The sequence below is a fragment of the Amphiura filiformis genome, unplaced genomic scaffold, assembly GCF_039555335.1.
Source record: "Amphiura filiformis unplaced genomic scaffold, Afil_fr2py scaffold_39, whole genome shotgun sequence".
Taxonomy (NCBI): domain Eukaryota; kingdom Metazoa; phylum Echinodermata; class Ophiuroidea; order Amphilepidida; family Amphiuridae; genus Amphiura; species Amphiura filiformis.
The window spans coordinates 167501-218252 of NW_027305503.1; the positions used below are offsets into that span (position 1 = coordinate 167501).

Below are 50752 nucleotides of genomic sequence, written 5' to 3' on the forward strand. Positions count from 1 at the left end.
GTAAAGATTTCGTTCAAAACGGATGACAAACCCGTGGAATCAATCAATCAATCAATCAATCAATCAATCAATCAATCAATCAATCAATCAATCAATCAATCAATCAATCAGTTACATTTATGTCCTTGCGCCAAAATCATTACAAAATGTTCAACGGCGCTCATTAGCTCAAAAGAACTACTGCTGATAAGCATCCTGAAAAAGGTGGCTCTTCAGGAGCTTCTTAAACTGTTCAAAAGTACAATTTTTGATTTGACCAATTTTTGAACAACCCCCCTTGTAGGAATAAGGTTGATTAGAATTAATTGTATGTCAGCTAATATTATATATAACATCTATGGAATATTGTTTTCAATTTATCGATATATAACGTTACCGTAGCAATGGTATCCATGCATTGATAATTTGTTTTAATAACCCATCGTTTATAACTACATCATGGTAGGAAATATTGATACCAATAACGTGGGGAGCTACCAAAACAAGATGTGATGTGCCCTGAGTAATTTAATTTAATTATGTATCTTTGTTTACAAAATTAAAGTTATTTCATGAGTGATGACCTGTCTGGGAATTCCCCCTCTACATCAAATTGATCAAAAACAAATTTAATCATATCCAACTTTGGATCATATGGGAATCCCCTCAGGAAATGATGTCATGTGAAAGGTTAATGTTATAATTAAGACTTGGGAATTTCCAAGATTACATCATGTGTTGTAAAATAGCGATTGGCTGTTGAAATAAAATAAAATAAAATTGGAACTGTATGGAGCTAACAATTAAAAGGCAGAAAGAGTATGGGAATGTATAAAAACCCAAGCAAAACATTAACTTACCGAGAGGAGGGATGCAAAGTATGTATGCTGGTGACGGAAATGCGTATGATAAGACAATGATCAATATGGAACAAAAACAAAGACAAAAACAGCGCGAAAACGGAATGAGGGCGTAAAGGGCCGAAACCAAAAGTGAGGGCGGAATTACGTAAAAAAAAAACTGGGGGCACTGGAGTACCGACGCGTTATGAAGAACAAAATTGATAGGCCTATATTTAAGATTCGGCGTTGATACCGTGGGGTTTTAAGGTGTGTAGTTTGGCAATCCAGTATGACTCGCGTTTGCGGGTTATGTTTTCACGGTGGTTATGGATAGACTCGATTCCCATGATGGTAACATTGGAGATTGAATGACCGGGTGAGTTAAACATACTGCAGTTACTGTCCGCTTTCCTATACACAATACACAGTGCTCTTACCATTGACGCGTGACCTCTACAAATAGCCTACGTTAAAAGTGTGGGGATTTGCCTAGTTAACGTCGCTGTGTGAAAAATAACCGGCCAATATTAAAAGTACTCTTCTAAAGTTCTAGAAAATATAGTTTTGTAACATGTCCTAAATTTTTAGCTAATTTAGATGTTTGGAAATATGCGTACTTTGGTGTTTTAGGAAGGATATGTAAACGACAGATAACACCAAAAATATGAAGAAATTATTTCCAAACCGTGTTAAGTCTGCAAACCACCATGCTTCTCATTTTCAAGAACGCTGGTTAACAATAAGCACGTATTGTCTCATTTCGTAAACAAAGACCACACAGAATTGTTCTCTAGCGCTCGCTTTATAATCGTTCACCCAACTGAAACTATAATCCCAGCCCATTGCTCCATTGTACGGGTAAAGCAGAAACATATGTTGTGTGTATTTAACCAGAGAAGATATGATTTAATCAGTTGAGCTGTTTTCAATGAGTGTTATCTTGGTTTAATAGCTTTTAATGGGGTTTAAGTCCTGCAAAGGTCGAGGTGAATTCTACTGTAGACATGACTGCATCATGAATGATGCACATAGGGGAGTTTCTTTTTGTTGAGTCTAATGTCAGATTTGGTACCGGTAAAGCGGGTGTACAATTTGTTGGTGGTCTTGCCGACAAATTGAAGTTTACAGTTGTTACAAGTGATGAGGTAGATGACCCATTCAGACTTACAGTGAATCTTTGTTGTTATGGGGAAAGATTCACCGGTCACAGAACTTGTGAATTTGGTGGCTTCTGTCATGAATGGGCAAACTGAGCATCTCTTGGCGGCGCATTTGGTACTGCCGGCGGTTTCTTTGTCTGGAGTGGGTCGTAATTTGGATGAAACAGTAAGGTCCCGCAAGTTCCGTGGGCGGCGGAACGCCAAGATGGGGGGGAGATGTTAAGATATGTTTCAATCTTTCATCGTCGTTTAATATGTGGAGGTGGCGGGAGATGATAGAGCGGATGTTGTTGAAAGCAGGGTTATAAGTGGTGACTAGTGGAACGCGGTCCATTTTCTTTTTGGGTTTGTACGTGAGAAGTGATTTGCGATCCTGTTGTTTGGCTTTCCCGATTTGTTTGTCAATTGTATTAGGGTCATAAGCGCGTTTAAGTAGATTGGATTTAAGGTTGTTCAGGTGACGATCTTCTTCTTCAGGATCTGAGCAAATACGACGGACTCTAAGGGCCTGGCTATGGGATGCCAGAGAATGTATGGGTAGGGTGGCAAGATGTCGGGAGAAGATAAGCGTGTTTATCCGTGGGTTTGCTGTAAAGGGATGTCTGAATTTGGCCCTGTTTGAGAATAGTTAAAGTGTCTAGAAAGGGGACTTGGGTGGGCGAGGACTCAAAAGTGAATTTAATCGTTGAGTGGGAGGTGTTGAGGTGAGATTTGAATGCCTCGAGATTGTCCACTCCGGATGTCCATAGGAGGTGGACGTCATCAATGAATCTTACCCACGATCCTTCCAGGGGCTTGGTGGTGGCAGTGTCAAGAAGTCTGGCTTCAAGAGAGCCCATAAATAAGTTGGCCGCAGAGGGGCTCTCTTAACAATTATAGCGCCTTGGTGACAAGTAAGATATGTATATTATAGGGGCAAGGACTACAACTACTGCACTGAAAATTCAGCAACTCAAGGCAAGTAGTTTATTGATCAAATATTGGTTTTCCTTCATTTTTGACTGTAACTCCACAAATGTTGGCTGTGTTGAAATAACATTTCCAGTGCAGTAGTTGTAATCCTTGCCCCTATAATATACATATCTTACTTGTCACCAATTCGCTATAATTTTTGAGAAAAATGTCAAAATAGGCACAAAATTGTGCAGGGGTGTAGTACCCCCTTAACAGGAATTAAATGTATAATACATGTACATACATGTACATACATCGTAACACTATATCAAAGTCTCTATCACATTGTCTACCCAGGGTTAGGTTACCCTGGGTAACCTTACCCTGGGTAGACGATCGGATGGGTATTTCCATTCGTGCATATAGCACACACACACATATATGTACAGTGTGGGCCAAAAACAACTTTACCCAATTTCAAAAGTTCATATCTCAAAATTGACAAATCTGCTGCAAATTGTTTTCACATATTCATAAAGAACATCTTCTTTAGAGTATATAGTGAAAAAACTATCCAAAAATGTAGTAAATTAAAAACGTGACGCTAGTTTTAAATCAAAGAGTCAAAATTAACTTTGTCCACGCGAAGACCTACAGGGTGTATCAAAATGATTGGTACCGGGCTATGTGACATTTTCAAAAATATATCAAAAATATAAAATTGCTAATTAATATAGTTTTTGTGCTATAAATAGAAAGGGGCATATGTTAACTTATTGATCCAATAATCTGAAGATGATTGGTTGATGCATCTGGGAGCTATTGTCATTTAAACGAAGATCGACGTAATCATGGCTTTACTACAACACAAGATGAATAGGTTCACTGCTTGAACTATTTATTGCATACATGCTCTTCAATATCTCACCTCAGTCTACATAACAAAAAATTGCTTTACACATGCTTTTAGAAAGAAGTCCCTGCCTTACGACTCTGGCAGTATGAAGTGTAGCCCTATCTTGAATGAACTTAACACCTGGGATGAAGCCGTTCTGTAACTGCCCATATCAAATTGTGACACATTGCAAGTTATAGCATGTTTGCATGAGATACTCCTTGCGCTTGAAAACTGTCTTCAAAACCTTCTCTGCATTTCTCCAAGGCTTCAATCAGCGATTTTTTACTATGAATGCACGCTAAAGTGTGGAATACTGTTGAATACTTTTACCAGGTCTAACATAACCTACACTGTCAACAGTCTATAGCCATTCTGCCACACCATCTACTTAATAGTAATCTCAATACTACAATTTAAGTTACCGCCCTGGAAGGTGTTCAGTGATTCACAAACTTATTTCACCCCACCTAAATTATTCAAGTCAATAATATTACTCTCAACCAATAAATATTCATTAGAACATTAATATATATGAATGAAGAAATAGGCAAGGAAAAATTAAACATTTCCATGACTTTCAATATATCATTCTCACAAGGTATTTGTAGTAAAATAGAGCTTTGAAAATGGTGCGTTACTGATCCAGCGTTACGATGAAAAATGTAAAAACACCTACTTTCCTTTAGAATCATGTAACTTCTGAATAAAATGTGCTATCTTTATGATCTAAAATTCTTAGAGAAGATAAAACTTGTACAAAAAATAGTTTAAAAAATCGGTAAAAATGAAAAGTCGTCGGTACCAATCATTTTGATACACCCTGTACTAGCTGTTGCGTCGCATCACTTGCAATGGCGAGTTCGATAAAGAATGAGAACCACTCAATATATGCACAAATTTGTTCAGCAATTTTATATGATACAATCAAATAAATCAAACATGAAAAATTTAAATGTCAAGCTATGATATTTCGTCATGATATGCAGCTTTCACGCTACAAAGATAAACACAATTCTCTTTAAATATGCGCAAAGCATTATTGTAACCTCAGATCTCATTTTTTTGTCATTACGAAATGTTTTATACAAGAAAGTTTGAAGTTATTGAACTTATTGCGTTCGTGGTATGTTCGGCAAATTGTTGCGTCGACAACTGACCCTGGGGTTAGCTGCAAGTTCCCTTTGAACCGCTGCAATATTTGCAGCTGAACGACCCGGGCTGAACGAACAGTTCTCGGACGTCGCTCCGTGCTTTGTATCTGTTCATCACACTTCCGAGGTTGTGAAAGTTGTCCTTATGTATAGAGTTATGGTAGGTTTTGGTGGGATCTTACGTTCGGGAAACAAATCCGAAATTGACGCTGCACTACCAAAAAGCTTTCTGTTCTTAATTAAGTATACCTCTGCCATAAAAGTCAGCTCTTGTGTTGTGAATTGCCTTATCTTGACACCTTGCAAACCTATTATATAGAAATAAGCCACGCAGTCACAAAATGCACGAAGGCCTATTTAAAATTCAAAAATTGCGCCAGATAAAACCCTTGTAATTGTGTAATTTTTATGCTAATTGTTGGTCAATGACAGGAGTGAAGTTCGAGTACATGACAAGTAAATGGGGGTTAAAATCGACTGTATTTCATTCATGCATGTAAAACAATCATCGCTTTTCATAGACAAGCCAAACGTGTTTACCAACTACATGTATGCCTAACGCATATGCATGCCGTACTCTTATCAATCGGACACATACCATTGAATTACGTGTGGACAAAGTGATTTTTTAAAACTAGCACCATTTTGTTAATTTAGCTTCTTTTGCTTTCATTTTCCTCATCACATACTTTTAGAAATATATACATTTAGAATATGTAACAATATTATGAATAGCTCTTCTACAATTCGAGCAACCACCCTCTGAAATTGGGTAAAGTTGTTATTGGCCCAACCTGTATATAGCGTCCTATGCAGAAAAGGCTCAAGGCGCTTTACAGAGAAAACAATGCAAACCCTTAAAAACAACCAAATATAACTTAAACGTACACATGATACAACATGTTAATATACACAAAATACAATAATATTACTATAACATGATAATATAGAAAGCAATTAAGTATAGGCAAATTGTTTTTAAAATCAATACAAGTAGCAATATTATGAAATGTAGAAAGTAAAATACAAAATAGGATATCATACAAAGCCCATTGGTGATGTGACCGGCACATGAAAAAACGTGATAACCCAGGAGAGGAGAGGTTGCCAGCACTTACACTCTCAGCGAAGATCAACAGCATGTTGCTCCCATGGAATGGTAAGTTGGGCTGGGTGTTATTAATTGCACATTATAAACTAACAAATAAACAATAATATAAAGTATGAAAGTTAAGCGAAATGTGACCGTCACATGAGGCGAGAAATAACCCAGGAGAGGAGAGGTTACCAGCACGTGCACTCTCAAGCAAGATAAAGGCAACAGCATCTTGCTCCCATTGAATGGTAAGTTGGGTTGGGTGTTAATTGCACATTATAAAGCATTAGCTTTAAACGAATGTGACCGGCACATAAGGCGAGAAATAACCCAGGAGAGGGGATGTTTCTAGCACGTGCACTCTTCAGCAAGATAGGCAACAGCATCTTGCTCCCAAAGATGGTAAAGTGGGCTGGGTTTAAATAATTGCACAAAGCGAATGGATACACAAAAATACAGCATTACTGATCCTGATGAAAATACATGGCAAAAAGATGCGTCTTGAGCTTGGACTTGAAAACGTCGACAGATGATGATTGACGGATTGCTTTTGGAATCTGGTTCCATAAAATAGCAGCAGCGAATGAGAAGGACCTGGCACCATAGGATTTTGTAGATGGATTCGTTTTTACCAAACGACATACAGAAGTGGGTACATATTGGTGGACAAGGTCAGTAATAAACTCAGGGGCTAATCCGCGAAGGGCTTTGTAGCAGAGAAGCAAGTTGAACGCTACCCGCTGTTGAATTGGTAGCCAGTGCAACTGTTGGTGTGATATGCTCACGACGAGGTAATCGAACAACAAGACGCGCGGCCGCATTCTGCACTCGTTGAATTTTCACGATTTCCCGTTCTGGTAATCCAAAGAGCAGTGAGTTGCAGCAATCTAGCCTAGATGTAACAAACCGCGTGGATTAGTTTGACTGTTGAATGCTGATCACGATATTGGCGGATTTTACCGATTTTTCTTATGCAATGAAGAGCGGATTTACACAGCTTGTCGACGTGCTGGCTCATAATCAGCGACGAATCAAAAGTGACACCAAGATTGCGAGATTTGTTGGAGGGATAGACGATAGAATCTCCAATTAGTACAGAAGGTACCCAAGTAGTGTTGACAAACCTCGAAGAGAAGTATAACAACTCTGTTTTGCTGTCATTTAGCACCAGCGCATTGCCTCAACACCATGATCTAATATCGGCAACACAATTTTTGATCTTCCGCACAACACTTTCACGATCTTTTGGCGAGAATGTAACATACAGCTTGGGTGTCATCAGTGTAAATTACTGTTGAAATATCATGTGCAGTGATGATATCTTGCAGCGGTGCACTGAATAATATAAATGTGACGGGTCCTGCAACCGAGCCCTGGGGAACTCTACATTTAAGATCAACAGGATCAGAAAGCAAATCATTTACCGCGACTGACTGTGTTCCACATCCAACATACGACGAAAACCACTGGAGTACATTTCCTTGGATTCCATAACGAACAGAGAGACGATCGAGCAGTCTAGTAAAATCAGTAAAGCTTCTTTCCGTTGGTCGAGTGATGTCAAAATATCACTTTGAACCTTTAAACGTGCAGACTCAGTACTATGGCACCACACTCTGTATGCGGACTGCATAATGTGCATGGCGATGATTCTGGCTAAGATAGGTCCGCAGTTGATTCACGGCAATTCGCTCGATGATCTTGCCAATAAAGGCCAAATTAGAAATAGGACGACAATTAGACAAGACATCAGCATCCAAGAATGGTTTCTTTAGGAGTGGAATGAGGAATGATGCGAGCATGTTTAAGATGTGATGGAAACATGCCAGACGACAATGAGATGTTAACATTCTTTGTTATCACAGGAAGTAAGTCATCCAAACAGGTCTGGAACAAGTTGACAGGCAGCGGATCAAGTGCACATGATGTCACAGACGCCGACTCGATGGATTTAAGAACTTCCTCTTCAGAAACTTCACAAAATTCGCTGAAAGTATTGATACATTTTTGGGAAGTCGATACAGATGCGGGTGGTGTGATGTTGGTTTTCAGACCATCACGAAGCATCGTTATTTTCTCGTCGAAGAATGTTGCAAAAGAATCCGCTAAATCTTTGGGACTATCGTTATGAGGAAGAACTTTTGCAGACGTTTAAGATGACATCTTGTCTACAATGCGAAAGAGATCACGATCATTTGAGTCTGCTATTTGGTGGCTGTGATATTCGGTCGTGCTCTTATCAAGAAGCGACTTGTATTTCTCACATTGATGTTTATAAGATTCCTTATCCACTGTGAGTCCAGAACGCAACCACCTGTGCTCGCTCTGGCGACGTTCTTTTTAGCTCTTCGGATTCATTATACCAAGGAACGTGTGGGCGAAGCACAGCATTCTTCTCTAGTAAAGCCGCATGTTTATCAAGTGTCTTTTTCAGAGCCTCGTTATAACCATTGGTTAAGGAATCTAAATCACCAGTTGTTGCTAACGGCTCCAACGCAGACTGAATGTCCAACGGAGAAAACCGCGTGATCAATGGACCGAATCATGCGGGTTTTAATGCGCTTTATGGACGGTCCAGGACGGCAGATATTGATCAAACATTTAAATGCGAAGTGATCAGATGGTAAACCGGTCTGTACCGAGGTACGGCTAACAAGATCATCATCTTTTCTTGATATCAGCAGATCGAGTGTATGACCGCTAATATGGGTAGGTTCTTGAACATGTTGTTGTAAATTATGACGATCCAGAATATTGCGCAATATTGAACTGTCATGGTCTTCGTTGTCATCTACTTGAACATTGAAATCACCAGCTAGTAATAGATGATTGGCGCCAAGTGTCAACGTTTCCAAAAGAGAAGAGACCTCTTCAAAGATCATAGGCGAGGTGAGTTTCTTTTTGCTGTCTTTTTGAGGGCGACATATGGTTATCGACTTTTGAGAAGTCGATACAGATGCGGGTACAAAAGTTAGGCAAAGTACAGTACAAAAGTTAGGCAAAGTACAGTGCAAAAAGTATATTATACTATATATAACAACAACGTCTCGGGTTTAAACCCTTCAACTAGGTGACTGCCGAGCAACTGACAAGAGATGAGAAAAATACAACACTGTTCAAGGGAAAAACACCATTAACTACTTTACAAGATGCACATTTATAAAACAAATTAAAATGATGTCGGAAAAATAATATAAAATGTCAAGTTAAAAAGAGTTCAATTTGAAGTTGAGTCCGTTTGGTTGAATATTGTTGAATTTAAATATGAGGCAAAAAAAAATCATTTATACCTTCAGATTAAATTTTTATGGATCGCAGGTGTTCTGTTATGCGGTCTGCTAGTCTACGCTGGGTTTCCCCGATGTAAAGAATGTGGCATTGTTTGGAGATGATTTTATTGGCGGTGCACGTGAAGTGGTTGGTGACTTGAAAAGTGTTTTTGGGTCCATTGATGGTGATGTGACTGTCCTTGGTTACAACTTTGCAAGTATTGCATCTAGAAAGCTATAGAAAAGTGCCAGGCTCATCAGTTGAAGAGGAGCGAGGATGGGAAGCACGCACTTCCAAGTGGTTGGAAATGTTACGGTTAAAATTAAATAAAGGGCGGGTCCCGGACAGAACCTGCTTCCAGTCAAAAGCTATCTCATTAGGCGATGAAAATAATACATCGGAAAAAGACATAAATATCCAAAAACTATGGACCAATTTAGAGTCTCATTTTTTGTAAGGAATTTCTATCTGGAAATCCCTCGGGTAATTCTAGCTAGAAATATCCAAAATATCGAATCATGCTGTAAACATCTAGACATGTATAACACGTACATCTGATCTCTTCACTACACCGTGTACATAGTATAACAATATTGATTAATCGAATCAACTTTGTGAGAGATCAGTTTTTATGTCTTATTGGCTTTTAATGCGGCGTTCTGGGAATTAAACAAAATATTAATTCCGTACAACTTAAAAAACTAGCAAAGACTTGCAATTAATGGAGTTCACATAATTGTCTTTCAGACTTGAAAGCATGTACAGTGTATACTTCATGTGTACCTGCACTTGGTACTATATTTTATGATAATGATGATCTCTTGTAAGTGGTAACAGGCATTTTGGTTAAAACGTCTTTGGTAAAAGGGTCGGAAGTGAGACATTTGAAGTTCTTGAAGGTGATGCGGCGAAAATATATGAATTGAGCATTTCATCAGTATTTTATAAGCTATTGACAAAATGTTTTGAAATATTTAATGTAGCTTAAAACACAATTCTGTATTGTTATCCTAAGGTCCAATTCCTTCATAAATAGAAATAGAAATGTATTTTTTTCAAAAAATGGCTAATTTAAAGGTGAGAAATGCACCCCTCCCCCCAAAAGCCCATTTTGAAATGAGTATGTGAGCTATTGATGTCTTTTTGTGTCAAATTAAAGCAATGTAACAGTTCATGACAATCAATTTATAATATGTTTCACAAGTGTTAAGAAATACCACATTTTCGCAAAAATCACGTTTGTTACCGTTATTATTAATTTTAGGTATTTCAAATGTTTTGAAACATTTAATATTAATGTGACTTAAAACATATTTTTGTAGTGTTAACCTAAGCAACAGTATTCTTTTAATTACCCTAGAACTACGAAGGAGGGAAGGCAGGGTTGTATCACCCCAAGATTTTTTATCGACCTAAGCTAATCATAGATCTATCATTTGCGATCATTTTAGTGATAAATATTTTACACAGCGTCTTACACGGGGCTAAGACCGGCAATCAAAAATGACAAAGGAGTGGAGTTGGTGAGGCCCACCATTTCTACAGTAAAATTAATGATTTTCACATTGGCCTTGTAAAATTATTCCAAGAGCTACTGACTTTGTACTTGTTAGGTAGGTTGAATTAGTCATATCCTTTTATTAAAGCATTATACCATTGATTGCATTGATTTATCAATAACATAAAGTAATATTTATTTATTCATTTCACGATATTTCAATAGGGTAACCTGCTCATGAAAAATTCATTTTCAGCAGGACCCTGCTTAACATATACGAGGGGCAGTCAGTATGTTTTAAGAGTTGACTCGTGACGTCATTTGTGGATCGTTTCCATGGCATTTCTCAATGATTACATAAACACTCTACCTTTGTCTTTCAAACAACACATGTAAAAATTCTATCACACACAAGATTACGTAACAGCATTAGCATAAAATCAATGGTCTAGAGTCACCTGGTGAAATTGAGGCGTTTTTGTTAAGGGAAATAAGAGGCTGAAATGAGGTATTGTTGTATTTTCTATATTTTCTCGGGAATTAAAGAATGGAGAATGCTGCCTTTTGGAACAGTAATAGAACACAAACTACCAGTTCATTAAACTATGTTTGTCGGGCTGTAAAGGTTTTAGTTTATTTAAAATGCGTGGTCAAATATGTCTTATTTTTGACAAAAACAAGGCTTTTCTTTCTTTAAAAATCTTGATATTGCCAAAAATAGCAAACGTGGAAATTTACATTTTTTTGCCAGTTCTGTTGACTAATCTCCAAACATTTAAACGGGAGTCTCGCTAGAAAATATTTGAATCCGTGATTAAAATATAACTGTTATTGTACCATTGTTACATTTATACAAAAAGTAGTGGTACAAAGAGAGAGGCCATCGTTTGAATGAGAAATTTATTTTAAAACTTTTCTGTTCATTTCAGGTTGAGATCATCCATAAAAATTCATATGAATATTTAAATTACAATTTTCATAGCATTTTGTAATATTTTAGGCCCTATTTACATGGAATTTAGCAATTTTCGTGCATTTCCACCATGTTGTATCAGTCATCCCACCTGCGCATGCGCAGATTGTTGTTTTATTTGCACCAGTTATCATCGCACTGATTACCAGCTCTCACACGTGACCAGTCAGTATATTTTAGTCTGTTTCATTCTGGACATAATTAATGTCATTTGTAATAACTGCTTTTTCATTTTCGCCATTTTTGCAGAATAATTTTGCTTCCATTCAAGCCCTAAGATTGTTGAAGTTTCCAGACGTCCCATTTCCACCAAAGTTTAATGGCAAGTCTCATATTTTACCAAATGCAAACTGAGGATCTAGTGTTTATTCCTGCCCAAAACTAGCCATATGCACCTTGTACTTTTGCTGTTTTCGGACATTGTAAACACGTGTTTTTTTCTGAAATTTAAAAGGCCCGCCTTTTTGCGTGATTTGGCAGTGTCCCTAGTATATTGATTTTATGCTAATGCTGTTACGTAATCATGTGTATGATATAATTTTTACAGTTGTTGTTTGAAAGACAAAGGTTCAGTGTTTATGTAATCATTGAGAAATGCCATGAAAACAATCCACATATGACGTCACGAGTCAACTCTTAAAACATACTGACTGCCCTTCGTAGAACACAGTTTTACATGTTAAAAGAATTATAAATATTGACAATAATAAATTAATGAAAAACATACATAATAATGAGATAAGAATATACATATTTACATAAACATATTATCGATAAAAACCATGATTTTACGAGACAGGTATGATTTTTATTTTATTTTGACCAACATTTTGGATATTTGAAAGCATATTTTTAAAACGAAGAAAAAATTCAAAAAATTTAGGTAAGTTGTTTAAATGGACCGAAAAAAATGGCATGGAAAATCAAGTTTGGCGCTTTTCTCAAAAACTGTTCATTTTTGAAAGAATCCGCTGTGCTAGTTGGATTCCTTGCATCATGTCCTTTCTGAAAATATACTTATCATCATTACTTTTAAAGATATAATACAAAACAATATCTAACATTTCCCACTTTGAGTGATCCTGCGTGCCCCTTAATTTGAATTGTTTAGAAAGGCGAAATAATTGAGACCATCTTGATTAAAATCAGAACATTTTTTTAGGTTACCACGTGGAGCTAAAGATATGACCTTTGACCTTTGTGCTTATAAATCGAGAAATATAGGTCGCAGGAAGACTAAATTATTTTATGAATCGTTTTGATCAAATGAATATTTTGTGTCTTAGAACAAAATCTTATTTTGACATTTTTTCTGGTATTTTTAAATACCTAAATATTTTAAAATATTTTTGAAGGCCTTTAAAAAGGCCTTCAGGAGAGTGATAACTTGGTTCTAAGCATTAATCACCAAAAATGCACGACCTTATAAAACCATACACTTTGCAACTAGACTAATAAATCAATGTTAATTTTTGCATATTGAGTTACATGCATAGGATAGAATCATAAAGAGTTCATGATTTATTACAGTACTAGGCATATGGATCGAGTTTGAAACTGGATAAGCTAAATTCATATCCCAAACATCTAAGTAGAATACACCACGAGTGGCAAATATTTTTCGTAAAAGCTTTCTAATTTCATCTAACATAAAATCACTAGAAATTAGTCTGGATAAAAATGATGGGTGTGATCGTGGATGCGGGCTTTTAAATACGATTGGTACGCCGGGACATCTCTGTAACAATCGATCCACTGCTTCACGCAAGAGCCACAATCTTTCCACTATAGCTTTATGCGTCCATTGTGGAAAGTGTGCCCACGTGCTCACTAAAATAATGTAGTTACAATCCGCATTCACAAGTTGATCAAGTATGTCAACCTCGTAATGAAATTCACTAAATTTTAGCCAATGACTGCCAAGTCCTTCCGGGTGAAAGTCAAATGTCATCGATATGTTGTACGTCTTTATATACCGAAACATATGGCCGGATTTTTGGATATCTACATCTGCTGGTTCTGCTGGTAATAAAGGAATGAGACCATTATAGTATTGGCGCCCATTTGAGTCACCCATGATATGCATCTCTTTATCTCGTAAACATTCAGCCACTTTGGCGGGATCAGTCCAGCAATTATACTTGCGGCAATAGAACGAATGCCATTGGTTATCCATCCAGTATCCTTTGATGATTGGGATGGGCGTTTGTGGTTGGCAGTTCGGAAGGCGTTCTAAATTAAAGGTTACAGAAGAGTCTGTGAAAAGCAAAATCATTATAAGATGTTTAGTCCACTTTTTTAGCGATATTATGAAGTCTTTGAGAATTTTTAGCCATGTAATCTGTGTATTATTACAATTTGAGGGCAAAAAGTACTTAAGTCCAAAATCAATATATTGATTTATCTGATAATCGATTTGCACATTTGTTCACGTCACGTCATCGCAAATTACATTACCTATTTACAAAATTTACAAAATGTCGGTCATCAGTGTTAGCATTTTCAGTAGGTATCGTATGATGTGTTGTTGGTACCGTTGTTACTTTTATTAACGTTTTATATAGTAGGATTTTTAAAAGCTCCGTAATTGTAGTATTTGTATCCAAAACAACTACCTTTCTTGTCATTATCCTATATCGACTGGTTCTTGTTTGAAAAAAAAAAGCTTGGACCATGTTTGACAGACAAAATACTCGAATTCAGCATACACGAATTAACAAAAATAAGTTAGTTCCCAGCTTCTACGCAAACTGGCCGATTGACCTTTACCTAAGCACATATTTTCCAAAATATATAGAACCAGTCGAGCAGACTAATAGAAAAATAGAAAGAGTGTAGAAACAAAGCTACCTTTGATATCTAATGTGTTTATGTTGCCACTGATCTTCTGATAGTAATTTCTCCTATAAAGAAAAAAGGAAAATGACAAAGCTCCATGTAAGAAAATATACAGGGTGTTCCCCCCCAAAAAAAGAGAGGCCCTTCATTGCGCCCTCTTTTCTCCTATTTTGAAAAGTTGATTCAATGTATTTTGGTATGTAAAGCAACCTTAAATCGTTAGTTTTAATAAACCAAAACAATTATTTCAATCGGCTCACAATTTTTGAAGATATGCCCTCTTTAAGAAATGTACCAGTTTTTCACTCTGTCCACGGATGAGGTTTGGCTACATCAAAGATTTAAACGAAATACATAGTTAATGACATGGATAGATAATAGCATTAGGCTTGGGAAAGCATTCACTATAAGCGAGGATCACCAGCAAGCTTCAAACATATTCGCAACCCCGTATTACTGCTGCATTCGCAAGTATCTGGCGCACAAGGATGGTACGCAACGCATTATTGATGCAATGAGGACTTCGGGCTGAAACCTGTATTCGTCAAGGAGGCAACCAGGTATAGGGCAGAGCAGCACAGTAAACTCACTTCAAAAGAACCATAGACAAACTAAACAGCCCTTTCAGAGCTACCTTTTATTCCAAAAAGAGAAATGACTTATGTTGTCAATAAAAAGAAAGCAAGAAACAATAAAGTAAGAAACATAATAAAACAAAAAGGCATAAAATAACCGAGAAAAACATAAGTAATTGCATGTATAGCAAAAGAAGTCCCATCCCACAAAAATTTCGCCCAAATTAATGACACTTAACAAAATCCATAACCCATTAGTCCACCGGTAAAGCCCATTCCCTAAAATAATGTTGTTATTTTATAAAGTTATCATCGAGGAATGTTTTATATTCATCCATGGTATATGCACTTTTCAATCTTTGAAGTAGCCAATCCTCCTTTGTGGACAGAGTGAAAAACAGATACATTCCTTTATGTTTAAGAGGCATATCTTCAAAAGTTATGAGCCGATTGAAATTAATTGTTTCGGTTTATCAAAACTAACGGGTAAAGGCTTCTTTACATACCAACATATATTTGATCAACTTTTCTGAAATAGGAGAAAAAGAGGGCGCAATGAGGGGTCTCTTTTTTGGGGACACCCTGTATTAGAAAAATCATTTTAAATTGTTAAAAAAGTGATACTTCAATTCATTGTCACTAACGTGTAATATAAAATAAACCCAACGAGAACGAGTGTGTACACTCTTATTTTCGCGATATAAAAATCCTTAACCAATCTTAAACATCCGCTGGTTACGTGACCCTCTCTTCTAATAATTAAACTTCTTAAACTTTACCACTGTTTAAAATCTTAACCCTTATACAAATGCTTTAATGCTTTAAACAATTTCACGTTTAAGACTTTAAACCACCAATTGTTTAAATATTTAAAACGCCTATATGCCTATGCCTAGTGCCTTCCAATGACCTCTTTGGATCACATTAATTAATATTCCATTTGCCGCTATAAACTTAATTACTTTATCGTGTGTCAGAATACGCTTGCAATAACACGATATTCACACACAAACATAACCCAGACCTTTTAGAGAGTTTGAGTAGGCCTAGTGATGTAAAATCCATAACTTTCACAAATCATGATGTTTTGCCAAAATAAATGTTGTTATTTTTTAAGTTGATTGGACCACATCATGAGTCAAAATATTACCATTCTAAAAATTTCCGTTGACCATGCCCACCAAATCTGTAAATGTCCCTTTAAACAACTAAGACTTTTCCGTAACTAAATTAACCCACTTGCTTAAAGGCTTTAACTTGTGAAAAGTTAACGGATCTTATACTTCTCTGTGTAAACGTGTTAAACCAAATTGTTTAAAAGAAAATGTGTGCCTTTAAACAGATAATTGCTTAAAATCGTAATCTTAAACAGCGCAATCTTAACTTCGGAAATAAGCGTGAAGGCTACACAATTTCAATTTCCGACTCGCTAATTCCGGCATCAGTAATTGGAGTTACCCGAACCAAAACGACAACAATCATGAACCATTCATTTCAATGATGCATATTAAAATTAATAATAATTATGTTAACATCACTGGCTCAGAATAAACCTATTACTAAAATAAGAATCCTCGGACCCTTACCTTTTAGGAGCACTATGAATTTTCGACCTACGATATTTAAAAAATAAAGGTTACCTGCATCAATATTTTGGGTAAAAAGTGCCCCCCTTTAACGAAATTGTCACATTTCAACTTCACGGCAACTTACAAACATGGATTCTCAAGAGCCCATATTTAATGATATTTTCAGCATCCTTGTGTATGTTACTATTACTTGCTTTGCACGTTTAAAGTCTTAGCATTTTTAGTAGTTTTATCGTAGAGTGAATTAACATGAAAAACCAAAACTACACACAATTGATATCAAGGTAAATGTTATGCCTGAAGCATGTTTAGCGTGTTTCTTTGTTATGCTAAATCATTTCCCTATTTTCTGCGCACAAGGTCCTTCCTATACAGGTCAATGAACATGAGTGTTCCGCACGAGTATAGCGTGCAATGTAAATATCACACTAATTGAGTCAAGAAGTGTAATGACTAATATTTGTGATTCTTAGTTACCTTACATTGAAGTACATGTATACACAAAAACAATATATATATTTATGCGTTGTTATTTTCGCGGTAGCAGCTTTTGACTTGACTTGACTTAAAGCTTTCCTCCCATGACACAGATACGAGGGGCGGTCAAAAAGTTCGTAGAACTCGGTATGCTACTTTGTCGCACGGTATTGCATTTGGTCTCATTTGAAAGCTTGTTCTTTCAAAACATGAATGCAAAGATATTAGATTTTTGCATCACTGTATATGGGCAGGACACTCTTCCGAGGAAGCCTACCTCCATGAATTCACAGGTACTGCCAGAAGTGAATACAGTGTCTTCATGGAAATTTCTCCCGACAGTAGTGAAAACTCAAATGAACTTTAACGATGCACAGTTGTTGTAAATGGTAATGAAGTCCTTGGTATTCAACAGCAACGAAAAGGTTCTTAGAGTTCAAGAATGGAATGAGCGTCCTTGAAGATCATACAAGGTCCATAAGTCACCACTAATGATATACGTGCTGGTACAGTGGCATTGATAATGAGTAAAGAGCCAAATAAGAAAGATGAGATAGCCACTAAATATGACAACTCTGATGAATGTGTTTTCAATAATAATCCATTAATATTTGGGTATTCCAGGGTGTCTTCCAGATGGGGTCCCGGAATCTTCATATACATACTTGATACCAGTTGACATATTCAGGTCCACACCTTCTATACACTTAGAATGAGGACCAAGACAAGTATAATCTATGTGGCTAAAGGTGATAAGGCATACATTAATCACTGGAATTATGAGTGAATTTAGTGGAAGCACCTGAATCTCACACCCCTAAGAAGATCATCACTCGGTCACAGTAGTGCAAGGTAAGGTCTTCATCGCTGTTTCTGAGATCCAGGGATAGTCTTGATGACAGATCATTTGCCAAATGAAAGTACAATCATAGGCATATATCATACAATTTTGATAGCAAAATTGAGGCAAGCAATCATGTGATGAAGGTTGATGGTAGGAACGTGGCTATTCTCGGATTGTGTCCTGTACGCTATTCTTAGTTTGTCAAGCTGCCATTCTCGACAGAGGGGCCAGTTAATTAAAGTAACCATATTGGGGTCAAGCATTTTTCACTATCATTGAACTGACGAAGTTCGCTGAACTAACACTAACAGCAACTATTTATTTATTTATTTATTTATTTATTTATTTATTTATTTATTTATTTATTTATTTATTTATATATCTATATATTTATTTATTTATTTTATTTTATTTTATTTTATTTTATTTTATTTTATTTTATTTTATTTTATTTTATTTTATTTTATTTATTTATTTTTTTTGCCTGGGGAAACCCAATCAGTGTGAACACTGTTTTCCATGGGTGCCTAAGGGTCAAACAAAATACATCAACATGGTTAACAACATATAAATAATATATTAAAATACGATTAAAGAGTTTAACTTCAACACTAACACTATTTTTCACCTGGAACGTTTTCATTAGTTCGACTAGCATCTTCAGCAGATGGTGATGCTGTGATGATATCTTGTCTACAATTGGGATATCTCTCACTGATGACAGGATGATAAGATATCATCACAGCATCACCATCTGTTGAAGACGCTAGTCGAACTAGTGAAAACGTTCCAGGTGAGCGAAAAACAGTGTAGTGTTAAAGTTAAACTCTTTAATCATTTTATCTACTACTACGTATGGATATCCACTCGTATATATTAAAATACATTCAAAATTGCAACTCTGAAATTAAAAGACACTTCCCAGCTAACACACTCCGACATTCGCTGACGTTGGACTTAGGTTGTCATTTACGTTGTAAACACGTAAATCTGTGAACTCGTATTCGTGTTGTGACAACGTTATTTTCGACGTTGATTTTTGGACGTTGATATAACGTCATTATGACTTTGTAATGACGTTGTTTCGACGTTGATGCAATGTTTGACCGGACTTGGTGACAACATTTGAATAATACCTTCAGAAAACGTTACACAAATACGTATCTGAAACGACATGGAATAGTTTGGATGTTGACACCATGGAATGGTTGGCCAGACAAAATTTCTCCATCGTGTCGTCTGTGTCGTGTCGCTTTTGGGCATCAAAGTCAGAGAAACGACGTCTATTCCTGAAGTTCTAAACTTCGAATTCCTTTTTGGGATTGAGCATCATTGTCTGACCCAGATTCAACATCATCAACGGACGTCGTTAGTACGCAAATTTATGACGTTGTTTCGACGTATAAAGCACGTTATTACAACGCCGTATAAATGTCATGATCTGACCCCGATACAACGTAATCTACGGACGTCGTAATTATGTTAATCTGTGAACTCGTACTCTTGCTGTGACAACTTCATTTTCAGACGTTGATATAACGTCATAATGACGTTACATTAACGTTCGGGAATAACGTTGTCACAACACGAATACGAGCTCACAGATTTACTTACTTACAACGTCCATATATTACGTCTATACGACTTTATATAAATTGTTAGCTGGGTTAGGTACAGATAGCAAATATATATTAAAAATATAAAAATAGCATTAAGATACAATTCTTTTAAAAGTTCCAAGCCTGGCTGGAAGTGGTGTTTTTGCAGCAGTTGGAGGTTATTGAATGCTATCTTGGGTACGGCCAAGTTTTTGTTGAGTGCCAAGTGACATTGACAGTGAGATAGTTGATTTGTAGCCACTGGGCAACATGAGAAAATTTAGAATTCAAAATTAATTGTATCGAATGTCTTTCCCCTGACGAAAATAGCAGTATCATCTGGTCTGTCAGTAACAAACTCAATAGAGTCACAAACTCAATAGAGTCACGTGACTTTATTTGCCAACCTTAATTAACATAGTCAAGGGGTCGAGCATGAACTATTCATAACCCATTAATACATTGCCCACTTTCGAACTCGCAAACCAGCGGGATTTGTCATAGGTTTGCATTGCTAATAGAGCAACCGTGAGTTTAGTGTCACCCCCTGACTGGCGGTATAAACGAAATGAATCGACTCTAAATTTACATTCATATTTGATTGATGAATTATTATGATTATTTGATATTTTGCAACTAATTTGTTGACAATGTGTTTTAGAGAATCCAAAAGCAAGCAAATAAAAATCCCCAGTGGGGAAAGTATAATTCTTACCCTTCAAATAGAAACTTCTTATCGCCAAGTATTTTGACCGTCCTATCAGTTATCATTTTATTATGCGCCCTGAATTGTGCAATGGAACTACATGACAATCCAGGAGGTTTATCGCAAACAAAACTTGTTCGCCCATTAGCAATTGGACGCGGGTAAATGCACTTATTCTCCCAGATACCAGGAGACTCAATTGTACACAAAACGGTCTGTGTTGCCTTCGGATTGTGGGGACTTTGGTATATCGCTTGCCAGAATAGCTTATCATCAGTGTTCCAGAAGACCTCTTTCATGAAGGTCGTGGCGTCGCTTGGATGCACCAGGATGATGTTGATGTTGGCAGGTCCAGTCCAGGCAGCCAAGAAGAGAACTAAGTAAGTACCATTGTTGTAATCGATCACCTACAAAAATATACGATAAAAATACGTGTAAAAATCGCCAACAAGTAGTATTAGTAAAATGTATTAGGACAAGTATTTTACTCAACAGCAGAGCAAAATGTTTACTGCGTCCGGTTGTCTGACTCCGTGTCTTGCAAAAGTCGCTGGAAGGAGAGTGTTTAAAGGGACTGTGGGTTCTGTTCATCCCCATGTTGATCAAAGACGAGTTGGTAACCAGAAGGGAGTGTCCAAGAACCACTGACTTATTAATGTAAAGTCTGCACAAAAAGTAACGTAGCTGTTATAAATACGCATCCTTTAAGAATAGCTTTTCAGTTACGAATGCCTCACTCTGCCACAGATAACATAGCACAGTAACACCACGTGCACGTATGCACTGTCCAAATTATAAAATAGGTACCATGGATGAAAGCCATGCTGTAACATTTCCATAAAAATTCTCTTCCACAAAATGTTAGTTTCGGTTGACTTATAATATTTCGATCACAATAATAAAGCGACGGACTAAGACGGTTAAATCTCAGATCCCCCTCTATATACCATCTTTTCATAAAGTTGGTATACATCGCTCTTTTCTTGGACTTGTTTGCATATTCAATGTATCATCTGGTATCTTTTATGGATCCTTGATATGTTTTGTGTCCTCGTCCTGTCGGATTGACCACTATACCTACTTTTACATTGTCTTATAATACTTTATATATGCTATCGTCGTCGTCGATCTACTCATATCTGAGTATTCGTGACCTTTCTGATGAAGTTTCTCCACTCATGTCGATCTTGTGCTTTGGTGTAACAGCTGTAAATTGACATTTTGGTTAACGAAACAATTCCATCTGTCCACCTGAGTCTCTGTCTTCCTCTGCTTCTCTTCCCTCAACTTTTCCGAACATTATCACTTTCTCTAGATTGACTCCTTCTCGCCTGGCAACATGTCCAAAATACTGTAACTTCTGTTTCCTCACTGAGTTGATGAGTGAGACTTTCTCTCCTATTTCATGCCGAACACTCTCATTTGTCCTTTTGACGGTCCATGGGATGCATAGAAGTTTTCTCCAGCACCACATCTCAAACGCTTCAATCCTTCTTTGATCTGCCGCATTAATCACCCACGTTTCACACGCATATGTTGCGATCAGGGAAAATCAAAGAGGAGACAAGTCTAATCTTTGTTGACTTGCTGATGCTTCTGTCCTTCCATAACTTGTGCATGGTGCACATTGATGTTTTTGCAATTGCTATGCGACGTCTGATCTCAGTAGAGCATCCGCCTTGGTTTGAAATCATAGATTCAAGGAAGTTGAACTGTTTGATAACCTCAATTGCTTGGTTTCCTGCATGAATAGTGGTGTTCCCTTCTTGTTGGTTGATGACCATCACCTTGGTTTTGCTTACATTTAGAAAAAGGCCAAAGTTTTCACTCTCCGTTCTCACTCTTTCAATCAGCTCCTCAAGTTCACAAGCACTGTCTGCTAGTAGGGCAGTGTCGTCCGCATACCGTAAGTTGTTGATGGTTCTGCCTCCGACAGATATTCCAATGCTGCAACTCTCAAGGGCCATTCGCATATACTCTGCATATGCATTAAACAGATGAGGAGACAAAATGCATCCTTGTCTCACCCCTTGCTCGATTTAGAACCAGGTACTGTCACCACATGTTGTTCTAACAATTGATTCCTGATCGTCATAGAGTGTCCTAAGCAGTTCTACCACATGCTTTGGGAAGCCCATTGATACTAAGGTGTCCCAAAGTTTTTGATGTTGAACAGTATCAAATGCTTTTAAATAGTCGATGAAGTACATATAGACTGGATGGTTGAATTCAATAGCTTTCTCTGTAATATTTCTGATGTTTGCTATTTGGTCTCTTGTGCCTCTGCCTTCCACAAAACCGGCCTGCTCTGGGGGAATCTCACGACGCATGTGCTGTTTGATCCTCTCAACCGTAATGTACAGCATGATCTTACTTGCATGGGAGATTAGAGAGATGGTCCTGTTGTTTTTGCATTCTCTTGTGTCGCCCTTTTGGGGAGTGGTAGGAATATTGATCTGGTCCAGTCTACCGGCCAGCTCTTGTCTTTCCATAGAAGATTGCATAATTTGTGCATCACATCCACTCCTTCATCTCTGGTTTCTTTGATCAACTCAGCTGGGATATCATCATATCCTGGTGCTTTATTGCCATCACCACTTCTGATCTCAGTATGTCAGGTTCATTTTCATCAACCTCAATTGGTTCTGTTGCACTTCCTAAACCATCTTTATTTGCATACAGCCCTTGACAGTACTGTTGCCACCTCTGTTTGATTTGATCACTCTCAGTTCGAATTTCACCATCTTCATCTTTGATTACATCCAGCTTTGGCGTTTTCCTCCCTGTGATTTCTTTCACTGCTCTAAAGAGATCCCTGGAGTGGTTGGTAGAAGAATGTTATTCAACCTCTTTGCATTTCCTTTCAAGAAAATCCTGTTTATCTTGTCTGGTTCTGCGTTGAATTCTCCTGCTTAGGTCTTTATACTGCCTTTTATCCTTCTCCGTTAGTATGCCTCTTGCTTTCACCTGTCGTCTTTCGTCTGCCATTGTACCCACTTCCTCTGATATCCATGGCGATCTGGTTTTCTTTGGTTTCGGCACGTTGGTCTGTGCTGCTGTAGAGATTGCCTTCTTGGTTTGTTCCCATAATTCATTAGGTGTCCACTCTTCTTCCTGTTCAAGGAGTATCTGAAAAGAGTTCCTGACTATGCTATATAATGGCACATATACCTACCTTGCCGGCAGTACTGGCATCAGGCTTCTTACTATCCAGCCAAGCAAACCAAAAGTCCCCGCCAACAAAACGGGCCTGATTGTATTTGTCTTGGGAATCTATTCTTATTTTAACAATATCCCCTGTTGATTAATGAGAGAAGAACAAAGGGAACAATTTGTCATTTTTATATCATAATTTTTGTGTGATTTTGACACCACCAATGCAGTTGCCAATTTCATGTATACTGCATTTGAAAAACGGAATTTAAATAATAGTTAATTTATATTATATTCTTTATAGTTGTAAACTTTATTGTTCTTGTACTTTATTTGTATACTTATTTATATCCGTTGACCATATCTTGTTGTAAGATGAATGTCAATATAATATGATTCTGATTCTGTACGAGATTATGTTTAGTAGCATAAAATCATATAAGACGCCAACTTTTCCCTTTTTTACTCACTCACCGTTTGGTCTTGCGGAACTGTAGGGTAGAGCGTAGTAAGTTGAAGGTGAGTTGAGCCAAGTTACTAAATTTTACCCTGCCCTATTATAACACCCGGGGGGGGGGGGGGCACTGGTCATTGACAAGGGGGTATCATGCTTGGCCACGAAGTTTCAAATAGCACCCCAAACAAGTATTTACGAGGTCTGAAAATGCATCCCTAAACAAGTATGACAAGTGCAATTTCATACCCTAAATAAGTATTGACATTATTTTTGCCCCATTAGAAGCAAGTAAATCAGTCATATTTTGACTCTAAAATCCTTCATGATAACTGGTAAAACACACATTCAAAAGTTCATAACTTTTAACCTTTATTACATACTACATTTGTCTCAAAAGACCCTAAACACTGATTTAAATAAATATAAATAAATAAATTTTGGATTTATTGTACAAGGTATACCCTTTTTCTCAAATTTCCTTGTTTTAGATACCCTATTCACGATACGTAAGTACAGTGCCTGATCATGAAAAAAGACCCTTTTTACTTGAATCTTTGGCTACGCATGATACCCCCTGGTCAATGACCAGTGGCCCCCCTGGGTATAACACGCTATACTTCTATTTTGGACAAAATGAAGTCCACTTTTCCAAACAAAATCATTGACAATCCCAAGTGTATTGCAACTACTTGTAAATGTTTTACGATTTTTTTTACCGCTTGTGGTGTATCAAATCTAATTCTGGTTCTGAGGTCACCTACACAAATCTGTAGTTGACATTCCAATGTATAATTATGCCAGGTTTTAAAAAGCTATTATATAACTCTCATGCGATTTGTTCCATTGCACGGTACTATTGCACTGTGATAAATTCTGTGTGAAATCGATATATAAAACAGACATTGACTGCTATAATTCGTGCAATAGTAAAAATATATCATTCGGTCAAAATTTGACTGTTCCATTTCACTCGGATTCGCCTCGTGAAATGGAAAATTTGACCATGTCCCTCATAGCTGTAATAATATACTATTGCACTCTAAAGCATTCAATAATTATTTGTATACTATTTACATAACCAAATTTATAACAGGCGAGGTAGAACGTATTGAAAGACCCCCGTATTACCACAAAATAGTGTGATTTAAAGAGAAAATGTTACTATTTTGATAAATATTGTAAACTTTTTACTTCAAGGTAGAGCGAGTACGCGTAACCAGAGCGTTTTTCAAGTTTTTAAAAAACGTTTTTGAATGTTTTAAAACATTGTATTTCCATTATACTCTTTGTAATGTATATCCCCACAATTTAAACATGTTCCGGAAGACCTTTTATGTAAGGCACCTGAAACAAATTCGTTCGATCTTTGGATGCTTGTTATTAATGATCTAACAACTAATTAACTAGAATTAATGCTAAATGTATATTAGTGGATATCAATACAGGCAAAGATTCATATAACAGTCCTGTACAATGATTTTATAAAGTCGATAATATATTATCGACTTACATCACATGGGCGCAGCCATTTGCAGTTGGCGCCAGGATGTCTGGCATGTGGCTTGAAGCTCTGCGGGTGGTCTTCCTGTAGTTTTCAATGGCAAGATAGGAACTGTGGCCATTTTTCTGCTTAGAAAATTGTATTTTGTGCGAATTTAAAACAATATTACAGAAAATTCTCTCGATAACTTTTTTAATCTCTCGACAAAGATTTTACAAATATTGTTTTGTGCATTGTATGTGAAATTTAGAATCCCCCGGTGCTCAGAATTTTTGCCGTAAGCGGTTTATCAAAAAGTCATGATTCGTTTTCAAAATTCTCCTATTCATTTGTGTGTGCAGCTGAAAATCATCCAGCCATCTGACAATGGGTGGTCTGCTAATGGCTGCCTCCATGAGCTCTACTCGATAATATATTATCGACTATATAAAATCATTGTACAGGACTGTATAATATCACAATTATTAACAATGCTCAAATGATTGATTTCATAAATAGTAAGGATCGACCAAGCATCGATGGTCGATCAAAAGATCGAACTAATTTGTTTCTATTGCCTAAGCTGGGGTGTAATGCGATGCCCTTGTTTTCAAAAACAGACGACTTTGATACCCTCAAAACGGACCACGCGGGCCCACGTTGTTGTCGAAATAACCAGCCCTTCCTTGTTCTGCGTTTTCGTTCCAATGCATGTTTACCACTTTTAAGGTCGAGTGACCTCCTGGATACCTACCTTTCAAAATGGTGCCATTATTCAGTACATGGTAGCGGCAGTTAGCTGCATTCGTTTCACTAATGTTAACGCCTTCATCCACGCTTGGCATCCAATCACGTTTCGGAACCTTGGTCCCTACTTGCAAATCAGCATGGAGATCAGCCAACGGTCCCATCAACGGAACATCGGCAGAAAGTCTACTAGTATGTCCCCGGGTCGAGTTATCTTTCCGGTTTACGTTTAGATCTGTAAATTTTGGCCGAACAACGTTTTGTTGCCGATGCGAGGAAACTTTAAGCCTATCCATCTTAACCTATGAACAAAAAAAATCGGAAAGCAATATTAGAATATAAATTATATTATTAAAAAAATCTCATATGAATTGAACGGCATTGGTGGCTCAAGCAAACACATACTATTATTTTTTAGGTAGTCTCCCTTTCAATTTCATTTCTGAGTAACGTGATGCTAGCTGTCCGCCCGGATTGGTCGTCCTTGTGTGACGTGTGAGGACACCGCATTTCATCCGGGATTTCGACCTTTTCTTTTCGCGTTTATATGTAAGGCAACAAGTCTAATTTGGTCCCATAACACTATTATGTACTGATGACGCTATAGGACGAAATTAAACGTTGCGCCCAACCAGATGTGAAATTTTACATATCTGTGCAATTAATATTATTTTTAACATTTGAAATAGTTTTATGGACGAAATATTTCCAATTTATAGTAGAGTAATGTTCAGAACAGGCGTACTTGAACTTTGGATATGATAAGTTTCATTTTAGATAGTGCTATAGATGGTAAAAGGCAACAACAATTTGGCGCCAGCATGCAAGTATTGAAGGGGTCGAGCTGTATTGTCTCAAATATCTCCGAAATGGGAGAAAACTGCCATGTTTGCTGTGAAATTTTGCCTAGCAATATCTATCTCAGGTGCAAAATTTATGGTGCACATTTAAGATTGAAGTCTTTAGATTAATATTTTAGCAATCTTAATATTATTAGTTGATAGGAAATTCTTCAAATATGCCTGTACATATAACGACGCATAACAGCCCACGCAGTTTTTTATAGGTGAACTCTTTTCGAGCAGTCCGTGTTGGACGATGACCCTATCTTTTGCTGAGGTATTTACAGGACCTTGAAATAAGAATTATGATAGATATTTGCGACTTCGGAATGCAACGAAGGCATGTTCGAAGCTCGTCAATACACAAAAATACTACCTGATTTTACACTCTCGTCGACCACTGTCTGGCGCATGTTATTTTGTTACTTTAAATTCAACAAAATTTCAATTTTTTAGGCAAAAAGACTTCTAGAGATACCATCCTGCATGTCCATGTTCGATTTATGGTAATACAATTAACCAATTTTTAAATATCAATTTGTTTAGATTCACGGAAGCCATATTTTGTGCATTTTCGACAGTAACGAGTTAACGCCAATTTTGGTACAAATTTGTCAGTTTTGCCAAAGTTATTTATCCGGTTAACTAACGAATACCAAGGTTCATAGGCGAGCTAATAGCGCTATGTTATTTAATTACTTTTACTTACGATTTTTATCATGATTCCGTTTGAGAACAAATATAATTCCTTATGGGTCTCCAACTTTGTCTTCAAGCTTCTTCACACGACAAGCAATGTGTTGCCAGGCAAGTCAAAAGCAAATTGGGACAAATCGGCACTAAATATGGCCCGTAACTACATCAATATATCACCCAAATGTCCATGTTATTTAGGGTACAATGTTAATGTAAATAAATTGTAATATACAATTTTAAAACAATGTTTAAAATGTTCTAACGTGCGTATGCGCGATTCTTTCTCCCGTTTGAGTTTTAATGTATATACCTGTAATGTATTGACAATCAATTCATAAGAAGCCCAAAGTTAATACCAACACTGCAGCGCTGGAAACACGGTCAATTCTGTGAAAGGATTTGTCATGAAGTCGTTCTGCTTGATTTAGCAGGTCTATTAATGTGACAAAGGAACAGGTCTCTAGTTTGATTCCACAACCATTCAAACCGAGCTCATGTTTTATTGTATCATCGTGTATTAAAATCAGGAAGGCTATGTCGTAAATGGACCTGAACAATATAACAATTATACTGTCACCTGTGTTGAAGGACGGTTCTAAGATACAGGGTGTTCCAGAATGATATACCGTGTTTGAAAACATTAATCAACATTGTATTTAATTTGAGTACGGTACGTGAAATACAATGGCATACATGCCACCTACTTATTGTGTTACTTTCATTGCAAAAACTTCATTCGTTTTGGCGTGATATTGATATTCTTAAAACTGGATGTTTTGCACGTGTAAAAATTGCATGTGTGTAACTTACAGCGCAAAGGCTTCATAAGCACAAGACATAATATTTGCTGCTTTATCACTATCGCATAGGCCTACTTTGCAATTATGTGTAGACATCATACAGTTGTCATAGGAGATACACCAAATTTGGCACAGATGTAGAGCTTGAAACACTGAATAATTCTTGATATTGGATTAAGTGACCTTTTCATGTGTTTTCAATATTACGAGGGCTCAGAGCAAGAACTAGCTATGTCCACATGTTACTCATTTCGGCAACAAATGGATGGTTAATTCTGCACTCCATAATAAATGCAAGTGACACCCTGTAGCTTAAGATGACAGCGAGACAGGTTTCAAGATCGATTTCACGACCAGCCATACCTATTACCTGTTTTATTGTTACCTTAGGCTGAGTTCACATAGAAGTATACGGTATACGGTATTCGCTATACGAAATACGCTCATTCGATCAGGCTGAGTTCATATAGGAGTATACTATGTGAACTCAGCCTGATCGAATGAGCGTATTTCGTATAGCGAATAGCGAGTATGTCAGTTTACCCATTTTCTTCGTCTTATCAAATGCTTGTAACTTTACTTCTTGAGGTTACATTGCATTCAATGAGGTGTCATAATGTGCAGAATTAGATAGTGCATCTATTAAAAAAATGAATTTGCCCACATATGGTTTAGGTTTTTAAAATTTGGACGGTATACGCTGCACTAAAATCGAACACGCGCGATTCCCACTATACTATACTATACGCAGGTATACGGCCTTTTCGAATAGCTCTTATGTGACCCGGTACTATGAAATTACCTTGATCGATTTAATCTATACGCGTGCACCTGCAAAACGTGCATCGTATACCCGAATAGTATACTTCTATGCGATCGTAGCCTTATGTGACCCGGTACTATGAAATTGCCTTGCTCGATTGAACTATATACGCGTGCACCTGTAAAACGTGCACCGTATACCCGAATAGTATACTTCTATGTGAACGCAGCCTTATGGAGGCCAGACTTTTATTTGAATAATGGCTCTGTCACGCCGTATTGAATACCCTCTGTACGGAATGTTACATCACAATTCAGTATAATTATTCAAGGTTGGTACGCGTGTCTGTCATTGACTTGACAACAGGCATACCCGGTACAAACATTTTGTAAATCGTGGAAAGTCGTATTTATGCAAAATGATCAAAAAATGATACTTTTAGGTGTTATTCTGTTAGTTTCTGTTTGGCAAATCATAAATGCGTACGTGTTTTGGTCAAAATGGCAATAATCTTACTTTTACCCCTACCAACCTGATATAGCTTTACACAACCCTTAACAAAGGACACACATATACCTCCCCCCGGCTACGCCACTGGTGATATCCTGTTGTGTATATGGACATTCAGAGGAGCTATCTCCCATATTGCGTTTAAACACAACATATCTGCGTCGCGGCATTTGCGTCATTTACGCATAGTATGTTATATTTGTGTTATTTTATGTTTCATTCTATATTTTTCATCTGACGAAACAGGTAATCCAAAAATGAACTGCATGAAGTCATTATTTTTTCACTATACGTTACAAAAAATTATGCCAAACAGATCGTCGGCTGCAACACATAGTGGCGTTGAGTGATTTATCCAAATTTTCCGTTTCACATAGATACAGCTAGCTATATCGCTTAACAGTTATTCATTTGTAACTATTAAAGATACAGATTAATAGTTTGAACCTTAGATAATAGCGTATTATCGAATCCATTATTAGTAGCATCCTTCAAACAAATTTTGCTCGGAAACGTACTTTATATATTTTGTCCTTCACGTACGCCATTTTGCGACCGACGATATCCCCGAATACCACTGTTACCATAGTAACGATATATACACATAACACCCAATATTATTATTACTCTAATACTTACAATTAGAAGTACAGTCAAACAACAGGTAAATACACAAGCAAATCCCAAAATTCGTCTGCTCTTCAAAAGCGTAAAATCCATCCTGTAACTATCACCCACTAGTATACAATACAAAAGATAATGCAAAATATAATAGGAGTGTTTTGTGACTACATTAGTGGAACCATTTTTTTTTTTTTTTTTTGTTTTGTTTTCTATACCCTATGCTTCCATAATATAAGGCCAAATGGGTCACAATGGGGCCAAAATTGACCATTTATTTTGTTCTATCATGTTGTAATCTACCACAAATTGTTCCTGTTCTTTTGGACGCACATTAGTTTAAGCGACAAAACGCTGTTGGTGCAGTAAACAATCATACGTCCGCGTTGGAGTAAATTTGAGCAAGAAATCCAATCGATATTTGTGAAGTTGCCGTTCCAGTTGAAGTACATTTTCAAACTTCATTTTGCAAACTCTTTATTACAAACTGTCTTTACTTATTTGGTTGTCCAAAAACCTTCACCAAGGGGCGTCGGGATTAATGGCATTTCTAATGAATATATTGCAAAACTTAGTGAATAATGAATACTCTTGGTTGAATTTACTATAGAATACATAAATATACAATGCAGACAAAGATGAAAATATAGAGAATACAGATCAAGCAAAAAGGAAAAATAAAAAGCAGAGGAGAGAAAGCTGAAAAGAAGGAACAGAACAAAAATTTAAATAAATACAGAATTTAAATTTATAGCATGAAAAGATTTACACTAGACATAGTTGTGGTTTAAGACCACGAACACAGCCGTGCTGTGATCCCTTAATGACCTTTCAACCCAAAATCTATGAAACCCCATAGACATTGATTAATGTCAATGTATGTGTGCATGATCCCTTAATGACCTTTGACTTTAAATCTTTGTATGACTTACAGACACTGGGTAATAACAATGCATGTGCGCAAGTAGCATATTGAGTTGAAATCACGTATTTTGACCCCCGTGACTCCTACGTTATTTCATGTGACACGTAGGGGCAACGTCAGTGATGATTGTGACCAAGTTAGGTGAGAATCGGTGTAAGCTAGAGCAGATGAAATGGTCTACATTAGAAGAAGAAGACAAATGACAAACTAGACATAGCTGTGGTCTAAGACCACGAACACAGCCGTGTTGTGAACCCTTAATGACCTTCGATCCCCCGCCCCCAAATCTATGAAAACACCATAGACATTGGCTAATGATAATGCATGTTTGCACGCGGTATCACTCTGCATTGTTATTTGTGGCAGAAGGGACATTTTGAAGGCTTTAAAGCCTTAAAGATCTTTGACCCAAGTAAAAAAATACCAAGTATACACTGGGTAACATCAATTCATACTGCGAATATGCCGTCACTGTGCTATGTTTTTCTTGGCTGATACAATTTTTGAAGGTATTTGATTTTATACCGGAAGTGATCCCTTAATAAACATTTGACGCCAAATCTGTGTATTATTTATAGATACTGGGTAAGAGCAATGCATGTGTTCAAGTCACTTTCCTACGTATTTTGTGGGAGAAGTAGCATTTGAAGGTATTTCTTTTTATACCGGAAGCGAACCCTTAATGACCTTTGAGACTCTTGTGGTCCATAGTGATAAGATCAATTAACGAGGCCTCTTATCTTAAACTGATGGCCTTTGTTTGCTAATTTCCATAAAATCTATATAGCGGTTATTGCCAAAGTTGCAATATGGTGGCACAATTGGGTGGCAAACTGTATGCAAACAACACGGCATACTAATTATACATGTTCTACATTGTTGTATTTTAAAACACTGAAGACCAAAATTGACGTAAATGCCATCGGAACTGCATATGTGTTTAGTTGAGTTGTAATCACATTGATGCTACCCAGTAATGTTTGCGTAATTAGATGTTATCTTAATTAGAGCTTCTAGTGGGCCAAAGGTTATTATTTGCATGGTATAATTGACTTGGAAAGTGTTTGTATATAAGTCAGAGTCAGGATGTACGTATCATTATGCCTCAAATCACGAATTATTGTAAGATTAGTGCAGAGCAGGTTAGATATGAAAATGGAAAGTTACAACAAATGACTATACACCTGATTCGTGAACTGTGTCTTTTTGAAAGACTCTTCCTGTTTATCCTTCATCTTTATTTGATTTTCAGTGTATTAGCAAGTAGATGATGTATATGTATCACAGACGTTATACATTTATAAAAACTTAACGTTTTCTATTGGTAAACATAGGCGTAGATCCCGGGTGGGGGATAACCTCCCCCTCCCCCATATTTTGCCAGGGGAGCTCACTTATTTGTGTCTTCTATACTATTCATCATATACCCCTGCATAACGAAGTTCAATATCCAAAGCAATATCCTTACTACAATAGGTCCAAAAAAACAGAAATGCCCCACCCCACATAATCGCAATAATTGACACGAAAGCTTCATTCCCATTTATTTCATACAAAACGGTCCTTGCATACAACTTCCCCAATCAAACACATTTCTCTTGCATTTGATCATTTTCTACTCTTCCCTAGAAAAATCATTATAATACCAAATCTTCGCACCATGGAATTCACCATATCACGTCCAAGTACTATTCATCATATACCCCTGCATAACGAAATTCAACAAAATTCAATATCCAAAGCAATATCCTCACTACAATAGGTCCCAAAAACAGAAATCCCCCACCCCACATAATCGTAAATTGACACGAAAGCTTCATTCCCATTTATTTCATCCAAAACGGTCCTGTCATACACCTTCCCCAATCACACACATTTCTCTTGCATTTGATCATCTTCTACTCTTCCCTAGAAAAATCATTATAATACCAAATCTACACGCCATGGAATTCACCATATCACGTCCAAGCTCACATTGGGCGCCCCATTCCATTTTTAAATGAATTTTTATTGATCTATGACTTGACACCATACAGACATCTAAACAATGCCAATTTTGGAAATAGTTTGAGTTCAAAATATATAACCTGAACCCTAACATTTGGTGAAGCGTTATTGGGGGAGGGGTATAATTTAAACTTAGTATCATAGGCCTATTATTTAATACTAGGTTGACACGGGGACGAGGTATGGTAATTTTATACATGGATGAGTGTTCATGAACTGATGAGGCATGAGGTAGGGTTGTTTTTCCTTCAATGTAACATTTGCATTGTTAGTAGTTTCAATCTTTTCCTAGTCTTTAGGAAAGTCCTTTATTAGGAAGGTCCCTTTTCTTTTATCTTCTCAAACATGTGATTATGAGGGATAAACCCCTTAGAAAAGACTTGGAAGTGATTCTTGTTTACTTAGTTTAATATTAATAAACTTATTTAGGTCTATGCATGAAGTTTTCCTAAAGCATTCCAAAATATTTGAAAAATCTAGAAACTAAAAACAATCTGACAAATCTCAGAAATTGAGGAGGGAGGGTACGAGAACCAAAGCAGGGATTTGTTTCGGCCCAAACTGGTGCCATACAATTTATAAAAGTAAACATTTGATAAAAGATGAGGCTGCCTCTTTTTGTTATTCAATTCTAAAGGGGCTCATCAGTAAAGTTACTTCCTGTTTTATAGTTGAGAACAAATGATACAATACATTGCTTGTTTGCAATGATACATTTTAATTCAAAAACGAAATGGTAGATAAACCATACACATGTGGTTAGAGGAAAGTGTTTCTTTGGATAAAGATTAATGATCATATGTAGCCTTGGGGAGGTCCATTGAAACTGTTAAGGTGACAGTGCATCTACTACATATCTTAGGTTCTTTTTTCCCCAATTTATATTATCGAAGTTAAAACATAACACTCATTAACCTATCAACATTTAAAAAAAAACCAAGAAATTAAACGGAAATGCATACACACCCATCCACCCTCTCCATACACGCCACCACCACAAGGTTCGCATCCACATCACCAAAATATGCTCTCCAAATAATGCAGCTTTAATAAACTCCCCACTAAGAAACTCTAAAAATATGCAGTATGCTGGTATGCAAAACGAACCTGCCGTTATAATATATACATTCTAAAACGAAGTACTTACCAATATCGTCAAAAATTCAAAATGTTGTACTTTAAAAATGCAAAATATTCCAAGCAAAATTTTTCTTGCAGACAAATATGAATATATGTTAGTGCCAATCTAACAGGAGCTTCTAATTAAGCCATCGTTGATAGGTAACCATGGTAACGACAAATATTATAAACTAAGAGCGATAGTGTAAGCGGCATCGACAGGCATATAGTTGTTATGCTAGACGTGTTCGCTTGGTTCCAAATGATCGATTCTAATGGTATAATATAGTACACTGTTAAAACTGCGCTGAAAATATAGCAATCGTTGCATACATTTTCAACTCAATTAATTTACAACTATATATATAACAAGTATTATTGTTCAGGTGACTAACTTTGGAATTAAAAGTGCTCAAACCCATTACAGGTGAGCGTAGAAACTAATTCAAAGTATATATCTCTGGAAAAGGCAACCGTTACTAATAGTTTCACAGCATACCCTCACTTACGATCATTGGGTATACCGATCATCAGACGGATAATTTGTCATGGTTTCAACTTAACAGAAATGCATATAAATAAACTGATTGTGCTATATATTATTGCTCTATTGATTTATTATTTCTTACAATTTTGTTATTCTTATTATTAGGTGCCTTATTAGTGTTCACTGCCATCTATCTATGCGATGAAGTAACTATCTATGGGTTTGGATATGATCGCGCTTGGATCTGAAAAACAAAATTTAATAATATCTATTTTTTGATCTTTGAAATCCCCATATGTCTCAATGTGGCCCTTGTATGTCCAGTTTTACTACTTTGGTATAAAAGACAAAAACAAGTGTTTCTCATGGCAGTTCAGAGTTAGAAAATAGTTCTGGGCTTTGTAATGTGTTTGTAGCCTTCCAAGTAAGGTACCTCCGAGCCAGTAAATTTGCATACTCAAAACTGTGTTATTATTCAAGCAATATATTACGAATGAGATTTTGAGTATGCTCTTCTCTTCCCAAAAGGGAATACCGTAAAAACTCGATAGTTAGCATATGTGCTTACTATCGAGCGCTTTTAAAACATGCAAACATGAAGAGCCTTCCACAAACGTGTGAAGGGTTTTGAGCAAATCATCGATACACATAGTTATATACGAACAAGTAAACCTGCAAATGTGTGTCTCAACCCCGTTAGCTCAGTTGGTAAGGCGTCGGACTTTGGTGCAATTTCATGTTTTCAAAAGCGCTCGATAGTAAGCACATATGCTAACTATCGAGTTTTTACGGTATAGTCTTATGTCGATTTGTTGAAGTTTTCTTTATAAAGCAACACATCTGTCATTCTGAAGAGAATTTGGGTAAAACGTTTTTGGCCGTGAATCATTTACGACTCGTAACAATTTTAATTGTTACTGAACTGGTCATATCTACATTTGTACCCATATTAGGCCTAAAAAAATGTTTGATTGGCGTAACATGAAAAAATAGGGTAGGTCGGTCGGCATTTGTTTTTTGATATCACACACATTAAGCGGTAAATTGCGTATGATAAAGGCCTTGGAACTTTTTTTCCTGTTTTTTTATTTGAATTATTTTTTTTATATTTTTTTTCATTTTTTTGCAAGAAAAAATAAGAAAAAGTCTAGGATCGGGTATATTTTTAGGGTCGGTCGGGGTACGCCAATCAAGCAATTTTCTGTTTTAGGCCTTACATTACTTTTACATTATTTTCCAAATACGCTAAGCTATGGAGTGATATTTAAAATCTGCGTGGTGACCTTTAATTCATTCAACATTTGTATTAATTAATTTATCCAATTCTGTCATGTAATAAAATAAACAATGTTTTATGTTTGAAGGACAAACTTGTCGCTGTCTAAAAAGTTCTTTGCTCGTAGTAACATCTTCGCTTTCTAAAGTCATGGACAAAAGTTTGGAATTTATTTTGTTGCATAACCCTCTTTTTAAGTGCAGATTTCTTACCATCAATGACCTGTCAGCCATGCAAAATGGGTCACGGGTGACTGGCAAGGTCTTAGGTACCATTCCATATCACAAAATACTTAATGTACGACAATGGCTTCTTAAGCCTGAGCAATGAACCATCGGGCATCCTTTTCACAGTTATTTTAGCGATATAATTCATAAGGTTAAGAAACCAGCTTTAATTTGTTGCATCAGTCTGTTGTATACGATATTTCTGATCACGAGGTACAAGTTGGGCGCAGACTTATACGCCCGCGTCATTGACTTAGGTGATTGCGGCTACAAACAGAAGGATATTGGTGCCACTTTAGGAATTACATAAGGTGCAGTCTCGAAAATTTTGAAGAGACGTCGAGAGACCGGAACTACTACACCTAGTCAAAGGCCAGGTCGGCCCCAAAATACAACCGCCATGGAAGACCGATCACTCCTGAGACTTTGCCGCAATGGCCGCACAAAGTCTGCATCTCAGTTACAAACAGAATGGCTGAGGTCCATAAACGCGCCTGTTACCAGGAAACTTGTGAACATTAAACTGCTTAGTGCAGGTTTTCGTGCAAGACGACCAATAAGAAATCCGATACGTCTGCAAAGACATTGGCATGGGCGCTTGCTTTGGTCACAGATACATAGGCATTTGACAGTAGGTCACTGGCGTAATGTGATCTTCAGTGAAGATGCGCGGTTTCTCCTCTACAGACACGATGACCGATTAGGTCCGAAGACAGGTTGGTCAAGCCCTGCTTGAGGATTGTATCCTTCCTAGAGTCCAGGAGATGGTGGTGAAATCACAGTATGGGGAGCATTTCACAGTAGGTTGAAATCACACCTGTACATGCTAGATCACAACTCTTCATGCACATGAACCAAGATCAATACCTGTATGTTCTTGATACAGTTATGTTTCAGTTTGCAAGAAGAGACTTCGGGAACAATTTCGTGATCAAAGATAACAATACCACGGCGCACAGAGTCCTACGCATGAGGGAATTCCTTGAAAATGAGAATGTAGAACACCTGTACTGGTCGGTTTTGAGACCGGATATGAACCTTATAGAGAACTTATGGGCAGAAGTATTCCGCAGGATAGGTAACACGGACCAATCACCCTGCAGGAACAATAGACAAGCCCTCATTGCTTGCTGGCAAGATATTCCACGAGGGACCATGGCAAACCTGGTCGAGGGAATGTCACGTCGCGTAGATGGCATCGCCCATTAATAGCAGTTAAGGTGAGGGCCGGGGCACACCGACATCGCCTGGCTAATAATTATTTGGTGCAGCAGAGACACTAAAATGAATGCACGGGATCGATACACGTGAATTGCTATGCACGATTTTGATATCAGACGAAAATCTTCGGATACTGGGTTAGAAAATGATGAATATCTCCCGCAAATGATTTTTTCTCAAGAAACCAGATGTGGTCTCATACACTTGAAAATACGTGTTGAACAGATATGATAGTCGTTAGCGTGCGCTTTGAAAATTGGCCGTGCGCTTTGAACTCAAAATCTGACCAAAATTAACTCTAATGTTATATTGCGTTGGTCCTGTATGGACTACAGCGCGCAGCAGGCTATAGCTGCACTCACTACTCAGTGGAAGCAGTATAACCATTGACCGCAATGTCGTATACAAGCTTACTCACACAGCGAGAAATCAATTACCCCGGTTATTGTCAGTAGCCTTAGTCAGGTCACTTCGCTAATTATGCATCTCATAAGGTCCGAATAAAATGGCCATAGGTGGCTGTGGATTCAACCTACCATGGCGATTTCTACCAGGAAGATATCAGGGTGATGTGACTGTGCGGGGTGAGGGTCAATCTTTCAAATCGTAAATGCATGAAATATATGTTCAGGCCGTTATTGTGCACACTTTAAACGCACTGAATCCGAACACTTTATGTGTTTTTTGGTCACTTGTTTGCACTCAGTCGTGAGCACTCTCAAACGCTGTTATGTGTGAAAGTAAATGTGCATAACAACCAGTGCGCGTACCGCTCCGTGACCATGCATACTAATTAGCTCATGACACCCCCTGTTTGAAGAGTCCTAATGTCTTTGTTTTAACAGGAACAATTACGAAACTTTCAAATATTACCATGCCAACCCATTGAACTTGGTCGTTGCAAAAAAGGAAGTAGATCTAAATGTATTTGGATGGATAAATAGCGTGTTTTTCGAACTAGCAAATTTCAGTACAAAAATTGGTTAAAAACACAATATTATTTCGGCAGTAATTCAAATAACACATTCGTATAATTAAAATATATGACCGATACAAAGGATTTGAATACCAATACCACGAAAAATCCGTAGACACCTTTTTGCGAAGGTCAAATGATGTTCGAGAACCATCAGCCCGTGACATTCCCCTTTTAGAAGAGCTCTAATAATAGAGTCTCAACGTCAACATCTTATAGAGACTCTTATAGAGTCTCAACGTCACTAATTCCATCAACGATGTTATTTTCCGGAGACGTTAGAAATGGGCTAGACATATCTTCAATGCCTCGACATCGGCTTCCCCACCAAGCCTACATTAGTGACTTCAGCAAGAAAAGACCACCAGGTCGTCCACCAACCAGATTGAAGGACCAAATTCAGAGGGACCTGGGAATGACCCCACAAGAAGCAAAGACACAAGCAGCAGACAGAACTGAATGGAGGAGGCTTACTCGGCAGGGGGCAAGGGGGCACAACGTCATGTGCAGCTAAGTCAAGTCAAGACGTATTTATAACGTAGCTTGATGACAACCAAAGTACAACACAAGATTACCTTCCCGTTGGCTGAATATCTAAACTCAAAAAACGAACTTCCAAGCATCTTTATCTCAGATTAGTTGTGACATGTTCATTATAGTATTGCATATCAATAATCTAAAATGAACTGAAATAAGGAATACTTCTCACCTTCTATGATGCTTCGTTACCTAGTAAACATCATGGTCAATATGCCCTATAGGCTGTAATGGGGGTTAACCGTTATTGCTGGATTTTGGCAATAAAAAGCATTCTATACATTGCAAACTATTCCTTATTTGAGATCATTTTACATGACGAACAATTTGAGACCATTTTCATTGAAATCGGAGCACTTTTAGTATTTGACCCCTGTGTGGCCAAAAACTGACCCCAATTTCCGTAAACTGTACTGCGTGCGTATATTAATATATATATTAGAATCAATCGTTTGGGGTAACAGCGGTGACCAACGAAGCGAATACTTATTCCATAACAACCAATATATGCTGCTGATGAAACCATAGCTACCTATCAACGATGGCTTAATTGCTCGCCGTATTATAAAAGTCTTCTTATATTTATTTTATTTATAACATTTGGCACAAGGCCAGGCAGATCCAATATTGATTACACAATAAATTGAAGGATTGCCCTTACATTAAAATCAGAAACATCACTAGAAAATACATATAATCAATACAGAATAAAATAAAACAAAACATAAATTATGTGAACTGGTTAGAGGAGGTGGGACTGGATGGCCAATTTGAAGGCCTGGAGGGAAGAAGCATTGACAATAGCTTCAGGGAGATAATTCCAGATGGAGGAGGCAAACGGATAAAATGATCTCTGGGACAATGAAAGCCGACGGTAAGGAACTTGAACAGCGCGGGAATTTGGGGTTTCGTATACCGGGTCTGGGATGCGGCTGGAAAGGGTTGGGAGAAGAACAAAGATTGGCAAAGATTTTAAATAAGTGACACAGAGAAGCAACATCACGACGCTTACTAAGAAGAGGCAGGTCGGAATCCAATAGAAGGTCCTCATGGGAGAGATTCCACGACTGAAGAATGACACGACAGGCGAATCTTTGAGTAGACTCAAGACGGTTGGTAAGGGTTATGTTCAGAGGATGCCAAGTAGTACAACCATACTCCAGAATGGGGCGAACCAAGGCCAAGTACAAAGAACGACGGATGCTGAAGGGGGCTGATTGGAAAGATCTATGAATGAAGCCGATGATTTTGCGAGCTTTTCTGCATATGTTATCGATGTGAAGATTCCAGGAAAGCTTGTCAGACAGCCAGACACCAAGAAATTTCGCAGATGACACACGTTCAATAGACAGGCTGTTAAGAGTGAGATTGAGATCCGGAAAAGGGTCCTTCTTAGTGGAAATGACCATGACTTTTGTTTTGGAGGAATTGACAGATGGATGGAATCAATGTCGGATTGGAAATCAACCAAGTCAGCAGGAGCAGAGATAGGCTTGAAGAGAGCAGTATCGTCTGCATAAAGAACAAGAGAACTGTTTAAAGAAAAGGAAGAAAGACACAAGTCATTAACATAGACAAGAAACAACAGAGGCCCCAGGACAGAGCCCTGGGGAACTCCGGAAAGCACAGGAACAGATTGTGAGTCCACACCATGGATAGCAACCAACTGGGACCTGTTGGACAGGTAAGACCTGAACCAAGAGAGGAGTGGACCGGAAATACCAACAGCTCGGAGTTTATGGAGTAGAGGGCTGTGGGGGACGCGGTCAAAGGCTTTGGATAGGTCACAAAGAGCCATGGCGATGCTTTTGCGATCCTCAAGGTGATTGTACCATTCATAGAGAGCAGTTGAGAGTGCATCGGTGGTGGAAGACTTGGGTAAGAAACCAAACTGTCTGTTAGTGAGAATATTATTGTTGATGAGATGCTGCAAAACTTGACTATGAATAACCTTTTTCCAGAAGCTTACTGCAAATTGGTTGCAAAGAGATCTGTAGTTAGAGGCAGCGTGAGGATCCCCAGACTTGAAAACAGGGATCACTCGAGACAGTTTCCATGCATCAGGAATACGGCCAGTTATGAGACTCAAGTTGAAAATATCAGAAAGAATAGGCGAGACAGTAGCAACAGTGTGTTTCAACATGTGGCTTGTGATTCCATCAATCCCAGCGGCTGAGTTGTTGTTAAGCTTGGAGTTTAAGGGGTGGATGTCATCGCTGGAACAATTGCAATAAGAGATAAAGGAAGAAATGTCATCGGGAGTTATGTTAATTTCTGACATGAAAAACGTGAGATTAGAGGGTTGATGCTAATCTAGACAAAAGAAGTGTCTACATTTTACGGTCGTAATTTCGCGATAAATTGTACGGCTTCAATTGACTTGCGTTGGGTGTATAGGTACTTCAGCCTAAGCGGGAGTAGCTCGTGAAAATAGCCCAGCGTAGAAATATACATTAACATGATTAATATAAATGAATCAGTGTTGCCAAGAATTACGTATACTTGTTCGTGCAATCGCGCAAACATCGGTCATATTATGATTATGTAGCGATTAAACGGGGAATTATTTTCGTCCCAAATACACCTTAAAACTTGGTAATATGCAACACCAGAGAAGTGCGTTGAAGTGAAACTAATAGGATTTCTTTCATTGGAATTGGTAATCTGATAATTGCTTCAGGCAAAATCGCCAGACTCAAATCTATTTTAAATGTATATTATTTGAGAGAGTGGGGATGATGAGACGAGGAGAGGAGAGGAGAGGAGAGGAGAGGAGAGGAGAGGAGAGGAGAGGAGAGGAGAGGAGAGGAGAGGAGAGGAGAGAGAGAGAGGAGAGGAGAGGAGGAGAGAGGAGGAGGAGAGGAGAGGAGAGGAGAGGAGAGGAGAGGAGAGGAGAGGAGAGGAGAGGAGAGAGAGAGATCGAGAGAAGAGAGGGGCGAGCAGAGCAGGGAGGAGTTTATTCCGTTTATTTTGATTTTTCCACGTTGATCATAGGCCTACTGCTAAAACAGTGGGTAAAGGAAATACAACATCCAATATAATTTCGATATCCACATAATTCAAAAGATGGCACAGGTGAGAGGGGGAGAGACAGACAGACTAGAAAGAGAAGAAAGCGAGAGGAGAAGAGGCAGGGGTCCTTTTTTTAAATATCATAGTAATATGGATCATAATGACACCAAATTTGCGTTCGGACCTGATGTAGGCCTATCCTGCCTAGATAAATGACTGACATGAGTAAGATTGCCCACTTGAGACGCCAGTGTTGCATATAATTGACTTATCCAACCTTTATTGACAGACATAAGTGTGATTGACAGCACCTATTATTACCTCTTCAAATGAGAAGCATGATGCCCCAAACGTAACAATGAAGTCAATTTACACACCATCCTACTTAATCCCTTGCGTTTTCGTTCCTGAACAATAGAGCTCCCGAAACAGAAAAAATGAAACGAAGGTAAGTACCAGAGAAGATGAGAAAAGAGGAGATCGCTCGAACATATAATCCGATTACCCGCAGTTAACCTCCATTCACTTTTTCTTTGTTTGGGGTACTTAAAACACCTCTTGAAACCTCCTTTGTGGTAATCTGTTTATCCGCCACACGCTCGACTGATTCAGTAGTTCTCTTAGTGGAGAAAATATTCCACACACGGAAGTACATCGTTAAATTCCCAATTTCGCAGTCAAATCATGCTTTTTTTCTTTAAAGAAAAATAATACTAACCAGGGTGACCATGATTTTTAAATGAGTGAAAAAGGATTATATATATCGCAACTCCCATTAAAAAAATCAAAAGATTTGTTAAGTTATGGAAAGTCAAGCATAATTAATTTTCCAATAAAATTAATATACGGTCAAAGGAAAAGAAATTTAAATGATAACCATTTGAATATTTGCGGCAGTTTACGGACACTTGTAATCAGTAATTCAAACTCGTGTCAGTTTCTCCATATACTCCCGTTTTGTGTCCAAACGTGTCCAAAAATGCTATTTGGATCCAAAGTGAGGGTCTTTTTCACAGGGATCTCGGGTCAAACTTAGCAGCCGAACATGCCAAACAATATATAAATTATATTTCGCGGTCAACTGACGTAACAAATTGATATCCGGGCATGCGCCGTTTAGAGCTAGACAGTCGTGACTCGCAAAGCCACTTATCGTATTAGTTGATCAATCGGATTAGATCATTGTTTGCATTAATAGGCGGATGCACACATTATTTATTTGATGTGGGCAGCGAGCGACCTCCTCTTTTATCATCTTCTCTGATAGTACGAATAACATTTTTTTTTCTGGCGCATTTTTCTTTCATGGCAAGTTTCTTTGAGATGCGGATCAGAAATCGATAATAATCTTAATGACCAGCCGTCCCCTATTTGGGACAATGGTCGAGGTCCAATGGCCTTAAACCTTTTCCCATCGCTCCCATTGATATGGAATCAATTATAGTAGAATGGACTATAATACGTTCCATATTCTTTGGTGTAACCTTTAGTTATGTACAGATATTATTATCAATTGACAGGCTCACTGACTACACACCATGCAGTTAGAAAAGAGCAATACTACTTAATTACGTTACCTTTTTTCGGATAATGGTCGAGGTCCAATGTCTTTAACATTTTGCCAAAGCTACAATGTAATACGGAATATATTATAGTTGGGTTAATATTGGTGATCACAGAAGCAAATCGTATAACCATAGCAACTGTTGTACATGTTGATGCCACCTTGGTTACCTGTCAACGACGGTACACCATATTGACGTATTTTGTATTTTCGGATTTTAACTAGGATCGATGAGTCACAAAGAAACGTGTTGCTTGGAATATTTTGAGTTTTTTAAACTCAATTTAAATTCTGTAAGTACTTGGTTTCTTGTAAAATAATTATAAATAAATTTTAATAATTAACCAGATGTATCCAAGGTGTCAAGGTGGGAACGGCTTGAGCGTAGCCGATTGGGGTATGGGCGAGTCGAGTCTTCAAAATGACTTCTCCACAATTGTGTGCAGAGCGCAAAAATATACAATATTACACTATTTTAGCCCATAATATGGTCATGAAGAAGGTGCATAATGCCATTGTTTTCAAATGGTTAATGTTTAACTTATTATCCATAATACATTGGAGCGTTGGCAAAGGTTAAAATATGCTGGACAGGTATCTATGGAGACACAACAACCTCATCCGTATTTTTCTTTCCACATTTCAACACTCGGAGGCATTTCGTAATTCTCATATTAAAATCTATGCCGATCTGGAAAATTATACCATAGGAGGGGGGACCATACCACCCAATATCATTTCCACGTCTCAAAAACCGGACATTGTGTTATACTGGCCTTCTGACAAGCGAGTCATTCTCTTTGAGTTGTCGGTACCATTTGAACCAAACATCAGTAAAGCTCATTACACCAAACTTGATCGCTATTCTTCCCTGGTTGCCGACATCACTAACGCCGGGTACTGTTGCTCACTTGTTGCTGTTGAAGTAGGCTCAAGAGGCTTCATTGACGCCGACAACAAGAATAGTCTGACTCGTCTGTCAAAAGATCTCAATCTTCCCACAAAGTATTCTGATCTCAAGACCCAGTTGATTAAATCGGCGCTAATGTCATCTTATTCCATTTTCATCGCCAGATATGAAACATCTTGTTATGTAAATGAAATTATTTAACTTTTTCTTCCCGCCATGAGTATTTCCAACTTTGTTTATTTATTTAAATGTTTGTATTTTTGTCCTGCCTTGCCTGCAACCGGAATGGGCTTTATATGTGTTTTTCTTTATGTTGAATAAAGATGATTTATATATATATTGGGCCATTGTCCGAAATAAGTAACGGAATTAAATATTATCTGTTCCTAAATGTATAGTGTGGAGTCGGTAAGCCCGTCAATAATACCTGCACAGAAATAAAGGTTACTCCAAACAGTTGTACAACGTACAGCTTGATATTTAACTTAGCGTATTAACAACATATTGATCTCTTATTTGAGAACTGGGTGTTTAACTAAATTTCATTAGGTATTAGATATGATCATGGTGTCCAAAGAGCTTTTAATAGACATATAGAGTGGCATTAGATTTTGTAATGCTTTGTTCGTTTGATGACGATTAGATTTTGCGATAGGCTATTCATAAAAGTGGTACCATTGTTTCGAACAAAGGGGTTCCGCCATTAAATTGGTCACTGATCCGGCATCATATTAACGCGCTACACAACAGGCGAGTATCAATAAGTGACCACAATACAGTCATTTGTAGGGGCAGTCATGTGTAAAGTGGTGCCATTGTTCTCACATATCCCAAATGTGTGCTTGTGTGGGTCTGAAGTCTATATAGGAGGCTTTAGCTGTCGATGCAATCATCTTTACCACCCACCTGACTTTAGGCGCTTTATTTAAATAAATTGAATGCTCTTGCTGATCGATTACACATCAGAATGTATTAAGGCTGCCATGTCCACATATCTATATTACTCTATCTATATGGTCATCCCTACTATAATAGTAGGGATGACCATGAAAATTTGAAGTTTCTCCTGTTTTGTAGAATCATACCTTATATTACAGAGCTCATTAAATGGAACATTTCAGTCTTTAAATGACCTCAATAGGATAAATGGTTCTGAAGTTATGGCCAATTTTATAAGCGTGTTTTGAATAGGCAGTTTGGACAGATTATGGACACCAAGTAAAATGGCACAAAATTTAATAATTTTAAATTCATTATTTTCAAAAAACACCTTTTCAGTAACCCTTGAAAATGGATTACATGATTTATACAAATACTTACAAGAAGAAATCATTTATAAATACGGGTTTTCATTAATGCATTCGGAGATCTGGTCTTGTGAAATAGCCTTTTTGTTCTATATTTCTTTGTACAAATCCAAGATGGCAGTCATGGAAGAACATTTTGAAAACATGTAATAAGTTGATTTGTAGTGGCGGTTTCTTGTGCGAGGCTTCCGAATGTTGCATCCAAGGCCCAAAATTATCAAAGTCCAAAAAAGTGCAAAATTCTCGTCACTACAGATCAACTTAAAGTCATAATGTACGATCTTTTTTCATAATTTACCTCTATTTTTTTCAAAACCGATTTTTTGGCATATTTGTAATACTTACACATGTTCTAACTTAAATCTATGAGCAAACTGTCAAATTCGTCCTATTTGTAGTAAAACGGGACGATTTTCTGTTGGTCCGACATAAAGTCATAATTTTTTTATAGATTATGACTTTATGTCGGCCACGATCGCAAACCACGAACCAAACTGGCCGCGTAGGAGACTAACTCTGAGGCCGCACTCGCTGTCCTAATCAAAATAGTGCGAGATGTTTCGAGTGATAGAGGTGAAGTTTATGATGTTGTTTCTTTGCAAATTCCCAATGTTTTTCGCGTCCAAATGTATTGGGAACTTTCATAATGATTGCATATTATCATTTTAGAAGAAAAAAAAAAAAATCTAAAAATTTAAAAAGATCGTACATTAAGGCTTTAATGACATGTTTTTTTTACTTAAATAACAAGTTGTCAAAATGGTGATACATTTTTACACATGAGACTCATCCATGTGCTCCGTTTCCCATGGAGTGTTAGGCATATGAACTATGTGACTGTTAATGACCGCTAGCTGAAGTGAAAGCTACAGTATATCTGCATCAAAATTTGATTTTACTGCAAATTTTCTCTAAATTCCAAGTTATATTGGATGAGTCAAGTTTTGTATATTATAATAACAATATTGAACCAATTTCACGTGCAATTTTAAGATAGTACCATGGTTATTGCAGAGTATTGTGCATGTAGGCCTACGGTACTGCATAATTCTGAATCCGATTAAAGAGGGTCTAAATTTCATCACCCAATATGCACCCCTAAATAGTAATGACATTTTATGAAATTTGCACATGGAATTAGATAAATATAATTATATGGTATAGTATACAAAAACTTAACTCACATAATATATCTTGGAATTTTGAGAAAATGTACATTAAAATCACTCTTTTATACAAATAACCTCTAGGTTTCACTTTAGCTTGCTGTGGAGGGAAAATTATGGGTATCTCAAATCATAAAGTTGGCTACAGTAAATGGGAGCTTCCTGTTAGCATATTGATTGGCAACATTTTCCAATATGTCAGGATTTAGATTTATTGATTGATATTTAGGGATGCATATTTGGACTTCATCAAAACATGTTTTTGCCAAAATTACAAATTATATGAGGTACTACTGATGCAGTCCCTCATTTCAAATATTTAGTTTTGGTTTCTCTTTTGTTCAGAAACCAAAAATCAAGGGATTAAAAAGTAGAGCTGATCTGGTCTGCAACCATAACACTATTATGCTGGGAGGACACAGTATAGGGTATATAACCAGAAGTATACAATAGCCTGTTGTGCTAACATCATTATTATCATGATTGACATCGGAAATCTATCCCGCGGACGACAGTTGATGCTCTCTGTCGAAGGTAGGTGGCATATTACACTCACGAGTTCTAGGCCTAGAAATCATATACATGCGCGTATATTGAAGGATGGGGCGGGGTGGGGGGATTTGTTTGTTTGATTTGAAACTGAAACCAAAACCGAAACTGACTGACACAAATGTTCGGTTTTAAACAAAAGGTGGAAACAATGAGTTCGATATCTTATGATTCAAGTGGTTAGGCAGGACAATAGGAAACCACGTGACCAAAACCAAAACCAAAACTAAAACTAAATATTTGAAATGAGGCACTGTGTGTGCACTCAAGTAAAATCCATTGGTCAGTGTACAGAGATAGTCTCTGTGTGCATAGCTCCATTGAGACTGTGTGTGTGTTCAGTCTTGGTATGGTAAACATAAAATGTTTCTAAACGAGTGGGTTCTTGTGCTGGTCATCCAACGAAAAGTGTACACGGCATGTTCAGGGCCATAACTTAAAAGTATTAAACAATTGGCTTTCGTTTTTGTATTGTGTTTATTTGCCTTGATCATACGCTTCGCGCCGTTATAATAAGACCCCTTCTATGAAGAGACCCAAAAACAAGTGTTTTTAAAAACATCTACATCAAAAAAGCAGTCATTTGATTGAATCTAAATTGATTTCCTGAAAGGTGTGTATTTAAATATTGCCTGTTAAATTTTTCACATATTTATACATAATTATGATTTTTTTATGATAATTTTTGAGTGGTATTTTTTTACATTACCTACGAATACAAGTTTTCATCGCACTAGTTATATCTTTAAAAAATGGAAATCACTCATAAATGCGCGATTGATACAAGCTTTGATATGTCCAATACTGAAATGCATTGCATTCAGGCATCTTTATTATTGTGCTTAGCTGCCAGAAATTCTAAATGGCACAAAGGTAGGTTTGGTAAAAATATGCATTACCTCTGAATACATGTTAAAAGCTCTGTCATTTCCACATACTGAGAGAATAGTAAATTACATGTATATTTAAGCAATAGGTGCAGGGTAATACACCTTTTAATACCACCAAGTTTCAATAGCCTAGCTGCATTTAACTATGTCTGAGATATTGACAAAATAAGTATGTATTCGAAGGTAGCTTTCGGTAGCCGAATGTTGCCTACAAATACAATTTGACATCATGACCCTATTGTGAAACACCGCCATCCATGCCAATGCCCATATCGGTACATAAAGAAGGCCCTTACGTTCGCTATCAAATCATATGTCAATGACAGTTGCGAATTCACATACATGCCTGCCATGAAAAACTGAATATGGCTTAATTGTTGAAAAAATATGCACTGAAATAGACGACGGTCTGCTCATTTGAAAGAAAAATCAGATTCGAGGAAGATTAGAAAGGGATAAATACTTGGATTTTGTCAGCTGTGACCCGACATTATTAATAAAGAAAATAATACATTCAAAGTGCTTTATAAAATAAAGATTTGATTGCGATATCCACCAAAAATCTAATTCTTACCTACCAATGGAAATTAATCAAGAACATTAAGCGGTACCCCTGGACAATATTATTACCCACATACGGACTCATTCGACAATTATATATTGTGTAAATTTGTCTAAAAACTACCATTTTATTCATTCATTAACAATACCCCGGTTTCTTCACCTATCATTTTATAAAGCGTTATGTGTATTCCTGAAAACAGATATCCCACTCTGTATGTAAATTGATTCATACTCATTTGATAAATAAAATACAGAAACTGACCTAAACTTCATTTTCAAAAATAACACTGTGGTCTACATTACACGAAAAAAGCAGTAATGGGAATATTCCATTTGTTTTAGGTTGATTAGTATTGCGAAAGCATCCTAGTGGTATTCGTAGGTAACATTGGGTTATGATGCCACATTTACTATCACACGCCTGGATTTAGTTTTTAGTAATGGCACTTTTGGTTCCTATCAGTCCAACATGCCTTCAATCAATGGGCGAAAGGAAGAAAATTGTGGAGACATTTTTATTTTGGACTTTTATTTTTGGCCCGTGTACACCTTTGGTTGGATTCGACCATACATGTAAGTAAAGTATATGCCTATAGAGGTTGTTTTTAACAAATTTCCATTTAATTTTATTTTAAGAAGGAGATTATAAATAGTGGCGTACCCAAGGAGGGGAGGGGGTTTAGTCGGGCTCTCATTCACGCGCGGATGGGAAATAGTGTTCACTTTATGTTTGATACGGTTTCTAGACTGAAATTTTGCGTAGAACACGCTCCCGTAGTCCACTTTAATTAAAAATGTGCCCAAAGTGCTTTTTCCGGGGGGTGCCCCTACAATGGGGATCAAAATTACTAAAAATGTATTCTAAGGCCAATGGTGGTGATTTTGGTGTAAAAATATATGTTTATGGACATGAGAAAGTCATTTAGACAGTTTACGAAATCCAAAATGGCTTCCTTATGTTCCAAAATTCAAAATGGCGGCCAAAATCGTGAATTTTAGCCAATCTTATTTGACCGGCTTTTTCAGGCAGATGGTGGTGATTTGAGTGTCTATGAATATGTATGTGGACATGAAAAAGTTATTTACATAGTTTATCAAAATCCAAAATGGCTGCCTTATACAAAAAAAATTCAAAATGGCCGCCAAAATGCCGAAAATTATTCTAACTTATTTGAACGGCGCTCTCGGCCCGATGGTCGTGATTTGGGTGTAGGTATATGTTTGCGGACATGAAACAGTCATTTATATTGCTTATAAAAAATCCAAAATGGCTGCCCTATGCCCTAAAATTCAAAATGGCGGTCAAAATGTCGAATATTAGTCTATATCATTTGAACGCCATTCTCAGGCCGATGGTGGTGATTTTGGTGTCCAGTTATATGTTAGGGGACATGACAAAGTCATTCAGCTAGTTTACAAAATCCAAAAAAGTTGCCCTATGGTCCAGAATTCAAAATGGCGGCTAAAATAGTGAAAATGGCGGCTAAAATAGTGAATTTTAGTAAAAAGATATTCTTAGGCCGATGGTAGCGATATTCGTGTCTAGGTATATGTTTCT

At 37.3% G+C, this 50752-nt stretch overlaps 1 protein-coding gene across 1 annotated transcript; it reads right to left on the reverse strand.

The window, feature by feature from the left end:
- Positions 1–13157: 13157 nt before the first annotated feature.
- On the reverse strand, positions 13158–34631 carry LOC140144093 (NXPE family member 3-like). Its single transcript, XM_072165929.1, has 7 exons — positions 34537–34631; positions 30476–30573; positions 26233–26527; positions 23564–23685; positions 20398–20795; positions 14612–14664; positions 13158–14017 (listed from the first exon to the last, which is right to left on the reverse strand). Exons 2-7 carry the CDS (start codon positions 30554–30556, stop codon positions 13227–13229), a joined length of 1740 nt encoding a protein of 579 aa, XP_072022030.1. The 5' UTR covers positions 30557–30573; positions 34537–34631; the 3' UTR covers positions 13158–13226.
- Between the last annotated feature and the right edge of the window lie 16121 nt (positions 34632–50752).

What these genes read in the sequence shown, in the direction of transcription:
- LOC140144093 (XM_072165929.1), bottom strand. Translation starts at nt 30,556, where the DNA reads ATGGATTTTACGCTTTTGAAGAGCAGACGAATTTTGGGATTTGCTTGT. An exon ending in GTTTGACTGTACTTCTAATT is followed by an intron (nt 26,528 to 30,475) that starts GTAAGTATTAGA and finishes TTTTGTTCATAG; the next exon opens with GTTAAGATGGATAGGCTTAA. An exon ending in TAATGGCACCATTTTGAAAG is followed by an intron (nt 23,686 to 26,232) that starts GTAGGTATCCAG and finishes ATTAATCAACAG; the next exon opens with GGGATATTGTTAAAATAAGA.